Source organism: Humulus lupulus, chromosome X (genome assembly GCF_963169125.1).
Source record: "Humulus lupulus chromosome X, drHumLupu1.1, whole genome shotgun sequence".
NCBI classification, from domain to species: Eukaryota; Viridiplantae; Streptophyta; class Magnoliopsida; order Rosales; family Cannabaceae; genus Humulus; species Humulus lupulus.
This window is the reverse complement of record NC_084802.1, coordinates 134,069,130-134,141,218: the sequence shown is the minus strand read 5'-3', so window position 1 is coordinate 134,141,218 and position 72,089 is coordinate 134,069,130. Positions and strand designations below refer to the sequence as shown.

General features: G+C 36.4%; 4 protein-coding genes and 2 long non-coding RNA genes across 6 annotated transcripts; all 6 read right to left on the bottom strand.

Annotated features, from left to right (window-relative positions):
* Positions 1 to 46,124: 46,124 nt before the first annotated feature.
* Positions 46,125 to 49,324, bottom strand: LOC133803987 (probable pectin methylesterase CGR2). The gene is made up of 6 exons (XM_062242129.1): positions 48,979 to 49,324; positions 48,858 to 48,897; positions 48,467 to 48,508; positions 47,355 to 47,729; positions 47,069 to 47,124; positions 46,125 to 46,512 (listed from the first exon to the last, which is right to left on the bottom strand). The coding sequence occupies exons 1-6, from the start codon at positions 49,099 to 49,101 to the stop codon at positions 46,360 to 46,362; spliced, it is 789 nt and encodes a 262-aa protein (XP_062098113.1). The 5' UTR covers positions 49,102 to 49,324; the 3' UTR covers positions 46,125 to 46,359.
* A 385-nt stretch (positions 49,325 to 49,709) lies between these two features.
* Positions 49,710 to 52,945, bottom strand: LOC133806292 (uncharacterized). The gene is made up of 3 exons (XM_062244412.1): positions 51,554 to 52,945; positions 50,576 to 51,102; positions 49,710 to 50,490 (listed from the first exon to the last, which is right to left on the bottom strand). The coding sequence occupies exons 1-3, from the start codon at positions 52,943 to 52,945 to the stop codon at positions 49,710 to 49,712; spliced, it is 2,700 nt and encodes an 899-aa protein (XP_062100396.1).
* Positions 52,946 to 53,072: 127 nt separating this feature from the next.
* LOC133806291 (uncharacterized) lies at positions 53,073 to 54,008 on the bottom strand. Its single transcript, XM_062244411.1, has one exon. The coding sequence runs from the start codon at positions 54,006 to 54,008 to the stop codon at positions 53,073 to 53,075; it is 936 nt and encodes a 311-aa protein (XP_062100395.1).
* Positions 54,009 to 56,872: 2,864 nt separating this feature from the next.
* On the bottom strand, positions 56,873 to 57,818 carry LOC133806290 (uncharacterized). Its single transcript, XM_062244410.1, has 6 exons — positions 57,728 to 57,818; positions 57,576 to 57,634; positions 57,396 to 57,483; positions 57,220 to 57,314; positions 57,014 to 57,086; positions 56,873 to 56,898 (listed from the first exon to the last, which is right to left on the bottom strand). Exons 1-6 carry the CDS (start codon positions 57,816 to 57,818, stop codon positions 56,873 to 56,875), a joined length of 432 nt encoding a protein of 143 aa, XP_062100394.1.
* An 858-nt stretch (positions 57,819 to 58,676) lies between these two features.
* LOC133804393 (uncharacterized) lies at positions 58,677 to 60,012 on the bottom strand. Its single transcript, XR_009878452.1, has 3 exons — positions 59,923 to 60,012; positions 59,158 to 59,265; positions 58,677 to 58,957 (listed from the first exon to the last, which is right to left on the bottom strand). It is a non-coding gene; the product is annotated as an uncharacterized LOC133804393 (long non-coding RNA).
* Positions 60,013 to 61,117: 1,105 nt separating this feature from the next.
* LOC133805278 (uncharacterized) lies at positions 61,118 to 61,749 on the bottom strand. The gene is made up of 3 exons (XR_009878904.1): positions 61,680 to 61,749; positions 61,458 to 61,575; positions 61,118 to 61,303 (listed from the first exon to the last, which is right to left on the bottom strand). It is a non-coding gene; the product is annotated as an uncharacterized LOC133805278 (long non-coding RNA).
* Between the last annotated feature and the right edge of the window lie 10,340 nt (positions 61,750 to 72,089).

The window sequence follows — 72,089 nt, the reverse complement described above, 5'->3', positions numbered from 1 at the left end:
AGGTCTGAGAAAATTTTCAGGGATAGAGAAAATAATATGATCTCTCTTCTTTCAGTCAAAAATCTTATGTTTTTAAAACTATTTCAATCTGATAAATTTATAAAAGAATTAATTAAATTAATTAATTAATTTTATAAAAGAATTAATTCGCAAGATATTCTCAACACATGAGATCTTGGAATATTAGGTCTGAGAAAATTTTCAGGGATAGAGAAAATAATATGATCTCTCTTCTTTCAGTCAAAAATCTTATGTTTTTAAAACTATTTCAATCTGATAAATTTATAAAAGAGTTAATTAAATTTTTTAAATTCAAAAATTCAAAATTCAAATTATAAATCTATTATTAAATAAATAAAAAAAATATCCAAGACTCATTCTTGGACTCTGTTACACGCCAACTACAATGCATGCACTATAGTTGGCGTGTAACACATCCCTGATTTAAGGAATGTGTTCCAACCATTTTATTTTAATTATTATTTAATAATTTTTTATTCAAAAATATCTAAACCTGATAACTTATTTATCATATTAATTACATAATAAATATCTTTTCAAATTCAAATCCAATTTTAATTATCAGAAATATCTGTTTCACACTATTTAAATAAATAAAACCAATTAATTCAAAATTAATTATCTTAATTATTTAAATGCTATTTTCGAAAATGCCATTTTAATTAAAAATAATTTTTGAAATTATAATTAATTTATTAATTTTAAAATTTTATTTATTAATTAATCAATTTGTCTTAATTACATATTTGACCCTGAAGAATAAATTTCTTCCAAATATGTCATTTTCCTTATTTTTCCCAATTTCAACTCTTACCTTGAATAGTGTTGATAGAGCCATCTCTAGGATCTATGGACCTATAATTTCAAGTTCCAGTGAATTTAGATTATTAATTAAAACTCCTTAAGATAATAACCTTAATTTATTAATCTCAATAGTATTATGCTAAAAATATGAGATTGCACTCTTTTAATTAAATCATAAAAGTGACAATCGATTTAATCACTACATACAATTCAATCATCTATTAATGGTTCATAATTAAACTAGGAATTAATTACTGTTTAACCTCTTTAATTATATCTTGTTTCCTTAAGTAGCATTAATTTTATTAGTGAAGGTTAATTCATAAACTGATTTATTAATTTGAGCTCAATAACCTTTTAGTTCCAAAAGCCAACCCTTAAGAGAACACCATTATTCAATTCCTCTCGAAATGACATAGATTCCATATCTATATATTATGTCCCCAACCATTTACATCAACGAGTTCCCAAAATAATAGTTTTCAACCTGATCATTCAGACAAACCATAACTAGTGAATCAAAGAACTCATATGGCATAAGCAGGAGTTAATAATAACTTCATGATTAAGATCAATTTGTATATGATCATCTTATTGATATATTTAATTAATACTTATAAAGTAAACGGTATTATTAAGTATTAATAACATATCAGGTTTTGTTCATGTATAACAACTTTATACAAAGTACATCCACTAAGATGTCCTACTACATCAGCAATCCAAATTTAGATTACATCTATTCATAATACTATGAATTGTACTTACATTATTTAATCCAAAGATTCCACATAACTTTGTTTTACTATGAACTATTGAAATGTGTTCCCTACAATCTTGATCATCTCATACCAATACATGATTGTAGTCACAGTAACGAATTTGTGAATTTTCTGATGTTCATATAATATTATTCTAATAATAATAATAAACAAACAACATATGCAAAAATTCATTTCAATTATTTATTTCATAAAATATTGTTCAAAACATATTCTTTAAAGGGCATTAATCCCAAAATATTGATGGGGGTGTTCCTATAGTGTTGTTCGATAGCTGAGAGCATCTCGACTGATATTAACTTGGAGACAAGGGTCCTTGACTTGAAATTTATAGTCCCGATCATGTTGGCCTTCTTATCGACGATCGAGTCGGTGCTCCTAATGAGCAACTTAAAGTTATCTTCCTCTTGAACCTCTTTTTGACTCATGGTGATCAAAGGAATGGCCAATATCACACCCATGGATGATGCAAGCTCTTAGTTGGGTTCCCTTTCACCCACGCGAGCTCTCTCGGGAAAGCTTAATTTTTCCCTCATTGAGCTCTTAGTAACCTCTTCGAGATGACACCTCAACTTCTTCTGTATCCACCCACTTGTGAACTCCCTTTGAGCCCTTAATTTCTCCACGAGCAGAGATTTGACAATCGATACAACGACTGGATGCTTGTGTAACTTTTTGAGAAATGCATCGTCGAAACTGCAATGCTTGTGTTCTTGAAGCTCCTAGACCTCAGGAGATATCTAAAAAGAGAAAAGAAGAGTAGTCAGTATGTTGATCAAAGGATTCAAGACAGGAATACATTGAGAACTGTTAGGATTGGTTAAAATACAAAGTCAAGTGTTCTTACACTGGCTAGGTGTAAAACACTAAATGGTTTCACATAGTGAAGATGTTTGAGTTTCTATTGTAGGCATTTAAAAATTGTATTTTGGTTCCAAGATGATACATTGAGGTATCTAAGGATGCCCACAAAGTTTGGGAGGATTTGGAGGTATTTAAGGTCAATTTTTAGAGTTTTAACCTGCCTAGGTGGCATTGCATCGCCACCTTGAAGGTGTTGCATCGCCTAAAACCCTAGGGTTTTGGCGATGCCCAACAAGTGACACATCGCCTAGCAAGTGATTCCTCACCTATTGGCAGGCGACAAGTCGCCTAGCGTGTCCATACAAGCACGTGTTTTAAGCTCCAAATGGTGTGTTTAAAAGCTCTAATCCTATTGGTTAGACCTAATGACAGTTATACACTATAGAAAGGGTTCTCTTAATTATAAACTTGATCACTCTCTCAAATCTCTCACTCTCTTTAGCTCTCAAGATCACAAGTATTCTCCAAGGAATTCATAAAAAAAAAGTGCTTGTGCAAAATAGATAGGAAAAAAAATGGGTGGGTGATGTACAAAATAGACAAGAAAAACTCATATTTTATCTGATATACCTGCAAAACCCAAAACAATTCTACTAAAACCCAGATTTTCCTTAAAATTTCCACTGAAACCCAATACAGTCGGCCAAGACCAAAAACCCTAAGCAAAATCCTAACAAGCGAAAGTTATCCTTGAGATCCCTAAAGGCCGGTTACCCTAACATGCTTTTACAGTGTTGCTGAAATTTTAGTCCAAAGATCATGAAACGAGAGAAAAAATGTTCAAAAACATAATATATATAATACTTCAAGACAAGGGCTAAAGAGTTTTGGGTATCTATCACCTTAGTCTCTCTCAATTTTCACTAAAACCCTAGAATACATTAATGGATATAATAAGGAGTTCTTAACTATACTAGGTTGCACTTTAGGTTTATAAGACTAGTTGTATCCTGGTAGCAAATGAGATCAATTTAAGTAATTCAACTTTTTTTAGCATTTTTGCAACCTGAACATAAGGTAGCTTCTCTAAAGGTGCTCTATTAATGTTTCTTATTTCTCTCTCTCTCTTTTGGATATTGATGTGTGAAGTAGACTAGTGTAACTTGTTACATTTTAATTGAATGGTAATTATTTATGTATGTATTTGATAGCATTATGTGTTAATATTATTCTTGATTGGTTCTATAAATCAGAGTTAGAGGTAACGCATCGCGTACTGGTTTTAAAAATAACATATCGTGACTGGCAACATGTTGCTTGCTAGTAGGCGGTACATCGCCTAACAGACGACATGTCGCCTACAAGCAGGCAACGTGTCACCTATCTTGTTCCGTACAATTGTGTTTTTTAAGCCCCAAATGACGTGTTTAAAATCTCTAATCCTATTAGTTAGACTTAATGACGTCACATGTACTATAAAAGGGGTCTTATAGAGTTTTGGAGTCTTTATTACACTTCTCAACTTTTTCTCTAGCCTCTCTCTCTAGCCCTCAAGAACACACTTTTTCTCCAAGAAAATTACCAAGAATTGTTTAACTTGTTCAATTTTTAAGGCTTGTTACATCTCATTTCTCATTTCATCGTTGTAGAAGCTTCAAGCAACTTAGGAAATGCTTGGAATAAAGAATTTGGATAGCAATACTAATCTTGGCAAGCTTTGGTTCAAGGATTTTGGTATCTACGACATAGGGACATTTTCATCTCGATTTTGTGTTTCCCATATTTCTTTAAGTTATTTTGATATTTACTTTGTATTTACTGTTTAGAGGGTGGTGTAATCTCACTTTTCCAACAACCGATTGCTACCTATCTCACAATTGTGAGCACAAGAGACATGTCGCCTTAAAGAGAAGGTGACAATTCGCCTTTTAGGCTGGTCAAGATGCCCATTTTCACTATAAATCATCTCTCAATGTTCCCAAACTTTTTGGGATGCTTAGATTCCTTATTATATCTCTTTAGACCCAAAAAGATAATTTTTAAATGCGTACAACAAGAACTCAAATTTCACATCTCCATCATGTGAAACCGTTAAAGTATTTTACACTTCAATGTGTATGACCACTTTGGTTTTATATTTAATCAATCCTAACTTAACTTCCTTGCAAAGCTTTGAGTTTCAAACACTCTCTAATGGGATGAACCCAAGATACCATAATTGTAACACAGATATGATCATCTCTCGTGCCAAATCAATAAAAGAATAGGAGGTTCTCCCTCCACTAATTTAACTTTCACAACCTAAGGAAGATGATTAGAAATGTTAAACACCACTCTCACCCTCAAAAACTTCCCAAGATAGTCCCCAGATGAACTCGACTCGACTTCCTCCACTTTGCTAATCAATTTTCCCATCTCCTCACCCCATTTTTTCAACATACAAAAAAATAAGAATTCTATAAAACTGATCAACTCTGTAACACCACCCCCACCCTTGGAAGGACCCTACGACGATCCATTTCCAACGCGAACTGAAATAGAAATAGGTTATTCCCAAGAGACTCCACTTCGAACACATCCTTCAATCTCTAGTAAGAATGAACAATGTAGATCAAAGGGACCCTAGGAACGACCTTTGTTGTAACTACGTGTCCAACCAAGGATTTAGCAACACTAACAGCACTTTCTTTTTGTAAATCGCTATCAACATCTCTACAGATAATGTCTTTTATCATCTTCATCAATAGCAAATGAATCATCTTCAATATACATGATAATTTTTTTAATAAAAATTAAGATTATGTATTATATATTATTATTATATTGATATTTTATAATATTTAAATTTATATCAATTTAAGTATTAGATATCTAGTTTTGTATTAAATATTATTATAATAATATTGTATAATATTTAAATTCATATTAATATAATTTGTAAAAAATTAGGATGATATATTATTATAATAATAAAATTTTATAACATTTAAATTTATATTAATATAATTATTAAATATTTAGTCTTTTATTATATATTATTATAATATTGATAAACAAAATCGGGTATAATAATGATATTTTATAAGATTTGAATTTGAATTTATATTAATATAATTATTAAATAAGTAGTCTTATATTAAATATTATAATAGTGATATTTTATAATATTTACATTTATATTAATATAATAATAAATATCTATTATTAATTAGTTTTATAGGTATATTCCGTTAAATATTTAGAATATTCCATTAAAACTAACAAAAAAAACTGTTAAAACTAAGAATTTCTGTTATCTAGACATTTTTTATATAGAAGAGATATAACATGATAATCTTTTTTAAATATACATGATATTTTTTTAATAAAAATTAAGATTATGTATTATGTATTATTATTATAATATTTTATATTATTTAAATTTATATCAAGTATTAAATATCTAATTTTTTATTTAATATTATGATAATAATAATAATATTTTATAATATTTAAATTTATATTAATATAATTTGTAAAAAATATATTATTATAATAACAAATTTTTATAACATTTGAATTTATATTAAGATAATTATTAAATATTTAGTCTTATATTATATCTATACTATATACTAAGTGTGGATAAGCTGCTATCGTCCACCTTTTGCTTTCTAAATTTTATCCTTATGTTTTTTATTTTTATTTTTTTGCTAAAATTAAGCAATTTATATAATTATTAAATGACTAAATAGTATTTTTACAATACACATGAGTCATTTGTATTTTCACTAGGGGCATAACTGTATTTTCCTTAACAAATTTTGATGAGGCGGTTTATGTTGTAAATAGAATAGGGTTCTTATTATTACATGTTAACATTTCTGGCATTTGTTTTTATGCAAAAAGATTAAATCATGTTTTTTTCCTTCTTCATTATTAGTATATATATTATATATTGTTCGTGTTTTAACCAGAGGACACGTGGCATTCATTAGAGGAGTAATTAAGCTCCTTTTGGCACTAGTGAGGTTTCGTACTATGATTTGGCCAGACGTGAATGTCTCCAAGTAAGGCCACGCCTTGAGGTCTGTCCTTGAGGAGCGGATGTCTCCAGGCGAGGCCACATCCCATGACTCGTCTCCAAGGCGTGGATGTAAGGCCATACCCAGGGACCATTCAGGTGGTCCTCTCTCTCTTTATTTGCCAATCCCCCAGGTCTAGGATTCTTATCCTCGGACCTGGAGTAGCTGCCGGCACTACTCCAAAAAAGGTCATTTGCATCAGTTCCCAATTGCCACAATTGATTTTTTGCGTCAGTTTTAAAAGTGACGCAAACATGCGAAGCATTTGCGTTAGTGGAGCATTTGCGTCAGTGGAAAACTGCCTCAACTGCTACGTTTGTGGCAGTTCTCAACTGACAGAAATATCAAATAATAAAAAATTATTTTAAATGTCATATATCCTAATTTTTGTTTTAGTATAAGAAATGAATATGAAAATGAGCTTGAACTATTTTCCTTATTACCCAATTTTAATTTTAGTTTTGCAAATAAAAATTAAAACTCAAATTGGTACAAAAATACATATTCATATTTTAACAAAGAACAATTTATATTTGATTGGCAAATAAAAAAATAAATCCCAAATTAGTGCGAAAATACATATTCGGATTTTAGCAAAGATGCATATCCATTTAATCATCATTATTTACAAATTTTATACATTAATTTGATAAAAAAATAGAGTTTTCTTATACAAAAATTAAACAAAAGAAAGACATAAATATTTACAAACTTATACAACACCCAAGTCATATCTCTACCAAGGCACCACATCAATAAAGAACAGCCCCTCCATAGCCTAGATATGAGCCCCTCAGTAAAAACAAATAAGGATCAATTAACAAGCACCTATATATAATAAAAACATACATAATATGCCAAATATCCAAAACTTAAGCAATAAAACAAGATTTAGAGAACCAAACAATGCACAATGCACAATATCTCAATTATCTCATAATCAAAAGACAAATTAACTGATTAGTGATGAAAAATACACATTTATTGATTTTAATAGTCAAAATAAATTAAGTTTTAATTAATATTTTCATAGAATTAATATGATTTATTTTATAAATGAAAATATTTGATTATGATTTAATTTATTTTTATTTTGTAGGAATTAAAGTTGCATCTTGGCATAAAGAGAAAAGAAAGAAGAAAAAAAGAATCAAAACTGGAAAAAAAAAATATTTGAAAAAGTGGCATTTTTTAAGGGAATTAGGCCCAAACAAGCCCAAGCCCAAGCTTGCCACTACTTGGACACGTGGCGCGCCTCTATTAGCTACACTTGGTCAACATTTTCAGCCACATTTCAACCCAATTTTTGTGGGTTTTGGGTCTTGCACATTTCCATTTTGAGCTCTTAAGCTCATATTTTGTGATGTTTTAGAAAAATGACAAAATGATCATTCACTAAAATAGCTAGGGTAATATTAATAATAAGATTTGATTTTTTGAAATCATATTTTATTATTAATATTTCAAATTTATTTTGTAGACTACATTTGTAATTTAATTTCTTTTTAGTCATTTTCTCCTTCAATAAATAGGGACTATTCTTTCACATTTGGTATGTAATTTTGAGAGTAAAGAAACTATAGCAAAATTTCTACTCACTTTCTTCTCATATTTTCTTCTTAGAATTTTGTGAGAATCATGAGCATAATGGCCTAATCTTCCTAGGAAGGTTAGGGATGATTCCATATGCTAATGATGTTATTTTGCTACTTTGATTTACTATGTTTTTAATATAATGTATCTGAGTTATTTATGTTCTTTCATCCTCATCTCTATTTTTTTATCTCTATTTACTTGTGCTAATAGTATATAGGATTAGTCATGCTCTTTCTATGTGCTTCTAATTAGTAAAAGTAATATTGATACATAATTTTATGTCTAAACTTCTATTGCATTATTGTCCTTGGGTATTTTGTCATTTTTAGATTGTTCATAAGATTAACATTGTGTTCTTAAAGTAAAGAACTTTATAACTCAAATAGACTTTTGTTAGAGAAGAATATGGACTTTAATGTTAGATTTTCCAAGTAAATGTTGGAATGTGAACTATTTACTTGTGTATTTTTGTAAATCAAGTAACTAAATAACCAAACAAGCATATGGATGATTCTTGAAACGTTTCTATTTCCCAAACTCTTGATTACACCCTACTTTTATTTCATTTGTCTCATTTTATCATTTCATCAAAAAGACCACCAAAATCTCAAATCTATTTTCATTTCCATTTTTATTTATTTCATGTTACTAACTTTTTGTGTTATTTTCTACTAATATTTTTGTTTTAGGTTACCTCCTTGTGGATCGACCGCCCGATTTTACTACAATTACCGCTTAGTGGTTGTCACATTTTGAGAGTTAAACAAATTTTAGCGCCGTTGGCGGGAGGTAGTTTTCAAAGGTTTAGTGAAATTTTTACCAAAATATTAGTAACTTTATTTATATTTTTGTTGGTATAAATATTGTGTTAGTATAGTTTTTTTATTTACTAATTTTTAGTTATATTGATTAATATTATTAAAAAAACTAAATAAAAATCATAAAAACAAAAAAAATAGTTATTTATATATATTTTTTTCTCTTCCTTTTCTTTTTCTTTTTCAGTAAAATATATATATACATATTCATATATATATATATATATCTATATAAAACAAAAAATAAAAAAAATGTGACAAAATAAATATTTATATATATTTATTCTTATTTTTATTTTTATTTTTTTTCCTTTTCCTTTCTTTTGGTTACAAAAAGAGAACCATATATATAATTTTTTTTTTCTTTTTAGTTAATTCTTATTTCATTTCTCTTTCTTAATTTCTTTTCTATTTTTGTTTGTTTTAGTTTAATACATATTTGAACAAAAAAAAAAGATTAAGCTTGTTATTTTATCTTCACTTTAATTCTCTTTTCTTTATTTTATTTTTGTGTTGTTTATTTTGTTGCTTAGTTTAGGCTTTTCTTTTTCTTTGCCTTAGTTTTCCTTAGAATTTAGGTTTTCCAAAAAAAAAAAACAACATAAAATTGTTCATAAAATTTCAATCATAAAATGCTTAGTATTGGGAACAATTATGTAATATTACAAATGATAGAAACCGATATTGTTCTGTCTAGAAAGATTGGTTATTAAATAAGGTTTGTGATAACGTTGCCCTCCACACTTACCTAGGAACCTCGGGGAGTTCTGTCTAGGCAAGTGTGGGTCTAAAGCAGTACCTTGGCAACCTTCCCAATCAGCTTGTGAACATTTCGAGCATATACCATTGCACTATTACATTGTTGAACTTATTACTATAAGAAAACCAAGCTTGTTCTGTCAAAATAAGCAATTTCACTCTGCTTAAAGGTTGTTTGGTCGAAAAGGTTTAACTTGTGATCCACCATACTTACTCAATAACCTCAGGGAGTTCTAGTAAGGCGTTGGAGATCACCCAAAAACCTCCAAATCTACCTGGGAACAAGTTTAACAAAAAATAAATAAAAAAAGTCAAAAAAAATTTTAAAAAATTAAAAATAAAATAAAGACATAAAATAAATCTAATTCTGATTTCCGAGAGTGGATGAATCATCATGAAAATTTCAGTGACACTTCTTCCAATTCATCTGCCACTCCTTCCGGAACTCCTTCCACCAATCCTGCTTCTCCACAAACTTTAGCTGATAATAATCCATTCGCAATGATGAAATCCAACCAAGAACTCTCAATGACTACCTCCATCCTACTCGCATTTCCACACCTTCATGGATTATCTTCCTTCCTAACATGCCTGCATCAGACTTTAAACCTACCATGATTCAACTCTTGCCCACACGTGTTGTAATGTCCCAAATTTCCTAATAAGGTTTAGGACCTTGATTAGGAGGCCGGGAGGGCCATAATTGATTTATTATGCTATTTAATGATTATATGCATGTTTATGTGAATTATATTATTATATGATGGTAAATGCATGCATATGGGTTCATTTAATTATAAGGGCATTTTGGTAATTTGTTCCATTGAGGGCGTGATTGTGTATTATCATGCATGCGGGTGAATTATAAATAATACCACATGATATGTGGATTTTTTCGAGCCATTCGGCATGAGACGATCATGGAATGCAAGTTTTCGGTCTAGTCATAACAGCATTAAGTTCGGGGATCGGAGTGAGTCTCGGGGTAATTTGGTGATTAGAACGTTGCCGGGAATTAAAGGGTAACAGGATACGAATTATTAGCATTTGGGAATATTGAGAATAACGGGAATTGGAGGGTGTTAATTATAATTAACAAGATAGGTGGGAAAGGACGGTTTTACCCTTGGAAGTCTTTAGAGGGATTTATTTGACCTAGGGGTATTTTAGTCTTTTCACCCCTAGGATTGTTATAAGCCATTAGAAGGCTGTGGAATTGTAAAAAATAGAGCATCATTATCCTTCTTTCTCTCCCTCACCCGTACACCATTTCTTCTCTTCTTCTTTTTTGAAATTTTTGACCCCAATTTGAAGAAACAAGTTAGGAAATCAAGGTTTGAGGCTTAGAATTGTAGTTCATCCATTGAAGAGGATCTAAATCCCACTTGAGGTAAGATTTTATCCATGAATTTCAAGTATTGCTCTATTTTTCTTTTAGTTTTCAGCTTATAGATTTTGATGTGGATAGTTGGAATTAATGGGAGTTTTTGAGTAAGATTGATCGGGTTTTGAAGATGTTGTGATGTGTATGAAGTTTAGGGGTTGAATTGGATGTTTGGGTGATGTTTGGGATAGGTTTGGAGGGTTGGTTTCAAGGGAAATCGCAAGGAGGGAAAACCAGAAAGTTTCTGGTCTGTAGTTGGCGCAGCAGCGCTAGGCAGGGCAGAGAGTTGGGCCTCTCTGACTTGAAATAGCGCCTCAATGCCATTTAATAGGGTTGTAGCACTATTCCATTTTCCAGCAAGCCTATTTTAGGGCTCAGGATGACTTTTAAGGCTCGGGGATGGATTCCTTTGCCCCGTTTGGGTAGATTGAGATTCCCGAGAGTGTGGGATGGATCCCAGGAGTGAGGTTTTAGATTATAAACCTTTTTATGATTTATTTTATTGATGGGATTCCATATTTGGTTATGACTAGGTGACCGCTAAAGGATCAAAGGATTGATCGTTCTCAAGGGTTGTTCTTTTACTAATTCTTGCTCGAACCCGAGGTAAGAAAACTGCACCCTGTGTATATGACATGCATGATTGTTGTTGAGGTATGTTGGTTGATAATTGTGGACATTGATTGCATATTAAATGCTAGCAAATATTGGTTACTTGTGGTACTGCCTAGTCAGGGATACTGACCTAAGAGCCAGAAATGGCATAAGCGTCCTGAACGCAGGGCCGAATGAAGATTAGATCTAATCGATATCAGTATTGAATGACTCTAAGGCATTAATGCTGGACTGACCCTAAGGTCGATGAAACCTATAAGCGCTTGGCTATTCTAAGGCTAGTTACTCAGAGCCAAGGCCTAAGGCCTAGGTGACTGCTTGTCACATGGCTAGGGAACAGTGTTCCATAGTTATGACTCTAGGGTCATGAGGAAGGCTATGTTGATGACTAGTCATCATGCACCTATCTTGTTTAAGCTATTGAAAGGTTCACTTATCTATAAAGCCCCTGTGACCCTATCGTCACATGGCTATTGGGAATAAACCCACCTTAGTGACTATTACAACTGTCACTCTTCTATTTGGGGCTAAAAGCCCTGGATGATTATTATGATCATTGGTTGATGTGTACTCAACATTACGTGGACTCATTTACCTTCTTGAATAGGGCTATATCTGCTAGGCATGTGCCTTATGATTTGATGACATATTATTACTGTTCATGAGCATATTGAGTTTTCTTGTTGGGCTTCGGCTCACGGGTGCTATGTGGTGCAGGTAAAGGCAAAAGAAAGCTGGACCATCCTTGAGTTGGAGAGCTTAGGTGACGATGTGTACATATGCAGTTGCTTGACCACCACGGCCAAGGTTTGAAGGGGAACTAGGGTTAAACCCTGTTTTGCCGCCTAGATCGGCTGGTTGTAAATATTTTCTTGTAATAGACCTCTAAATTATATTTTTGGGATCCCAATGTATATAATAAACGTTCTAATGAAAAGTTATATCTTAACCAAAATTTTTAATCCCTAAACTGCTAATCATACTTAGTTACACGTTTTTGGCCAAATGACTCGATTAGCGAGTTTAGCACTGTTTACAAGGCACACTGTAACGGTCCCTGGAGTTGGGGCATTACACGTGCATATCAGAGTATTCGAGGAGGTAGTAGCCACATTCTATAACCAAGCCAAAAATGCCAATTCTGTGCGACTGAAGTTCTTCCCTTTCTCCTTGAAGGACAAAGCCAAAAGCTAGTTATACTCTTTGAGACCTAGTTCTATTGGAACACATGAGGAGATGACCAAATCCTTCTTTCTCAAATACCTCCCCAGCCATAAGACCAACAATCTAAAATGAAAAATTTCCACATTTTCCCAAAATGACAATGAAACAATCTATCAAGTCTGGGAAAGATTCAAAGATCTATTGAATCACCCACACCATGGCTATGAGAACTGGTGTTTGGTCAGTTACTTCTATGAAGGCCTCACGAGTCATGAGCGCCAGTTTGTAGAAATGTTATGCAATGGTGAATTCCTCAAAAAAGAGCCAGACGATGCTCTTGAATATCTCAAAGAAACAGCGAAAAAGTATCACATCTGGACTGGTCCAAGTGCTATTGATAGCACCAACCGACACAAACCATTAGGGATCTATCAACTTCGAAAAGAGGATAGTATTAAGGCCCAGCTCAAAGCTTTGAAAAAGCAGTTTGAGGTCTTGATGACGAAAAATGGCCAAAAACCGCACATGATTGCTCAAGTGGAACCACAAGAACCTTGCTTTTTTTGTGGAGGGACGGAGCATTTAGCTAAGGACTGCTTAGCTTTGAATGAAATGAGGGGGGTTTATGAGGAGCAATGCAATGCCTTAGGGTCATATAACAAGCCATTCTCCCATATGTACAATCCTGGTTGGAGAAACCACCCAAATTTTAGTTGGAGAGATTCCAACCAAGCTCAAACGTCTAGAGGCCAATGGAGAAATAAGCAACAAGTTCAACCATCAAAGGAATATTCTGCACCTTAATATAATGCTCATCCACAATGAAATTCTCTCGAGAATACCCTTCATGCATTCATAGAGGAAAAATCGAAACTAAATCACCAAATGATGGAAGAAATCAAGGATATGAAATGTCAATTCTCAAAATTGACTGAATTCTTGGCCATTCCGGAAAAATGCAAACTTCCTTCCCAACCGAAATTCAATGTGCAAGGCCAAGACATGGCCCAGTCTTCAAATTCTAATGATCAAAATTTCAAGGAAGTTGCCATCACGACTAGAAGTGGTAAAACTTTGCAAGACCCACCCATAAAATCCAACTCTCCTAGTACTCCAAAAGTTATTCCCGAAAATCCACCACTCAATGCCTCTCCAAAAGTACCATTTCCCCAAGCATTGAAACCTGTTGGGAAACTTCCTAATAACCGAGCTGAAATCCTTGAGCACTTGACACAAGTGAATATTAATCTTCCTTTACTTCACATCATAAAACAAGTGACGGCATGCGTGCCCTGTTTGGATGGCAAGGGCATAATTGTAATTTTGGCCCGTTAGGGCATAAACGTGATTGTGTGTGATAAATTGTTAAGACCACATTATTATGTGGATATATATATATATGTGTGTGTGCTTATGTGTGTATGCATCTTTCGGCACGAGGCGATCCTAGGGAGCAGGTAGCGGGAAAGTCACAACGGAACCCGATACTCGACTCAGGGTGAGTCAAGGGGTATTTGGGATATTAGGTGGTTATCTAGGTTATCGGGTTATGAAAATAAATAATTGGATATATATTTGAGGTTAGGAAGCTTAGGTGGAAATACTGGGGAATTTTACCATTTTGCCCTCGGGGACGTTTCGGTACCCCAAGCCTTGGGATTGATTTAACTAGTTAATGATAGATTAAGTAAAGTGTAGAACTCGGTAGAACAAAGGTTAGAACTGACCTTCTTCTTCTCTCTCTCTTTCTCTCTCAAAGGGACCACGGAAGCAAGAGGAGATTGGCTGGAAATTCAGAGAAATTGAGCAGAGACTTTGGGGATTAGCTCAGGGTTAGCTAAAGTATCTAATCAAGAGTTAAGGTATGTTCTGAGTTTTGTTTCTGGTGGTCAAATTCTGTGTATATAGCTGAGTTTTAAGTGTTTATGGGTTTTTGCATTAAAGGTTGAATTTGGGCAGAAAGCTTGGGAGATAGCTCAGTGAGAGTTTGGAGGATGGATTCTTCAATGAAGGTAAGCTCTAATTTGTGATATAGTATTTGAATTCTGGGTTTTTCTGATTGGTTTTGGAGTTCATGAGTTGTTGGGTTTCAAAGATGGAGATGTGGTTCTGATGAGTTCTAGATTAGGTTTCTGTTGGGTTATGTGGTTGAAATCATGTTAGAATGTTGGGGTAATTGGATTGTGTTATTGGGATGATTATGAGAGGTTTTGAGTAAGTTTGAGAGTTGAAAATTGTGGTTTTTCTGGGTTCGAAGGGGTCGAGCCGCGGCATAGTTCTTGGTGAGCCGCGGCCCTTCGAAGTTGATGGTGCTGGAGACGGAGGGCAGGCTGCGGCATGGGGCATGTAGGGCCACAGCCCGTGTCTATTTCTGGGCAAGGTTGGGCTTTGTTTGGGGCCATGCCGCGGCATGAGGAGGCTTGAGCCATGGTCCTTACGGAAATTTGTGTCCTTAGGATTCTAAACATGAGAATTTAACCTAGGGTGCTCGGGATCGATTCCACTACCATGTTTGGTGGAATTCGATGTTCCGGAGATTAGAACCTTATCCAGAAGTCTTTTACAATTATTGATGGAATCCTTTATTATGGTTGTGACTAGGTTTATGTTTAAGCTCAGGGCAGGATCGTGCTCGGGGGTCGTCTTTACTAGCTAAAGCGCTTGGAGATTAAAGGTAAGAAAACTGCACCCGGTTGTGGATTTATATTGGGACTAAGGGTTCCCTGTCTTGTATGCTCTTTAAGAGGATGGTATTATGCCATGTGAATTTTGAATGGATGGTGTCATGCCATGTAAATAGTAAACGAGCGGCCTAAGAGCACCGGAGTTTACACTTGCGCAAAGGGCGCGGCTCGGCCACTGGTAGCCAAGGACAGCTTAATATGCACTGAGCTCTGTTTAAGCGGGCCAGAGTCAGTGGGATAAACAAGGGGTGCGGCCTATGTTGTCGGCCCTAATTATCATGTGAATTGATTGTTATTATTTTGATGAAAATGATATGCCGGTTATTTGAATGACAGATTGTTCGTTTGTTAACTGTTATCATTGAATAGATGAATGTTGTGTACTGTTGAGTACCTAGTTATGTCTTGTGAAATAGTTGGTTATTAATATTGATTGTGTTTCAAATGTTATGTTTTCTTGCTGGGCCTTGGCTCACGGGGTGTTGTCTACGTGGTGCAGGTAAAAGCTAGGGTAAGATGAGTTGGCCATGGGTTGGAGTGCTCTGGGGGCGAGGTGTACATTGTTAGCTGCTCGGCTGCCACGGTCGAGGGATTGTACAGGAAAGAGAACCTCTAACATGTATTTTTCCATTAGAGTGGCTTGATTGTTAATAAAGTTTGGAAATTCTGTAGTTACGTTATTTAAACCCTGATTTGGGATCCCATGTACCAAACACTTATTTTAATGAAAATCATTTCGTTTACAACCAAAGTATTTTAAACCTAACCTGTTTGTTTCATTAGATACACGTTTTTATCTAAACGGCTTGATTAGCAAGTCTCACACTATTTCAAACACACAGTGTAACGGTCTTGGTTATCCAGGGGGTTACAACTTAGTATCAGAGCGTCCTAGGTTTAAGGGTTCCTTGAGATAGGCTGGACATGTACACTCGCCGCTAAAGACAAGCTCGATTTAGAGTTCTGTAATTGAATATATGAGACTATATGTTTAAGTTTTGACTGAAATATGAATGTATTATGCTGTATGACTATAGGGAGCATGAGAACTGATAGGGCCTGGCCCTTGACTATTGTGTGATGAGATTGAGGCGTGCTGATCAGCATTGCTATTGCATGTGAATGAATATTCGGATAATGGTTTGCATATTGATTGTATATAGTTAACTGCCTGGATTGAATTTATATGTTATACTTGTTTATTGGCTTATAGGAAGCATGATAAAGTATGAGTATACTTGGTTGTAATAAAATGTGGTAGATAAATGCATAGAATTGTGGATAGTGGTTATTATGTTTTATGTGTTCATGATTGTTGTGATTATTTGGACATGGTTGTGGTTTGGTTCGAAGTATGAACCTCAGGGCTGATAAGTTCAGTCAGTAGTGGCAGATGAATTCAAATTGTTAGCGTTCAGAATGGTTAAGTAGATTTGGCATTGTATCACAGGGGGTTGCAGATGATAGTTGGAGTTGGAAACCTCCATCCGTCCCTGAAAGTCACAACAGATGTCACTAGTATATGAGTAAGCTGTAGGATTTAACAGTTGAGGCTAGATGGTGGAGCAGCAGACTTTTTGGAGAAGGAGCTGCTTTGTATATTTTGACAGTAAGGTTGCTGGTGTTGGCTTGATATAAGGGTACAAACAAATAAAGAGTATTAAATGGAAGGCCTAAAAGGCGTTATCCTTTGGTTTAAGGAGGAAAGTTTGGGTTTGCCTAAGAATTGGTTAGTGGATGGGGAAAGCTAATTCCATCCATTGGGTATATGAGGATGAGAGGTCATAAATAAGGAGATGCGCTAAGTACTTGTGGCAGAAGAATGCCAGGAAATAGTATTCAGACCAAGATATTGGCATGATGGGTTGGAAAGAACTCAGATGGTGATTTGATGAAAGAGGTTATAAAGGCATAGTCTGAGCTGCGGAGACTATTAGGCTTTCAAGCTTAATCTGGAATGATAAGGTAACGACAGTGTATGTCAGTGAATTCTGTGAGTTGGGTAATTTGGTTTGGAAATCGATATAGGTGGGTGTAGCTAGAAAGGATGACCTATATAAGGACTAAACTCTGAAATGGTCCAGGGTGTAGGGCCGCTCCAACATATGAGATCTTCGTCGGTATTTTGACTTCAGAGAGGACCATGTTAATTGAGGTCTGGGAAATAAGGTATGGAGCATGAATGTTGTAGGGAAAGAGATGTAAAAGATGGTACTTCTAGTGGTAGAAAGCAGTAAGGATAGATTCTCGGTTATCAAGGTAGAAGAACCCCAAGCAGTGCTATGGCACTTAGTTTTGATAAGGAAGGGTCTGATTGTGAAGGTAGTCGTCAGGATGGTGACGGGAACCAGTGAGGTTGTTTGGTATGCACCTGAGGCAGAAGACGCCACCTAGAAGGATGTCAGGATAGGGCACGACTTCTACATGAATGATTTGATATGTTAGGATGGATTACCCATGGTTAGGGAATAGAAGACTGGAATGCCTTGTTACATTCGAAGTTCGAGGCTAGTTCCTCGAAGATGATTGCTTAGCTGGATGGTTTACGTTTCTAGTTATGTAATGAGCTAGAAGAGTTTAGTGTTGAGAGTGTTCCAAAGAGATTCAGATATAGAGAATATGCCTCAAGGGTACTGTGCGAGAGGTGGAAGATATTAGTATTTGTTGGGGAGGAATTGGAAACTTCTGGCAGAGGAATTGGGGTACAAGTAATCGAGAGGTTCGTGGTGAGAGCAATAGAGCTCGTCATATGGAAGCCTCGATATGAGTCAGAGTGAGAGTGAATCTGTTAAGAGACAACCATGGATTGTAGGGGATATCATTTGGAGTACTTCAATTGGACTGGATGGAAATTAAGCTGACCAGTAGAGAATTCAAATGGGTATACAAGGAAAGATTGGATGTGCTTCAAGGTCGGGCTACAGGTAGGTTCGATATTAGGAACATTTTGGAAGATAGTAATGGTTTGACAGAAAGAATTACTGGAGCAGCTGAAGAAGTTTGACCTCAGATCAGACAGAGCATCATATTGTAGGAATTGTCTGTATCATCTGTTAAGGATGAAGAGTTCTACATGATCAGTACAAGACAGGACAATGTTTTCGAGAATTGATCTAAAATCTGGTTACTACCAGCTGGAGATCAAGGAAAGATACATTTAAGGAATTACTACTTGTACCGAGTAGGGTGTGATGAATTGGTAAAAAAGGTTCTTAACTGGTTCAAGCATCAGCAACACAGGTGAGTTCTTCAAGCAGAAAGTATAAGAACGGTATGGACAAGTCTCCTTCAGGTTTACGGGCGGTATGTTGGACTACGCTTCAGTCAAAAGTGGAAAGCGAATGAATACTACGTTGATAATGTTAGTACTGAGGAAGTAGGGTTACAAGTAAGGCTCCATGAAGTGTCAGTTTGGTCTCGCCAAGGATATTCAGGATAGTGCCACAAGAAGAAGAGGGGTCAGGTATGAAGAAATTTTATTTGAAGTCACAAAGAAGCTACTGAAGAGCATTTGAAGAACAGGAAGCACAACAAGACTAGCATGCGCGTCATCTACTACATGAGTATCTTCGCAGATAGCTACACCAAAGATTAGAGGAACAGTAAAACTTTAAGTTAGACTAAATGGATAGTGTCAGATCAAAAGTTCAGAAAACAGGGTAAGAATTGATTAGCACTCGGTGATGCAAGGATATGCGTGTTATGGTTGAATATAGAAGGGTAGCATAAAGGACCTAACTTATGATAAGGACACGATACTATGATGGTGCATCACAGGTTGGGCACTCCCAGACTCAGGCTGATGTGAGGATGGATCAAGTCTCGAGGAAGGTAAATAGGAACATGATCGATATACCAGAAGTGGTAGGTAGGCAGGGTATGAGTAGAGTAAGGTAATGAACGTCAGGTCATTTGTAAGGAAGACAATGTTGAGACCAAGATTTAGTGAAAAGTTATGGATGGGTGGTTGGTATTGGGAATCCTCGGCTGTACGAGGGAAAGATTTCATTGTAGGTGGATCTCTTATTTGGGAGATGCGTGTCAGTTAAAGAGAATGTCATGGGTTATAATGGACTGGACAAGGTGATGATTGAGATCGGTATAGCCTTAGTGTATGGTAATGAGCAGGTACATATTCCTTTGGACAATGGAATCCAAAGTGATGGTTAGGAGAAAACAGGGAAGAACCCTGTCAAGATATTACGAGTTAGGGACCCAGGATCGGATGAATGATTCGATGGAAATTTGGTGTGGAAATAGGAATTCTAAATGGATATCGTTCCACCCCCTAGGGTATGTTGTACTGGAAGGTTTGAGCGGGTGACAGAATTTAGCGTGCTTGAATGTTGAAAGGTAAAATGATATGATGGTAAATCATAGGAATGGACCACATTACTGGAAGTAAGGTAATTGGACAGAGAAACTATAATTCAGCTGAATGAGTTAGCGTAATTTGGTTCGTAGGAACTGGTAATGGGGTGGAGCATTGATAACGCTAAATTGAGACCCTGTAGTTTTCCCAAGTTTTGGAAAGGAACCATAGAGCAAAGAGAACAGGGTGGGAATATGGAAATTACTAATTGGTTGCAGATAGGATAGTAATCTGAGGGCTTAACAGTTATGTTAAGGGATTAAGCGTTGAATGTGTAAACATTTGGGATATTAAGAAAAGTGTACTCTTTGATGAGACAGTCGTGGTAATGGATGCTGGAGTACAGCTAAGGTGACACGGCATAAGATATGGTAAGACAAAAAGCAAGGTGAAGAAGTGAAATATAGTGGATACTACGGTTTGGTATTGGTTCAGGGAAAGACCAAAGAGGTTGTTGGAATTCTTAAGGTCGGAGTGTCTGCCTATCTGAAAGGACATAGGAACTTATAAATTGTTGACTTTGGAATACAAAGTTCCAAGATGAGAGATTTGTATCTCTCCAAGTGAGTGCAGACAAGGAAAAATATGTTATGCTAGGGAAGAAAGGGGAGTTCTGACTCCCGATTCAACAGGAATTCTGAGGTTGTACCAAGGGTTAGGTCGAGGGCCTATAAGCTGATTTCACCCTGGTAGGGGTGATGACTCATAAGTATTTCTGGTATCGAGAATAAATTAATGAAGCGATCGTTGTGAATTAAGCAGACTCTGAAGTTTATGCAGGTTTGATGTGCAGGTAAAAGTTAAAGGAAGTATAGTTATCGGACAAGCTCTTGTGGAACAATATTGTTACTCATGTTTGAGTGTTATCAAAGATTAAAAGTAAAGGCGGTGGACCTTGGGAATTATAGTTAGAGGTATGAGGTTTACTGTCTAATGTGTTCAAGTAAATTTCGAGGACGAAATTATTATAAGGAGGGGATAGTTGTAACGACCCAAAATTACTAATAAGGCTTTAGGACCTTGATTAGTGTGTCGGGAGGGCATAATTGGAAGTTATGAGAATTAATGGTAAGAAAGTATGTTTATGGGTACTGGATAAGCATGCGGGTCCCGTTTGGATGGCAAGGGCATAATTGTAATTTTGGCCCGTTAGGGCGTAAACGTGATTGTGTGTGATAAATTGTTGAGACCACATTATTATGTGGATAAATATATATATATGTGTGTGCTTATGTGTGTGTGCAGCTTTCGGCACAAGGCGATCCTAGGGAGCAGGTAGCGGGAAAGTCACAACGGGACCCGATACTCGACTCGGGGTGAGTCAATGGGTATTTGGGATATTAGGTGGTTATCTGGGTTATCGGGTTATGAAAATAAATAATTGGAGATATATTTTAGGTTAGGAAGCTTAGGTGAAAATACTAGGGAATTTTACCATTTTGCCCTCAGGGACGTTTCGGTACCCCAAGCCTTGGGATTGATTTAACTAGTTAATGATAGATTAAGTAAAGTGTAGAACTCGGTAGAACAAAGGTTAGAACTGACCTTCTTCTTCTCTCTCTCTTTCTCTCTCAAAGGGACCACGGAAGCAAGAGGAGATTGGCTGGAAATTCAGAGAAATTGAGCAGAGACTTTGGGGATTAGCTCAGGGTTAGCTAAAGTATCTAATCAAGAGTTAAGGTATGTTCTGAGTTTTGTTTCTGGTGGTCAAATTCTGTGTATATAGCTGAGTTTTAAGTGTTTATGGGTTTTTGCATTAAAGGTTGAATTTGGGCAGAAAGCTTGGGAGATAGCTCAGTGAGTGTTTGGAGGATGGATTCTTCAATGAAGGTAAGCTTTGATTTGTGATATAGTATTTGAATTCTGGGTTTTTCTGATTGGTTTTGGAGTTCTTGAGTTGTTGGGTTTCAAAGATGGAGATGTGGTTCCGATGAGTTCTAGACTAGGTTTCTGTTGGGTTATGTGGTTGAAATCATGTTAGAATGTTGGGGTATTTGGATTGTGTTATTGGGATGATTATGAGAGGTTTTGAGTGAGGTTCGAGAGTTGAAAATGGTGGTTTTTCTGGGTTCGAAGGGGTCGGGCCGCGGCATAGTTCTTGGTGAGCCGCGGCCCTTCGAAGCTGATGGTGCTGGAGAAGGAGGGCGGGCCGCGGCATGGGGCATGTAGGGCCGCGGCCCGTGTCTATTTTTGGGCAAGGTTGGGCTCTGTTTGGGGCCATGCCGTGGCATGAGGAGGCTTGAGCCGCGACCCTTAAGAAAATTTGTGTCCTTGGGATTCTAAACATGAGAATTTAACCTAGGGTGCTCGGGATCGATTCCACTACCGTGTTTGGTGGAATTCGATGTTCCGGAGATTAGAACCTTATCCGGAAGTCTTTTACAATTATTGATGGAATCCTTTATTATGGTTGTGACTAGGTTTATGCTTAAGCTCGGGGCAGGATCGTGCTCGGGGGTCATCTTTACTAGCTAAAGCGCTTGAAGATTAAAGGTAAGAAAAATGCACCCGGTTATGGATTTATATTGGGACTAAGGGTTCCTTGTCTTGTATGCTCTTTAAGAGGATGGTATTATGTCATGTGAATTGTGAATGGATGGTATCATGCCATGTAAATAGTAAACAAGCGGCCTAAGAGCGCCGAAGTTTACACTTGCGCACAGGGCGCGGCTCGGCCACTAGTAGACAAGGACAACTTAATATGCACTGAGCTCGGTTTAAGCGGGCCGGAGTCAGTGGGATAAACAGGGGGTGGGGCATAAGTTGTTGGCCCTAATTATCATGTGATTTTATTGTTATTATTCTGATGAAAATGATATGTCGGTTATTTGAATGACAGATTGTTCGTTTGTTAACTGTTATCGTTGAATAGATGAATGTTGTGTGCTGTTGAGTACCTGGTTATGTCTTGTGAAATAGTTGAATATTAATATTGATTATGTTTCAAATGTTATGTTTTCTTGCTGGGCCTTGGCTCATGGGTGCTACATGGTGCAGGTAAAAGCTAGGGTAAGATGAGTTGGCCATGGGTTGGAGTGCTCTGGGGGCGAGGTGTACATTGTAAGTTGCTCGGCCGCCACAGTCGAGGGATTGTACAGGAAAGAGAACCTAAAACATGTATTTTGCCATTAGAGTAGCTTGATTGTTAATAAAGTTTGGAAATTCTGTAGTTACGTTATTGAAACCCTGATTCGGGATCCCATGTACCGAACACTTATTTTAATGAAAATTATTTCATTTACAACCAAAATCTTTTAAACCTAACCTGTTTGTGTCGTTAGATACATGTTTTTATCTAAACGGCTTGATTAGCAAGTCTCACACTATTTCAAACACACAGTGTAACGGTCTTTGTTATCCAAGGGGTTACAACTGCTTTCTTGGCTGAGCGAGTGAGTGCGATGATTGAACGAAAGACATCGTCAAAATACAAAGATCCCGGTTGTCCCACCATTTCTTGCCAAATTGGGACCCATGAAGTTAGCCTAGCCTTACTTGATCTTGGCGGGAATGTAAATCTCATGCCTTACTCTGTATACTCGCAACTCGGTCTTGGAGAAATGAAGCCAACATCTGTTGTGCTGCAACTTGCTGACCGATCCCCGTGGACCTTCTTATTCTTGATACCCAATTTGTGGTAAACATGGTGTCTTAAATTCCTATTATCCTCTGAAGACCATTCCTTGCTACTGGAAATGCTTTGATCAATTGTCGGAATGGTCTAATGAAGATATCATTTGGAAACATGACTCTTGAAGTTAATATCTTCCACATCGGGAAACAACCCCGAGAAGATGATGAATGTTATCAAACATTCATGATTGACTCTTAAATTCCCGAGGAGGTTCAATTGCGAAGCAACTTTGATAATCTTGATGAACTCCTCCTTCTGTCTGACAATGAAAGTCCTAGTTCTATTAAGTCTACTCTTGCGATATCAGATCACATAGACTCGAGTAATAGAAGGAGTCAGTTTTGGCAACCTCGCTTTGAAGAGCTACCTCGTGAGAGGTCACAGCCAAAAACTTCAGCCGAAGAGGTTCCAATTGTTCAATTGACCCAACTTCCCGAGGGTATGAAACATGTCTTCTGTTGGGGTTTTATGCTCTAATTAAAACCCAAATTCTTTGTAATCTCATTTTATTATCAATAAAATAATATAAATCATTTTTTGACTTGGTCAATCACTTTGCTCACATGTATTATTTTCATGATTATTTGTTTAATATAAACTTCTATTAAATCCCGAGCATATAGCTAATCTTATTTATAGTGATGTAATCACGGTGGAATATAATTATGATTACATGTTCAAAATAAGTTAGTCCTAAGATTATTCAATGCATAGGATTTACATTGACTTGCCAATCTACAATATGATCTACTTACACATAACAGTGTTATGTTCTTTCCAGAACATTAGCAAAGTAGATAAGATCGGATGTATTTGTTACATCGGACGGGACCGATATTGACAGTTGATAAGATAAGTAAACATACTGTTATTATTTATTCTAGTCATATCATATAGTTGGCCATAGGTCAATTTAATCTCAATTCTGAGTGGTTAGTATTCTAACTGATTATATTATTTGAGTTCTTTGACTTGTTCATTACCAGCTTACCCTACGGACTAGCCCATACTTACATCTTGGGAACTCGGTAGTATAATTGAGTGGGAGTGTTAATCATAGATATGAACATCTATAGCTTCTGATGAAGAAGTGAAATGATGGTTTCCTTTTATTTTGGTTCAAGGTGTTAAATGATAGAGATCTCATTTCAGTAATTAAATTAGTTTAGTGAAATATCATTTACAAGGAACTAAGTGTTTTAAGGATAAAATACAATGAGGGGTAAAACGGTATTTTAGTCATATCTCATTGTAGACCGTCTATAGAGGATTGAGTGACAATTGTGGTTGTAACAATGGATAATTAATAGCGTATCTATATTTGTTATAAAGCATTCTATGAATTCAAGAGTGCAATTCCGAGTCTATAGTGGAGTCACGAGGAATTAATAAGTTAGTAAATTTATTTGTTAGATTTATGATAACTTATTGGAGCTTGATTTCATAGGCCCATGGTCCCCATTGTACCTTAGATAAAATCATTAGATAGTCTCAATTAATTGATTTAATTATCAATTAGAATTATCAAAGTTGACCAAGTCAATTTTGGATAGTTTCACAGAATTATGTAATTTTGAGAAGAAAAGAGAAATCATTGCAGATTTATTAATTAAGATAAATTGGTATCTAAATTAATAAATAAATTTAAATCGAGGTTCAAATTATAAATAATTAATTTTATATAGGATTTAAATAATTATTTAATTAATTAAATCAATAGAAAATAATATAGGCCTTGATTTTAAGTCCAATGGGCTTATAATCAAATGGGAAATTTCACGAGCCTAAAGCTCATGATAATTTCGACCTAGGGTTGTTAATTGGCTATTATTTTATTGATTTTTTTAATTAAATTAAATGGCCTAATTGAGTCTATAAAATGAGTGCTTAGAGAGAATTCAAAAGATAAGTTTGATAAGTCACAAGTCAGATTTTCTAATAGTTTTAGATTCTCACTAAACACAAGTCCTTTTTATAAGCCTCTTGATTAATTTATCTTCTTCTCTCTATATCTATCTCATGTGTTGAGAATTTCCCACACTAGTCTAGGTGATTCTATGGTTACATTGGAAGACTGTGAAGAAATTAGAAGAACGGTTCAGTTTCTTGATTATACTCTGCGACAGAAAGGATTCAAGAGTTAGAGAAACTGAAGGAAGGACTCTTTCATTCCGCTGCGTATACTGTAAGTATTCTTGTCTTTGTTTCTTTTTTAATTCAATTTTAGAAACATGTTCTAGGCTATTTCATATTAATTTGTTTAATATTAGATATACATGAAAATAAATAAAGATCCTGTATAAGTTTCCTAACATCTTCTTGGGAGACGGTGAAACCTTTCCAGTTATCATCTCATCCAACCTTCAAAATTCTCAAGAAATTCAGTTACTCGAGCTACTGCGAACGCATAAATCTGCGATAGGTTGGACACTTGCTGATATCAAAGGTATTAGACCTTTAATTTGCTCCCATCGAATCAATTTGGAGGATGAGGCTATCCCTCGAAGAGACCCCAAAGGCAACTGAACCTCACAATGAAAGAAGTTGTAAAAAATGAAGTTTTGAAATTGCTAGATGCCGGTATTATTTACCCAGTAGCTGATAGCAAATGGGTCAATCCAACTCAAGTCGTGCCCAAGAAATTTTGTGTCACTGTGATCCAAAATGAAAAAAGGGGTCCTTCTCCCCACAAAAACTGTGACAGGGTGGCGCATGTGCATTGATTATAGAAAATTAAATGCCGCCTCCTGCAAAGATCATTTTCCACTCCTATTCATTGATCAAATCCTTGAACGTGTAGTTGGTCATCCATTCTATTGCTTTCTTGATGGCTATTCTGACTATTATCAAATTGAGATTGCATTAGAGGATCAAGATAAGACCACTTTCACTTGTCCCTTTGGCACTTTTGCTTTCTGGCATATGCCATTTGGCTTGTGTAATGCACCAGCTACATTCCAAAGATGCATGATGAGTATCTTTAGTGACATGATTGAAAAATCAATGGAAGTATTCATGGATGACCTAACCGTTTTTGGAAACTCCTTTGACACATGTCTTCTTCATATTGAAGTTGTTTTAAAATAGTGTATTGAGAAAGGACTTGTGCTCAATTGGGAGAAATGTCATTTCATGGTGTCTTCTGGCATAGTCTTAGGCCACATTGTTTCTGAAAGAGGAATTGAGTTTGATCAATCCAAAGTCGACCTTATTTCCAACCTGCCTACTCCTAAGATTGTCAAATATGTTAGGTCATTTGTGTGACGCCAGTAACTTTGCTGTGGGAGCTGCGCTAGGACAACAAAGGGAGGGGAAACCTTTTTTTGTCTATTATGCAAGTCGAACTCTCAATAGTGCTCAAATGAACTATTCCATTACTAAAAAAGAGCTGCTTGTTGTCGTCTTTGCCCTTGACAAATTCTGATCTTATTTGATTGGATCACCTATTACGATCTTCACAGATCACTCCGCCCTTAAGTATCTCCTTTCCAAAAAGGATGCTAAGGTAGGATTAATACGGTGGATCCTTCTCCTGCAAGAATTTGATATAATGATCAAAGACAAGAAAGGTGTTGAAAATGTCATCGCGGACCACTTGTCTCAACTCGAATTTAGCGATCCCGCTGATGATCCACCTATTCATAATGATTTCCTCGATGAACAATTGCTTTCTGTTACTAAGTTACCGTGGTATGCTCACATTGTGAACTACTTAGTAACAAGTGAACTCCCATCTGAATGGAGTTCACAAGACAAACACAAATTTCTGGTCGAGGTGCACAATTTCTTTTGGGATGACCCATACTTATTCAAGTATTGCCTCGAACACATCATGCGAAGATGCATCCACGACAATGAGGTGTCTAGTGTGCTGAATTTTTGCCACAATGATGCTTGTGGTGGTCACTTCTCTGTGAGGAAAACTGCTACAAAAATCTTACAATGCGGTCTTTACTGGCCCACTCTGTTCAAAGACACCAATGATTTCTATCGTTCTTGTGTAAGGTGCCAAAAGTTAGGTTCCTTATCTCATCGACACATGATGCCCTTGAACCCAATTCTTGTTATCGAAATATTTGATTGTTGGGGGATAGACTTTATGGGACCATTTCCACCTTCTTTTGGCTACCTTTACATTCTTCTCGCTGTGGATTATGTTTCCAAATGGGTCGAGGTTGTACCATGTCGAACCAATGATAACGCTACAGTTGTCAAATTCTTGAAAGAAAATGTGTTATCAAGGTTCGATATTCATCGCGCTATCATTAGTGATCAAGACACTCATTTTTGCAACAGATCATTTGAGGCTCTTATGCGCAAGTACAGTGTACTTCATAAAGTTGCAAATGCCTATCATCCACAGACTAATGGTCAAGCTGAGTTAGCCAATAGGGAGATAAAACACATTCTGGAAAAGACGGTAAATCCCGACCACAAAGATTGATCTACATGTCTTCTAGACGCTCTTTGGGCATACCGCACTGCTTTCAAATCTCCTCTTGGGATGTCTCCTTATCGGCTTGTCTTTGGAAAAGCTTGTCATTTACCTATCGAACTTGGGCATAAAGCGTATTGGGCTATCAAAGCCCTAAACTTTGATCTGAATGCCGCAGGTATAAATCGCAAACCCCAATTGTCCGAAATTGAGGAGTTGAGAAACGATGCATATGACAATTCTAGGATTTATAAAGCAAAATTTAAAATCACTCACGATAAACAAATCCTGCGAAAACACTTTGAGCCAAATCAGAAAGTGCATCTGTATGATTCTCGCTTGCACTTGCACCCTGGTAAACTGTGATTGCGATGGACTGGTCCATTTGTAGTGAAGCAAGTATTTCCCAACGGTTCTGTTGAGGTCGAGGACCCAACCGATAGGAGAATTTTTTGAGTCAATGGCCAAAGACTGAAGCATTACATTGAGAGTGTGAGTCATGTTGTAGAGGTCCTTCTTAAGGACCCAATTTATACACTCTGAGGTTTTGAATGGTTTGTTTGTTTGTTCTTTTTATTCTTATCTTTATTTTTCTGTCTTTCTTTTATTTTTGTATGTTTTTCGTTTTAGTATTTTGTTTGTTTTCGGGTATTGTTATTAGGCTATTTACGCTCTCGCCTCATGGACATGGTCATCATCCAGGTGTTCTCTTTCCCTACCTTTTTCATTGATTACTCATTTTGACATTGAGGACACTGCCTGATTTTTGGTTGGGGGTGGTGAGCATTCATTAGCATTCATTTGGAAAATCTTATTATCGAGTTGAATTTTTTTGAGTCAAATTTTTTCAAAATTATCCAAGCATGAGTACAACTTGTTGGTTTGAGTCAGCTTTTACTATGTTTAGCTATTAAGAAGTGATTTTCAGAGTTCTTTTGTGTACTTTCCAAGCATGTGATAAATTGGTTGTTAACACAAATAGCTGAGAGAAATTTCGAGTTTAAAGTTTTCATTTCTTGGTGAGTTATGAGAGTTGAGAAAACAACTTTTTGAACTTTTATTGATCATTTGAGTTGGTAAAGTCACATCTTTGGAATTTAAAACATTACATTTACTAGAGGGATGTTTTTCATTTAAGAATGAGTCTTTGTAATAATTTTTAAATTTATGTTCAATTTTTTTTGTTTTGTAATTTCCTTTCATCTTTGTGTTGCCTCTTGTCAAGAAAAAAAAAATAAGGAAAAAAAGGAAAAGAATGATGAAAAAATGAAAAAAAAAATGATGATGAAAAAAAAGAACAAGTGCAACACTTTCCTTTATTATTTTTGTAGTTGTTGAAAAAAAATATTTCTAGTATTATTTTTTTGTTTTGTGCAATTGTAAATATATATATTATATAATAATAAAATATATATATATATATTATTATTATTATTAATAGTTTCTTTTTCTTATTTATCATTTCTAGTTAGTTGTCATTTTATTTTTGAGCTTTCTCATGTAAATCCCAAAGGTTGTTTGTCATTTGAATTCCAATAAGTTGATATGTCTATCTTGTGATCAATACTTGTTCAAATTGCTTATCCTAAAAAGTTTATTTTTTCTCATTTGAGCGTAAACTGTTACATTTCCAACTCCAATAGTGTAATTCTTCCCATACAAATACTTTCAATGCCTGTGAGGAATTTGGAGTTGAGACATTTATACTTTTGAGATTTTTCGATACTATTTGTGTTATGACTTGCGATAAAAAGAATATGGTTTGGTGCACACACACACACAACTCTGGAATCGCAACTGAAGTAGTTTAGACAATAATTTATGACTTCTTGCTGATACTTTGAAATTTTTTAGATGATTTTGCTTGGTTTGACTTGATTATTCAACTTGATAATTTTATTTTTCGCTTGAATTGCTAGGGACTAACAATAAGCTAGTTGGAGGTTGTGATTAATGGTGAAAAATACACATTTATTGATTTTAATAGTCAAAATAAATTAAGTTTTAATTAATATTTTAATGGAATTAATATGATCTATTTTATAAATGAAAATATTTGATTATGATTTAATTTATTGTTATTTTTTAGGAATTAAAGTTGCATTTTGGCATAAAGAAAAAGAAAGAAGAAAGAAAGAATCAAAACTGAAAAGAAAAAAAGTTGAAAAAGTGGCATTTTTTAAGGGAATTAGGCTCAAAATGAGCCCAAACAAGCCCAAGCTTGCCACCACTTGGACACGTAGCGTGCCTCTATTGGTTGCACTTGGTCAATATTTTCAGCCACCTTTCAACCCAATTTTTGTAGGTTTTGGGTCTTGCACCTTTCCATTTTAAGCTCTTAGGCTCATATTTTGTAGTGTTTTAAAAAAAGGGCAAAATGACCATTCACTATAATAGCTAGGTTAATATTAATAATAAGATTTGATTTTTCAAAAATCATATTTTATTATTAATATTTCAAATTTATTTTGTAGACTCCATTTGTAATTTAATTTCTTTTTAGTCATTTTCTCCTTCTATAAATATGGACTCTTCTTTCACATTTGGTATGTAATTTTGAGAGTAAAGAAACTATAGCAAAATTTCTACTCACTTTCTTCTCATATATTCTTCTTAGAATTTTGTGAGAATCATGAGCATAATGGCCTAATCTTCCTAGGAAGGTTAGGGATGATTCCATATGCTAGTGATGTTATTTTGCTACTTTGATTTACTATGTTCTTAGTATAATGTATCTGAGTTATTTATGTTCTTTCATCCTCATCTCTATTTTGTTATCTCTATTTACTTATGCTAATAGTATATAGGATTAGTCATGCTCTTTCTATGTGCTTCTAATTAGTAAAAGTAATATTGATACATAATTTTATGTCTAATCTTCTATTGCATTATTGCCCTTGGGTATTTTTTCATTTTTAGATTTTTCATAAGATTAACATTGTGCTCTTAAAGTAAAGAACTTTATAACTCAAATGGACTTTTGTTAGAAAAGAATATGGACTTTAATGTTATATTTTCCAAGTAAATGTTGGGATGTGAACTATTTACTTGTGTATTTTTCTAAATCAAGTAACTAAGTAACCAAACAAGAATATGGATGATTCTTGAAACCTTTCTATTTCCCAAACTCTTTATTACACTCTACTTTTATTTCACTTGTCTCATTTTATCATTTCATCAAAAAGGCAACACCAAAATATCAAATCTATTTTCATTTCCATTTTTATTTATTTCATGTTACTAACTTTTTGTATTATTTTCTACTAATCTTTTGGTTTTAGGTTACCTCCTTGTGGATTGACCGCCCGATTTTACTACAATTACTGCTTAGTGGTTGTCACATTTTGGGCATTAAACATTAACGAAAAATATCTTCGATTCAGAGAGCCACCTGCAAACCAGAAAAAATTTAAGGAAAAAAAACTTAATACAGGAACTCACATTGCATCTGAAGATCAAAGCCATACCCCGTGACCCAATGACAAACCCCAAGCCTTGTCTCAGACCCTGACTTCTCCTCAACTTTTCATCGTTGTCCCGTGCCCATTGTCCCGAACCCATCATTCTGAGCCCATTGTCCCCGAGTCCGCCCCCTAAGCTCGTCGTCCTCCTAAACCCGTCACCGTCGTCCTAAACACCTCATCGTCTAGAGCCTCTCATCCCCGAGCCCTTCTTCCCTATCCCCAACCCTCGTCCCCGAGCCCTTCTTCCCTAGCCCCAACCCTCAATCCCAAGTCATTTGTCCCCAAGCCCTTGCCATTTTCCTCCAGCCCTGAACATTTCAGAGAGAGAGAGAAGAGAGTGAAGGCGGCAAAGAATATGAAGAGGAGAAAGAGAGTGAGCGCAGCAGAAAGATGAAGAGGAGAAGTGGTTTTAGGGTTACTAAATTAAGGGCTTCAACCCATATTGAAAAGAAGTGGGTTTTTTTTTATTTTTTAAAATACACATTTGTGGCAGTGCAAAACTAACGCAAATGGTAAAGTTTGTGGCAGTGCAAAACTGACACAAATGGTTGAGTTTTTGTGTAATGCCTTGAAATCCCTAATGCGGTTTAATGGCTGGATTAGTAGGCCGGGAGGGCCGTAATTGTTTTAATTATGCCATTAAATGATTATAAGCAGGTTTATGTGAATTATATTATAATATAATGTTAAATGCATGCATGTGGGTCCACATTTCATTACAGGAATGTTTTGATAATTTGGCCCGTTGAGGGCGTAATTGTATATTAATATGCATGTCGGTGAGATATTGTTGAGACCACATTATAATGTGGATTTGTTCAAGCTATTCGGCATGAGACGATCTTTGAATATTGATTAGCGGTTTAGTCATAATAGGTTTAAGTTCGGGGCTTGGGGTGAGTCTCGGGGTGATTTTAATGATTAGAGCATTGCCGGGAATTAAAGGGTAACGAGATATGAATTGTTGGTGTTTGGGAATATCGAGAATAGCGGGAATTGGAGAGCGTCAATTATGATTAACGAAATAGTTGTAAATGTCAATTTTGCCCTTGGGAGCCTTTAGAAATGTTTATTTGACCTAGGGGTATTTTGGTCTTTTCACCCCTAGGATAGATTAAGCCATTGAAGGCTGTAGAAAGAAAGAGAAAACAGAGCAGAGAACAAAGCTTCTCCCATACCTGTTTTTCCTTATTTTCTCTTTGGATTTTTGAGCTTAAGTAGGGGATTCAAGCTTGGGAAGTAAGTCTTGAGAGCTTGGGAGTGTGTTCCACCATTGAAGAGCATCATAATCTGAGCTTGAGGTAAGTTTCTAGCCATTAAATTCCCTGGTTTGCTCTATTTTAGCTTTGGTTTTCAGTTGAAATTTCTAGGTTGGATGATTGGTTTTGTTGGCAGTTTTTGGCTAGGGTTCTTGTGGTTGTGATGCTTAGGGAATGTGGGGATGATTTTTGGGTTCATTTGGCACCAAAAATGAGGTTTGGAAGCATTGGAATCGAGTTGGAATTGAAGAAGTCGAAGGAAGAGGTTTCAGGGGAGAATTTGGCTGGGTGTAGCGCTATAGCGCCCACCAAAGGGCGCTGTAGCGCTACCCAGTGCTTTGTTGGGCGATTTGGGGTTCTGAGTATAGTGCTGGGGCGCTAGTGATCAGTGCTGTAGCACTACTCTGTTCCTTCATAATCCCGTTTTGAGTGTTTTTAAGGGTTTTTGGCTCGGGGTTTCAATCCTTAAGGCCCGGGATCGAATCTACTCACCATGTGGGTACATTTCGAGGTCCCGAGAGTGGGGTTAGGTCAAGACCCTTTCATTGTTGATTTTCATTAATGGAGATTATAACTGGTAATGATTAGGTAACCGCTAAGGAATCAAAAGGTCGATCGTTCTCAGAGTCGTTCTTATTATATTTCTCGCTCAAACCAGAGGTAAGAAAACTGCACCCTGTGTATATGACATGCATGATTGTTGTTGAGGCATGTTAGTTGATAAATGTGGACATTGATTGCATATTAAATGCTTAGGGGAGCTTGCTTACTTGTGTATGGCACTGATTAGTCAGGGACGGCACTGGTCGTGTATTACTGACCTGAGAGTCAAAAACGGCATAAGCGTTATGAACGCAAGGCCGATTAAAGATTGGATCTAATCGATAACAGCGTTGAATGACTCTAGAGCATTAATGTTGGACTAACCCTAAGGTCGATGAAACTTATAAGCGCTTGACTAGTCTAAGACTAGTTACTCAGAGCTAGGGTCTAAGGCCTAGGTGACTACTTGTCACATGGCTAGGGAGCGGAATCCCATGGTTATGACTCTATGGTCATGTGGTAGGTTATGTTGGTGAGTAGTCATCATGCACCTATCCTGTTTAAGCTAGTGAAAGGTTCACTTATTTCTTAAGCCTCGGTGACCCTATCGTCACATGGCTAGAGGGAACGGAACCCACCTTAGTGGCTTTTGCGACTGTCACTCATCTGTTTTGGAGTGAGAGTCCTGAATAATGATTATGATCGTTGTTGATACTGTATTCACGATATATTTTGTTTTCTTGCTGGGCTTGGTGCTATGTGGTGCAGGTAAAGGGAAAGAGAAGCTCACCCAGGCTTGAGTGGAGAGCTTAGGTGGTGTTGTGTACATATGCGGCTGCTTAACCACCACGGCCAAGGAGTTCTTAGAGGAACTAGGGGGTTTACCCTATTTTTGCCGCTTAGGACGGCGGGTTGTAAATTTGAAACAGTAATAACCATTTTGAGTTGTAAATAACATGTAAACATTTTTATGGGCCCATGAACAGTTTTATGTATTAAATAAAATATATCATTTCCTTTTGATTGGTTTTCCACCTTAGCCTGTTAATAACACTAGAAGCACGTTTTTAACCAAAGGACTTGGGTAGCGAGTTAGATTTCTGGTTCACCATAACTGTTCTAGGGTAACCAGAGCGTTACAACTTGGTATCAGAGCTTGCCAAGGTTAGGCTTCCTGTAGACTGGCTGGGCATGTACACACATCACGGAAGTTAAGCTCAACTCATGGTTTGGTAACTATTTATCTAGTTATATGTATAACTGCTTAAATATAGTATAAATGCTTTACCTGTATGCATGAGACACCATGTTAAACCTGTGCCGTAAATATTATATCCTCAGTAAATGTGTGCTAAATAGTACTGAGATTTCTGGAACATACTTATCAGTATTGTTGATTGTGAACTATTATGTGATACATGCTAAGTGTTAAATGTTATAAACATGTATCTGCTTATATAACTATATGACTGTGGAATATGATAATTGTCTGCTAGTTCTTGGACCGTAAGGCGACAAGAGGTTTAGTTATTACTACCTGACTGGCCGTATTGATCATTGTTTCAGCAAGGTATAAGTGATAAGAATGAATCCAAGGCAGACAGATGCTTCAGCTAGCCAGAGTGATCAAGGCCAGAATAATAACAATCAGGGTCAAGAGAATGACCAAGGACAGATTCCACAGCCAGCTCCTGCAAACTGGCAGCAGTTGTTTAATGATCTACATGCTCCAGTGTTGAGACAGGGAGAAGAGCTTCGTCTCCTGAGACAACAGCAAGCACCTGTAGTGGCTAGTGTATCAGAGGCACCTCCTGTGTCGGTGCCAGCAGTAGAGCAGCTGCCTTAGGTTGGAAATAAATGGGAACCTCTCTATGAAAGGTTCAGGAAGCAACAACCTCCAGTTTTTTAGGGTAGTGCTGATCCTGCCAAGGCAGAGCAGTGGATGAGTATGATTACCACCATCCTAGATTTCATGAGGGTGACTGGTAACGAGAGGGTGGCCTGTGCCACTTATATGTTTCGAGAGGATGCCCGAATTTGGTGGGAGGTTATTACCCAGACCAGGAATGTTAATGCCCTGAGTTGGGAAGAGTTTCAGACTCTGTTTAACGAAAAATATTATAATGATGTCATTAGGGAAACTAAAATCTGAGGAGTTCATTAGGCTACTTCAGGGAAGTTTGTCAGTCACTGAGTATGCCTTAAAGTTTGATCGTTTGGCAAAATTTGCCATGGAGCTGGTGCCCACTGATGGGACCAGAAGAGAAAATTTTCTTTAGGGTCTACAGCCCAGATTAGGCCAAGATGTACGTATTACCACTGTGGCTGGGGTTACTACCTATGCACAGGTGGTTGAGAAGGCACTCACAATTGAGAGTGCAGAGAACAAGATCTGGCGATACAGTGTAGCCAGAAAGGAGTTCAGGATGATAGGTCCTCCATTTGTGGGTTCTGATAGGGGTATAGGCCCCAGTGAGCAGAAGATGAAGGTTCCTGACACCTTACCAGTTCCAGGTTCTGATAGGTGGCCCCGTGGTATTTCAATGGGTCGTCCAGGTGGTAATGAAGCCTGGAAGTCTTATCCTGAATGCCCTAGATGCAAGAGGCATCATTTGGGAGAGTATAGGGCAAGGGCTTGCTTCTCATGTGGAGCAGTGGGTCATCTTAAAAAGGATTGCCCTAAGGTCAGAAAAGAAGAACCCAGAAAAGCGGGCAGCTCGGCCCTAGCTCGAGTGTTCGCATTGACATAAGCAGAAGCTGAGGTTTCTCCCTCAGTTGTTATAGGTTAGCTTCTTAGTGCTAGAACCCCTTATAATGTTTTGATTGATTCTGGTGCTACACATTCTTTTGTTGCTAGTAGTATTATTGATAGACTGTGTAGACCCTGTGATTTTTATGCTATGGGGTTTGGAACTTTGTTACCCACTGGTGAGTTAGTGGTATCCAGGAGATGGGTCAGATATTTGCTAGTGACAGTGGAGGGTAGAGAGTTGTCAGTGAATTTGATAGAGTTGGTTATGATTGACTTCGATATGATATTGGGTATGGATTGGTTAGTGAAGTATGGGGCAACCATTGATTACAGAAGGAAGATGGTCACCTTTGAGCCTGAAGGTGAGGATCCTTTTGTGATTGTTCGTACTGTGCATGGACCTCGCATACCTATGATTTCTGTATTGAGGGCTAGGGATCTATTGCCAGGAGGTTGTATTGGATTCTTAGCCAGTGTGGTTGATACCACTCAGGTCGTGCCAGTGAGACCAGAAGAGACCAGACTTGTTTGTGAATTCTTGGATGTGTTTTTAGAAGATTTGCCAGGGTTTCCACCGCACAGAGAAATTGAGTTCGTTATAGAACTAGCACCAGCGACGGAGCCAGTATCTAGAGCACCTTACAAAATGGCCCCAGCTGAGTTAAAAGAATTAAAAGTACAGTTGAAGGAACTGTTGGATTTGGGTTTTATCAGACCTAGTTTCTCACCTTGGGGTGCGCCAGTTCTGTTTGTGAAAAAGAATGATGGTTCTCTGAGGATGTGCATTGATTACAGAGAACTAAATAAGCTGACAATTAAGAACAAGTATCCTTTGCCAATGATAGATGATTTGTTCGATCAGTTGCAAGGTAAGAAGGTATTCTCAAAGATCGACCTTCGTTCTGGTTATCATCAGTTGAGGGTCAAGGAGGGAGACATACCGAAGACTGCTTTTCGTACCAGGTATAGGCATTATGAGTTCTTAGTTATGTCATTTGGATTGACTAATGCCCCTACTGCTTTTATGGATCTGATGAACAGAGTGTTCAAGGATTATCTGGACCAGTTTGTGATCGTCTTCATTGATGATATTCTGGTATATTCTCAGTCTGAGTCAGAGCATGAGCAACATCTAAGGTTGGTTCTACAGAGACTAAGGGAACATAGACTGTTTGCAAAGTGCAAGAAATGTGAGTTCTGGTTATCTCAGGTATCCTTTCTTGGGCACATTGTCAGTAAGGAGGGGATTAAGGTAGATCCATCGAAGATTGAGGCAGTCAGAGATTGGCCAAGGCCAAAGAATGCTTCTGAGGTTAGAAGTTTCCTTGGATTGGAAGGTTATTATGCGCGTTTCGTGGAAGGGTTCTAAAAAATTGCTACTACATTGATTGAGCTGACACGTAAGAGTCAGAAATTTGTGTGGTCAGATAAATGTGAGAACAGCTTCCAGGAACTGAAGCAAAGATTGATTACAGCTCCGATTCTGAGTCTTCCAACAGATCAGGAGAAGTTTGTGATTTATTACGATGCTTCTCATCAGGGTTTGGGTTGTGTTTTGATGTAGTCAAAGAAGGTAATTGCTTATGCTTCTCGTCAGTTGAAGGAGTATGAAAAGAGATATCCTACCCATGATTTAGAGTTGGCGGCTGTGGTCTTTTCTTTAAAGATATGGAGGCATTATCTTTATGGAGATAAGTGTGAGATTTACACAGACCACAAGAGCCTGAAATACTTCTTCACTCAGAAAGATTTGAATATGAGACAAAGGCATTGGCTGGAGTTAGTAAAAGATTATGATTGTGAGATTTTGTATCATTCAGGAAAATCCAACGTGGTAGCTGATGCTTTAAGTCGAAAGGGTCCGGGACAGATTTATGGTATGAGGCTGATAGCCAGGGAGTTAGCGGATGAAATGACCAGATCTGGTATAGAGTTGTTGGTGGGACAGTTGGCTAATATTACGCTACAGTCTACGCTATTGGAGAGAATCAAAGAGAGTCAGTTGAGTGATCCACAGCTGATCAAGATCAGAGAGGATGTTTTGGCTGGAGTATCCAGAGATTATACAGTGTCTGAGTTAGGCTTGTTGAGATACAAGGGGCGGATATGTGTTCCGTTAGACACTGCTTTGAGGCGAGAGATTCTAGATGAATCTCATACTACACCTTACTCTTTGCATCCAGGCACCACGAAGATGTATCAGGATGTGAGATTGTTGTATTGGTGGCAAGGGATGAAGAGAGATGTAGTAGAATATGTGGCTAAGTGCTTGACATGTCAGCAGGTCAAGGCTGAGCATCAGAGGCCGGCAGGGTTACTGCAGCCTCTGGATATCCCAGAATGGAAGTAGGAGGACATCACGATGGATTTCGTGGTGGGCTTACCCAAGACTGTTGGTCAACATGATTCTATTTGGGTGATAGTGGATCGCTACACCAAGTCAGCCCACTTCTTGCCAGTGAGGACTACATATACAGTTGACCAATATGCAGATCTCTATGTGAGACAGATCGTGCACCTCCATGGAGCACCAAGGTCGATCGTGTCAGATCGGGATCTTACTTTTACTTCCATGTTCTGGGGAAGTTTACAGAAAGCCATGGGGACACAATTGAAGTTCAGTACTTCTTATCATCCTCAGACAGATGGGCAATCTGAGAGGACGATCCAGATATTGGAAGACATGCAGCGAGCATGTGTGCTGGACTTTGGTGGATCTTGGAGTAAGTATCTACCTTTGATAGAGTTTTCCTACAACAACAGTTATCAGTCTACCATTGGAGTTGCACCTTATGAGATGTTGTATGGTAGGAAGTGTAGATCTCCCATTCATTGGGATGAGACAGGTGAAAGGAGATGCTTGGGTCCTGAGGTAGTTCAGAGGACCAGTGAGGCCATTGAGAAGATTAGAGCTCGGATGCTTGCTTCTCAGAGTAGGCAGAAAAGTTATGCAGATCCCAAGCGCAAGAACGTGGAGTTCCAAGTGGGAGACTATGTCTTCCTTAGAGTCTCACCATGGAAAGGGGTGAGAAGTTCTGGGAAGAAGGGCAAGCTGAGCCCTAGATTTGAAGGTCCATTTGAGATCCTGGAGAGGGTTAGTCAAGTGGCTTACAGATTGGATTTCCCTCCAGCATTGTCAGCCGTGCATAATGTATTTCATGTTTCAGCTCTTCGGAGGTATGTTTCTGATGTGAATCATATTTTGAGCTATGAAGATCTGGAGCTTGAGGCAGATCTCTCCTTTGAGGAGCAGCCCGTTCAGATACTTGAGAGAAAGGATAAGGTCCTCAAGAATAAGACGATACCTTTAGTTAAGGTATTGTGGAGGAACAGCAAGGTCGAGGAAGCAACCTGGAAGCTGGAATCAGATATGCAGAGTCAGTATCCCGAGCTGTTCAGGTAAATTTCGAGGATGAAATTTCTGTAAGGATGGGATAGTTGTAATGCCCTGAAATCCCTAATGAGGTTTAATGGTTGGATTAGTAGGTAGGGAGGCCATAATTTTTTTAATTATGTCATTAAATGATTATATGCATGTTTATGTGAATTATATTATAATATGATGCTAAATGCATGCATGTGGGTCCACATTTCATTACAGGAATGTTTTGGTAATTTGGCCCGCTAAGGGCGTAATTTTATATTTGTATGCATGTCGATGACATATTGTTGAGACCACATTATAATGTGGATTTGTTCGAGCTATTCGGCATGAGACGATCTTTGAATATTGATTAGCGGTTTAGTCATAACAGGTTTAAGTTCGGGGCTCGGGGTGAGTGTCGGAGTGATTTTATTAATTAGAGCGTTGTCGGGAATTAAAGGGTAACGGGATATGAATTGTTGGTGTTTGGAAATATCGAGAATAGCAGGAATTGGAGAGCGTCAATTATGATTAATGAAATAGGTGTAAATGTCAATTTTGCCCCTGGGAGCCTTTAGAAATGTTTATTTGACCTAGGGGTATTTTGGTCTTTTCACCCTTAGGATAGATTAAGCCATTGAAGGCTGTAGAAAGAAAGAGAAAACAGAGCATAGAACAAAGCTTCTCCCGTACCTGTTTTTCCTTATTTTCTATTTGGATTTTTGAGCTTAAGTTGGGGATTCAAGCTTGGGAAGTAAGTCTCGAGAGCTTGGGAGTGTGTTCCACCATTGAAGAGCATCATAATCTGAGATTGAGGTAAGTTTCTAGCCTGTTTTATCTTTGGTTTTCAGTTGAAATTTCTAGGTTGGATGATTGGTTTTGTTGGGAGTTTTTGGCTAGGGTTCTTGTGGTTGTGATGCTTAGGGCATGTGGGGATGATTTTTGGGTTCATTTGGCACCAAAAATGAGGTTTGGAAGCATTGGGATTGAGTTGGAATTGAAGGAGTCAAAGGAAGAGGTTTCAGGGGAGAATCTGGTTGGGTGTAGCGCTACAGCACCCACCAGAGGGCGCTATAGAGCTACCCAGTGCTCTATTGGGCGGTTTGGGGTTCTAAGTATAGCCCTGGGGCGCTAATGAGCAGCGCTGTAGCGCTGCTCTGTTCTTTCATATTCCTGTTTTGAGTGTTTTTAAGGGTTTTTGGCTCGAGGTTTCAATCCTTAAGGCCCGGGATCGAATCTACTCACTGTGTGGGTACATTTCGAGGTCCCGAGAGTGGGGTTAGGTCAAGACCCTTTCATTGTTGATTTTCATTAATGGAGATTATAACTGGTTATGATTAGGTAACTGCTAAGGAATTAAAAGGTCGATCGTTCCCAAGAGTCGTTCTTATTATATTTCTCGCCCAAACCAGAGGTAAGAAAACTGCACCCTATGTATATGACATGCATGATTGTTGTTGAGGCATGTTGGTTGATAAATGTGGACATTGATTGCATATTAAATGCTTAGGGGAGCTTGCTCACTTGTGTATGGCACTGATTAGTCAGGGACGACACTGGTCGTGTATTACTGACCTGAGAGTCAGAAACGGCATAAGCGTTATGAACGCAAGGCCAATTAAAGATTGGATCTAATCGATAACAGCATTGAATGACTCTATAGCATTAATGCTGGACTGACCCTAAGGTCGATGAAACTTATAAGCGCTTGACTAGTCTAAGACTAGATACTCAGAGCTAGGGCCTAAGGCCTAGGTGACTACTTGTCACATGGCTAGGGAGCGGAATCCCATGGTTATGACTCTATGGTCATGAGGTAGGTTATGTTGGTGACTAGTCATCATGCACCTATCTTGTTTAAGCTAGTGAAAGGTTCACTTATTTGTTAAGCCCCAGTGACCCTATCGTCACATGGCTAGAGGGAACGAAACCCACTTTAGTGACTTTTGCAACTGTCACTCATCTGTTTTGGACTGAGAGTCCTGAATAATGATTATGATCGTTGTTGATACTGTATTCATGATATATTGTATTTTCTTGCTGGGCTTTGGCTCATGGGTGCTATGTGGTGCATGTAAAGGGAAAGAGAAGCTCACCCAACCTTGAGTGGAGAGCTTTTGTGCATATGCGGCCGCTTGACCACCACGACCAAGGAGTTCTCAGAGGAACTAGGGGGTTTACCTTATTTTTGCCGCTTAGGACGGCGGGTTGTAAATTTGAAACAATAATGACCATTTTGAGTTGTAAATAACTTGTAAACGTTTTTATGGGCTCATGAATAGTTCTATGTATTAAATAAAATATATCATTTCCTTTTGATTGGTTTTCCACCTTAGTCTGTTAATAACACTAGAAGCACATTTTTAACCAAAGGACTCGGGTAGCGAGTTAAATTTCTGGTTCATCGTAACTGTTCTGGGGTAACCAGAGCATTACAACTTGGTATCAGAGCTTGCCAAGGTTAGGGTTCCTGTGTCACCTCCCAACTGACGGAAATACCAAAATTAGGTCAACGACATCAGTCAACTTTGTTAGCTAACACGCTTAACTGACACAAAAAGTCTTTTTTGTAGTAGTGTAGGTGTCAGTCGCTGCAGTTGTGGCCCACCAAAAGATTATCTGAAAACTTTTGGTGAGCCTCGAGTAGTGCTGTCGAGATCGTACAATCGACAATCGGCATTTTTCACAATGTCGCCTGACATGGGCGAACGTGCGTTGTATCCTGACACGGTCAAATACCTGTTCCCCATAAGGTTGGTAGGCAACTTTCTGCAAGTGGGCCTCATGCAATTTGCATGGCCTATGGTTTAATTGTCCATTAAGGGCATTAATGACCTAGGCCTCTATAAATAGGGCTGGAATATCTCCTTGTAATGGGTCCAGAACTTTGGCTAGTTAAGCATTGTAAACTCAGAGCAATATATACGTTGCATGAGACTCCATTGAAGCTTGCTAAAATAAGCTTCAAACTCACTAATACCAAATACTTGTGGACTAGGGCTCTTTTATAGCCTGAACCATATAAAACATTTGTGTTATTTTCTTCTAGTTTTTGTCAAGTTCTTAGATTAGGTTGATAGCGAAAAAGGCAGTCAACACTATCATATTTATTTGCTTGGAAGACTTACATCACTTTTTCATACTTTTATATTAGATAACTCGGAGGGTTAATTGTAATTTTCATTTATTTATTCATTATAGTATTTTTTTTATTAAAAGTTAAGCAATTTAAATATCTAATAAGATTATCATTTAAAAAAACCAATAAAATTAATTTAGTATTTTTAAATTTTTTATCTTTTAATTATTATTCTATAGCTCTGTCTAATAAAATAATTATGATAATTTATCATATCTATTAAAATATATTTTTTAAATTATATTTAAGTATTTTTTAACTTTGCTTTTTTTTTTTATGTAATCAATAATTTAGTTATTAGTATGTAGAAAATCTATTGTCTTCCATTTTTTCTTTTTGAATTTATTTTTTTTAATAAAATTAAGTAATTAAGTTATTTAATTGAGATTAAGTGGTATTTTTATAATAGAATTAAATAATACATATATATATATATACATATACATATATATTGAGTCAAGATAGAATTGTATTTCTTAATATTTAATAATGCAGTAAAATCCATAGATTTCAGGTGTTGAGTAAAAATTCTAAGCTTTCTTAGTAGAAAAGTAAAGTCTACATTTATCTATTCCAAAAAAATTTAGTTACTAAGTATGACTCTAAGAGCAACTCCAATGGGAGTTGCTCAAAAGAATGCATGTCAGTGATGGGGTATATGGTGGGATAGGGTGATGATGTGGAAGAGGTTAATTTAGAAGAAAACTAGCAACATTGCCACTGTTGGGCAACGTTGCTTTCTTTTTTTTTTTTCTTTTATTTGATTGGTTAAACTTAATAAAAAAAATGTTGATTTGATCATTTAAGCATTCTTTTGAGCAACTCCCATTGGAGTTGCTCTAGGGTTTCTTAGTTGCTAGGTACAAATCACTGATCTTTCTTAGGCACCAAGTAAAAATCCCGAACCTTCATAGTAGCTAAATAAAGTTCACGCTTATCTATCCCGAGCTTTCTTAGTTGCTAAGAAATTTCTGATCTTACCCATATAAAATTACTTGGTCATGAAGAAAGATCCAAATCATTTCATTTAAAGACATGAAGCCTCACAAAAGAAAACATCATCTTGGACAAATCCTTCAGTAGTCCTTAAAGTCATCTAAAGCTTCTTCCTCAGAGAGCTCCTCCTTCATTTCACATCATTCCCTCACTCGATGAAACAACAACTTTAATGTGTTTGAGGACAAGGTAGAGGTGATCTTGATGCACCACCATACCTCCCAGCAAGGACTAAGCCAAAATTTGTCATAAGGAGGTCTAAATTTTTTAGGGGCTTAAATGTAACTTTAAGAAAAAAAAAATAGACTTTCTATTTTTTACTTTAGGGGCTTAAGTGCAAGTTTTCTTAAATTTTTTAAAACTTTTTAGAGCGGCTTAAATATAATTTTTCTTAAGTTTGAAACATTTGTATAATAAAAATATTAATATAAATATATAATTTATTAAAAAAATTAATTGGGGGCTCAAACTCGCCCTTGCCTACATGTCTTCATGCCTTGACCCCGGTGCACGGCCCATGAGAGAAGAAAAAGGGAAAAAAGTAAGGGAAATTTACAAAAATGCCTAAGATTTAAAAAAAATACTAAAAATAAGGAATCTGAAAAAAAAAATTACAAAAATATGGAGGAGAATAAGCATAGATATGGAGTGTTTTCTTTTTTTGTAAACAAAGTTTACAAATTTGTAACAATACTGTTTTTTTGTAGCCAAAGTTTACAAGTTTGTAAATAAAATTTACAAACAAAAATAGAAAATTGTATCAAGCAGTAACAAGATTGTTACAAACTGTTATCCGTATTTTTGTAATTTTTGTACAATTTCATATTTTTTAATTTTTATTTTAAAATTTATTGTGCCATATGTAATTTTTCCAAGTAAAGTAGAGGATTAAAGAGAGAATGAAAAATCTAATTTAAGTAACGGCTTAGTTTTTAGTTTCAATTTTAAATCATTTTTTTTTTTTAAATTTTGATGTCTAAAATAGAATTTCAATTATTTTTTATTTTTATTTTTAGTTTTATTAATGAATTTATTACATTTGCTTTTTTTAAAATGTTCTTTTTATTAAGGGAAATCAGTGGAGAAATTAAAAAAATGAGAGTTTAAGTGCTTCAAAATGTAAATATCAGCGAATTTGTTGCTAATATTTATTGTATTAATGACATCATAAATTATGATTTGGTGAACAACAAATAGACACATGGGTTCACAGTAGTAGATAATAGGCAAAAACAAACTGATGACGGAATTTGTTAACAAAATGTGAGTTTACGAGGTTTACTTAAACAAATAAAAAAAATGGAGGATTAAGTGCCCTTAAAAATGAAAGAGTAGTGGCCAAAACATATATTAGTAAATTTTGTCTAATTATTCCAATTTTATATTATATATATTTTGATTTGTTATAGCCAAAGTGCATTAGAACACAAGCCAATTTCTCTCTTCCTTACATTTTGGCTCACTTTTTCTTCCAAATATACCCTTATTCTTTTTCTTTTTATTTAGAGTTTAATGAAACTCTAAATATATATTATGTAGATGTAGATGTTATATATCACAAAAATTTATATATATACTAATTAATGAATTAACACTATTAAACTATTAGGTCTTAGTCAATTTACAACATCATCTTTTTATTGTTATGATATTTTTTTTATTGATTTATTATTTTAAAAATATTTGACAAAAATTCTAATATTATACAACTACATTTATTTTTTATTATAATTTTTTTTATTCTTTTTAATGATTAGTTTTTTATAATCATTAACTTAAACCTTCATGTAAACATATTAGTATTTTAGTTAAATGTTTTTTAGATAACAATAACGCATAACTAAATATAACATGATAATTATCAAAAAATATATGTTTGGAAATTCTATATTAGGGGTATTAATTTAGCATTTAGAATATATTAGAATATAGTCTTGTATTAAATATTATTATAATAATTATATTTTATAATATTTGAACTTATATTAATATAAATAATAAATATCTATTTTAATTAATTTTAAAAATATATTGCATTAAACATTTAGAATATTTCGATGAAGTTAAAACTAAAAAATTTCGTTATTTATACACTTTTTATATATATACATAATCTATATTAATAAAAAAATCCTTTTAAAAATATAAAATACGTACCAAAATATAATTTATGGCAACATTACATACACAAAAGTTACATTTTCTACCACTCATTAATTTAGATATTGTATAATTTTATAGAAATTGCTGATAATTATTGACATCATACACTAATATAAAAGTTTATACCAATCTTATAATATTAAACTTTCTCGTCAGTTTACTAAAACTTGAATTTTGGATTTTTTTTTTTTAATTTTAATTTATTAGTATGTACACCAAGTGTGCTATAAGAAGAAAAACACAAGAATTTTGAAGAATATTTATTTATCAGTTATCAAGGTTTAAAAATATTTGAGAATGGAATTGAATAAATTAGGATACTTTTGCAAATTTATAAAGTACTAGATGAAGTTCAACATGTATCCTCTCAAAAAAAAAAAAATGAAGCTCAACATGTATAATCTTCTATCTACAATAGTACATATGAAGATTTATGCTACTTTTGATATAGAATACAAAGATTGATGCACTCAACACTGTGGCAGACATATTTAAGAAGGTACCAGGCTCGATAGTGAATGCTCTACTTTAAACAAAAATTTCTTTCAGTGAAAGAATGTAATACAACAACACAAAACGGGAAAAGCAAATAAATTAACTGGTTACAACAACAACAGCTACCAAAATTTAAAACAACCTGTAGAGAAGTGGTACATATAAAGTAAAAAAGAAAAAAAAAATCAGAAATAATTTTGAGTTTGCCATTTCAGGATCTTCAAAAGTAATCCAATGATTCCAATATGTTAATGGAATGGCATAAGGTGGAAAATCTGGCAGCTTGAAATGTATGCCATCTTTGTTGCAGCCTGATCAAACTTTTTGGTAGCTGCTTCATTCTGCTCCAAGTTAGTCTGACCAAAATATTTTACCCACCATGACGAACTCCTCCATTTAGCCTTCAAAAGGAGGAAATATTACATTAGTCATTTTAATTAATGGAATTGTTGACAAGAAAATTAAAGGCAGGAAATTAATGACACCATTATGTGTTTATTTTCTTTTTTAACTTTTGGATTGAAATAAGCAGAGTTGTAATGTAAGAAAATCAGGCAACTCTTCTTGAATCTCAACAGAATGTTCTGGAAATCATCCAGATACGAATTCGATTTAAATTAGAAGATTTTGGTTGCAAAGGCTTCTGACTTCTCTTATTTCCTATATCTCACTCTTACTGCCTCTCATTTAACTCTTCCTGCCTCTCATTTAATGCAAAAAGAGGTCTCCGTGATCAAAATGGAGGTAAAATCTCATTTCCTATATCTCACTCTTCCTGCCTCTCATTTAATGGAAAAAGAGGTTGTCGTGATCAAAATGGAGGTAAAATCTTAAATAAAGAGTTTAGTGTATAACATCCAAGGTCAGGTTTACAGATAATTAATAAAACAAACAAACAAAACAATAAAAGATAAAAAAAAGACAGAACATATGAACTTATAAGTTAAAATCACTCACTGCCCTTCCAAATTTGGAGACTTCTGCAACTTTAGATCTCTGATGACCACGGTAGCCTGAATTGCCATGTACCAAACGATGTTATAGGAAGGTAGGAGAGGCAGAAAAAAAAATCATATAATGTGTTGATGCAATCATGCAAACATAACTAGAAACAAGATCCCATCACTGAATGGCTCTAGAATAGTCAATTTCCCAGCACAACACAATTATATCAGAAAAAAAAAACCACTTAATATTCATCACAATACATAAAAACTAGCTACAAGATTTAAAATCTATTCACCTGTAAACATTATAAGACCGTCAGCCGATACTCTTGCAAGATCTGGGACAGTCCTGTTGAGGTATCTCGGAGACAAATAATCCAAGGTATCTGAAACAATGACTAGAGAAAAAGATTTTTCCCTGTAAGGAAGTGGAAACTTGACATCAGAAACACGCACAATTCCTTTTCGCACAAGAGCTTTGCAGTTTCTATCTGCATCCTCCATGTCATATGGTTCTACACCCCAAGCTTCTGTTTCATCCTCCTTCAGCAACTCGGAAACCACTGAACAAGTATCAGGACCAATATGCAATACTTTTTGCATGCTATCACCATATGCTTTCTTTAAAATAGGTATTGCTCGTTGAACCTCCATTGTGCAGGAGTCATCACCTGCAATAACAAAACTGTTAAAATCTTCACATAAATGATGTCATGACAATTGACAGATCTGTAGATCAGAGAAATGACTCTAGTTCTTGACTAAGATATGTTCACTTTTGGCATCTATAAATCAAATAACTAACATTTTGAAGCAATTCAAGAGATGGGGGGTGGGGGAACCAAACTAATAAGCTCAGGTTTTGTTTCTTAATGCGGAATGGAAGAAAACAATTGTATTCAATCTTTAATCAGTTTTCATAGTACTGAAAAGAACCCAAATATCTATATATATAGATAGAAAAGACCCAATCTAACCTAAACTAATATACAGATATTGACTAAGTCAATGTAACTAACTAACTAATGATAAAAGAAACAAAATAAAAGGTCCTAAATACAATGCTAATATTTCTTATAGCTTAATGTTAAACTGGTATAATTTAGATAACTAACCAAACCCATTAGTGAATCATAACAATAAAACCTCTTCAGAAATACAACTTTTACTTTAATTCAATAAGCAACTTCACGAAATTTCGTCACAAATATAGTTATCCAACTGTTTATGACTTAAATGCATGTATAGTCATCTTGAATTTGTCATAGCCATAGGCAGCTTCATTTTGTAGTAGCATGATAACAAAAATACTCCGGCATTAAGTCAACTCCCCCAAAAGAAACACCATCCGTTGTTAAGCATCAAAAATCAAACCCAATCAATAAATTCACCCAAAAAAAAAAATTACCTTGAACCCTTGTAATGGCACCTTTGATATTCCCAAGTCCACCTGTCAGATTCAATCTGAATTTGTCAATCTAAGTACATAAAAAAACCCTCGAAGCAACTTTCAGCGTTAACATTTTGATACATAATAATAACTTTTATCACTAGGAACTTAACATGAAAAGCTTAAATAAAATATATTTATATATATATAAAGCTTTGTTATTGAAAGCATCGAGATATAAACTAGCATGTCCTTTGCTGTGGTCACTTTCAAAAGACAACAAAACCATAAAAAGGGTATTGCTGATTCGATAACCCAAAAAAGAAAGTATCTATTTTTGGAAACAGAGGAACTGAAATTGAGTTGCTATCATAACAGCTAACAGTAAGTTGAATAAGATTGAAAATACCTCTATTCGTGAATGTATAAGCAAGAAGAAACAGTGCTCCCTGTAAATACAGACGACAAACTTTAAAAAACAAATAAAAATAAATAAAAGAGAGAGAAAGAGAGAAATTGTAAATAAGTACCAGGAAGAGAACAAGAGCAATTGGCCAAAGTGGAGAAGATTTTTGCTTGGAATGGGACGACCCTGAAAACAAAGGGCCACCATCCCCCAATCGCCGAGAGGGATTGACTTGCCTCCTCGCCATGTATACCGAAGTAATAGCTTTCTTCTTTCCTGGTTGGATATGAGATTAGAGGAAGAAAGAAACCAAGGTTAGAGAACCAGCATTTGCCTAGATCCGATTCTTTTCAAAAATTAAGGAAAGAGAGAGAACGGGATTTGCGTTTAGAAAAAGAATGACTTGGGGAAATATACACTACAAAGTGGATTCAAAGTGCATGGCTCGTGCTGACGAAACCATTTTCTGAAATAAACTCTCTTATTTCTGTCGGTCGTTTTTTATAGTCCTTTCTTATTATTATTTTGACATCATAATATTAGTTTTGTATTTTACAATTCTCACTTAATTTAACTATAAAATTATTGACTACCCGTTTAAAAAAAAATTAAATCTAAGCAATGTTAGTATATTTAAGTGAACTTTTAATGTCTTGATCTACTAATCTTTAACTATACATAAATTATTAACTACTTAAAACTTTTAATATTTTTTCTTTAGAATTGAATATGTACCTAGTTGTATAATGATTAGATGTTACTCATCTATATTTTTTTTTTGATGAACAAAGAATTATATTAACACACAAAACCAATTACAAAACCCAGCTCAAAGAGAGCCCCTCAATCCGAGAATTACAAGAGATTAAGATTTTCAAGAAAAACTAAGTTTTTACTTTTCAGCTTAGCTTTAGATACATTAGAAACTCTAGCTTTTAAACAATTTTGCACCTGAGTAACAGCCTTGTTAACAGAAACAGAAAAGTAATTAAATAAACACTGGTTTCTGTTCCACCAAACCAGATAAACTGAAGTTGCTAAACCAGCAGCTAAGACTTTCTGCTGAATACCCTTCGGCTTCCCCACTATCCACTCAACCCAGCCATGATAATGCATAGGCCAGACATCTCTGCCCAGCCAACCAGCTACACGATTTCTCACCTGTTGAGAAAACTGACACTGAAAAAACAAGTGTTCATGACACTCCTGCTGTAACTCACATATTGGACAGAGGATAGAAGCCAGCTGCAGATGACACCTTAATAAATTGTCCCTGGTTAACAAATGCCTCAAAGAAGCTTGCCAAAGTACAAATCTATGCTTGGGCAGGGTCAAATTGCACCAAACAACATGAGCAAAAGGAACTCTTTCCTTGTTAACCAACTGAAGATAAAGTTTGCTGGTCTTCAACTTGTTATTTACCATTGCTTTATCTAACATCTCACCATTGATGACTGACTTCAGTTTAATTAGTTTACGCCAATACCAGCTCACATTAGTCTGAAGATTGTACTCCCAAATAGATTGCCCTTTAAGATAAACAACATCAATCCATTTAACCCAAAGAATATCTTGTTTAGTAGAAACAGCCCAGATATATTTTGCAAGAAGCACCATATTCCATTTGGCCCCTTCCCTAAAACCAATACCCCCCAAATGCTTAGGAAGGCAAACTTGATCCCAAGCCGTGAGGTGAAGTTTACTCCTGTTTTCATTCCCACCTGCTGGTCTCCCACAGAAATCGCCTGCATAAGTGATCAATCTCAGCAATTACACTCTTAGGGAGAAGAAAGATACTCATCCAAAACGCTCTAATTCCCAATAAAACAGAGTGTATAAGTTGAGCTTTTCCAGCAAATGAGAGATGACGATTAGCCCAATGATGTAGCTTCAATTTAATCTTCTGAATTATATTAGCGCAGTCCCCTCCTCTCCATTTTGTAGGTCTCAGTGGGACACCAAGATATTTTAGAGGGAATTCACCTTCAACAAAATGCAAATCCTTTAGAATATCTTTGGTCTTTGTCTCAGTTAAACCACCAAAATACACTCGGGATTTCTCCAAGTTGGCTGTTAAACCAGAAACAACACTAAATGCTTGAAAACACTGCTGAATAATCTGAATAGAAGTATTATTTCCTTTGCAAAAAATCACCATGTCATCCGCAAAGCAAAGACTCACCAAATTCAAATTTTTACATCTAGGATGAAATTTAAAGTCTTTACTCTGAGTGGCATGAATGGCATCCTAGTAAAAAACTCCAAACCAGAACAAATAATAGAGGGGAAATCGGATCCCTTTGTCTCAGCCCCCTCCTCCCAGTAAAACAGCCCTGCACTCTACCATTCATCAAAATTGAATAAGATGAATCTTTTAAACACAACATAATCCAATTAATAAACTGGTTCGGGAAACAAAAAGCAGCAAGAATCTCCTCTAAACAGTGCCAATCAATGGAATCATAAGCCTTACTTAGATCAATTTTCATCACACACCTAGGGGAAATATGCTTCCTCTTGTAACCTTTAAGGATATCCTGAAAAATAAGTATGTTATGAGCTAAAAGCCTATCCTTAATAAAAGCCCCTTGATTTTGGTGTATTAACAGAGGAAGGACCACTTTTAATCTCTCACACATCATCTTAGAAATACATTTATATAATGTATTGCAGCAAGCGATGGGCCTATAATCCACTGCCTTAGTTGGATTTGCAACTTTAGGAATCAAAGACAACAAAGCATTATTTAGGCCTTTAGGAAGGATACCTTGTTGAAAGAAACCCAAAACAGCAGCTGAAATATCGTCACCAATCTCATTCCACATTGATTTGAAGAAACCCGAACCATATCCATCAGGACCCAGACTCTTGATAGACCCAATGCTAAACATAGCATTCTTAACATCCTTCTTAGTGAATGGTTTTATTAAAGCCAGTTGATGCTCTAAAGAAAGGATATTGCCATGAACAAAGCAATCCTTATGAATAGAACCCGAAGCCTTACTTTGACTGCCCAAAACACTTCTAAAATGAAATAAAAAGTGAGCCACAACCTCCTCATAATTCTCAACTAACTGGCCATTATCAGAAACAAACGAGGCAATTCGATTAACTTCCTTCCGCTGTTTCAAACAAGCATGGAAAAACGTTGTATTATCATCCCCAAATTTGAGCCAATTGACTTTGCTTTTTTTCCTCAAGAAACTGTCATACAATCTGGAATTCTGAACAAGATTATCTAATGCCTGCTTTTCCTCAGCTTGAAATTCTGAAGAATGAGGATTTTGCTGAAGTTGAACTTGAGCCTGGTTATAATTATCATTAGCCATCTGAAAGTTACGCTCAACATCACCTATTTTATATTTATTAAATTGCCTCAAAACGTGGCTAAGTCTCTTAAGCTTCACCAAAATACCATCAAATCCCCGAACAGCCACTGGTCTAGTCCAACTTTGCATAACAGTAACTTTGAACCTTTCATGTTCCATCCACATATTGTAAAATCTAAAAGGTTTAAATCCAAAATTTACCTCCTGGATTACCTTAATAAGGCAGTAGCAATGATCTGAAAATATGTCCCATTGTTTAACAGCAACCGAAGCCTGAAAGAGGTCAATCCACTCTTCATTTTTAAAAACACGATCTAATTTGGAGTAAATTCTAGCCCCATCAGATTGGTTATTAGTCCATGTAAAGTGAGAACCAATCGATCTAAGTTCATCAGCCAACCCATACGCTTTCCATCTTTGAGCATCGATCAGTTCAGTGGTAGCAACTGGACGACCCCCACATCTGTCATCATACTTAAAAATTGAATTGAAGTTTCCTGCCATTAACCAAGGAGCAACAGGAAATTTAAGGCAAGATAAATCCTGCCATAACTGAACTCTTTCAAGAACTGTGTTTCTCCCATAAACAAATGTCACGCAATACTCCCTTTTTGACTGTGACTCCTTAATAAGAGTATGAACATATTGGTCACTCTCTTGAATAATATCCACTAACAAAATATTACTCTTCCAAACCAGCAAGATTCTACCCTCATTATGAGAACCCTTATAATAGCTCCAACCATCAAAAAATCTGCCCATCATATCCTCCACTTTCTCACCCCTTAATTTGGTCTCAAGAAAAGCACCCAAACCAATTTTATTAATCCTACAAAAAACACTAAGGGACCTCTGTTTTTCCCTCTTATTCAAACCACGAACATTCCAGCTAAGAATTTGGAACTCCCCCATTTGATTTTTTGTTTGCATTGAAATCCAATTTCGAACCCTCCAATCTCTTGTCTAGTAAGACATTATATGCATTTTTCAACTTGTTCTGAGCCTTAGAAGCCACCAACTTCTTCCCACCCACTTTCCTAGGTGTGACCCATTCCCCCTCATGATCTAAGTTGTTGTCTGAAACTTCTCTGTCACCAGCCACCTGATCAACCCTGGATTCTTGATTAGTAGCTACCTCAATAACATTAGTTTTCGGCTGAACATGTGGAATCTCCATAGTACTGTCAGCCGGTTTAGTCATGAAACCAGCTTCATTATTTTGCTTTGAAGAACTGGCATCCTTCTGCATCTCAAAGTTGCCCAGATTTGCATCTTCAACATATTTGACTAAGTTAGCTCCATTAGTGTTCTGTTCTTTTGGTCTCCAAACCACCTCTTTTTTCTTATTACAAGAAGATTCAGTATGGCCAAACACCTTACAGATCTTACACTGTGTGGGCAGCCATTCAAACTCAACAAATTGCTCCATTAATTGCCCTCGTTCATTCAAAAACTGAATAGATTTCGGGACCTCATCTGCTATGTCAATCTCCACTAAAACCCTTGCAAATTGCATCATAGATCTATCCTTTGTAACCTTATCAACAAGAATTGGTTTCCCAAGAGTGCTAACTAAAGCACTCAAACACTTGGTTCCCCAATACTGTAACCCCAATCCAGGTAGTCTCACCCACACCGGTACCGATTTAACCAACCTCAAATGATCTAATTCAATGGTCCAAGGTCTTACTATAACAGGTTTTCTATCAAAATGCAAAACCCCATTTTCTAACACCAAGTCTCTAGTCGCTTCATCTCTGAATTTAACCAGAGTATGGCCTGCATTTAATCTCACAATCCTCTCAATACCCAGTTTTCTCCACATTCTCTTTATGAATCCTTCAAAAACTACAAAAGGGGGATTAGCTCCTAACACTATACATACTACGGCTGAGTTCCAGATGGAAGCTTCAACAGCAATTTCTTCTAAATCCACTTGAGTGGCTCCTCAAATTGCAGACGAGCTCCTCCTTGGTTCGGCAACAAATCTTTAAATGATGACCACTTATCCTTGGTTTGATTGATGAAATCGTTGTTGAATTCTTCTTGCTCACTCCATTTCAAACCGGACTGAGAAATTCCCGCCTATCCATGTTCAGATCCCTTTTCAACGAACTTCCAATCTCTGGGAAGTCAGCCATCGTGTCCTTAAAAATGTCCTCCATCTCAGTTGAAGGTTCTTCATCCTCAACTGCCAGTGACTCCCCACCCACTTCCTCAGACCCTAACTCTTCCCTACCCTTGCCAATCAAAGCAGGCTTATGGTCGACTCTCTTACGTCTCGCCACGGAGCAGCTAGAGAGAAACCGTACGCCTTTCCTTGTTCAAAATCTTAAGTTTTCTACTCTTCTATATTTTTGTTTATTAGAAAAAAGGAAAAAAAAAAACTTTAATTTGAACTAGAAAATAAGAGTTGATTCAATAGCTCTAGCGTTAAATCAATATTAAATTGCTAAGGGTGCATCTAATCCAATCCACTATGTGCGAGTTGATCACCCGAAGCTTCTCCCAACTAGGCAACAGTAACGAGGCTTCTCTCGTGGCCTCGTGTCAGTATGCTTCTATCTGGGTAAGTTATTCATTCTCATGCTTGAATTCAATTCAGCAAGGCTTTATTAGGCTAACATTTTCATTCTTTTTACTTTTTCGTTTTGCAATCCGCCTTGGTCTGCCAGTGCATGGGAGACATCATGATGGAGAAGTCGTATGCACTCTAGAGGTCCTAGGACAAAATAGCCTCCCTCAAGGAAAAAATCCAAGACCCTCGGGAAGAACTTGCCCGGGCCAAGACTACCCTCGAAGCCGAGTGAAACACTCTCGGGAGCTTGAGGAAGTTGTCTAGAAGGTCATCGAGGACATGCAGCGGGCCAAAGAGGAGATGAAACCAGCCACTGAGAGTATGCAACGAGCCAAAGAGGAGGCTAAGAAAGCCACAGCTGAGGTCGCCCGAGTGGTCCTTGAAAACTCCCAACTTTAGAAGCAGGTTAAGGAGGCCATCGACCAAGCTGAGATAGGGGAGAGAAAAGCCCTCCAAGCCATGGAGATGAATAGGTCCTCTCGGTGTCGGGAGGAGAAACTGGAAAAAGAAATCAAGAAAATCGTCGAGGATGCCTTCTATGCGGCCTGGTATCACAACCAAGACATGAGCTTGGATTTCATTGGAGAGCCCAAGAAGTATAGACTCCTCTTCGAAGAACATCTTTGAGCGACTCAGGTTGCGGAAGTAGCTCAAACGGTCGAGGCGACCCCATCCACTGAGGCCACTCAACCAACTGAGGCGACTCCGGCTACTGAAACGACCCAGGAAAGGGTGCCTCGAGTGCAGACCCGATTATTGTACTGGTGGAGAAGGTCCCGGAGGACTGTTCATAATTTTCATACTTAGGCCTGCGTGCCATAACTTGTTGGGGTATAGACAAACAATGCTCGAGCCCCCGAGCATAGTTGTAATTACTTTCGTGTTTTACGAATTATGAAACTTGCCTTGCTTTTTATTTTGGTTTGGTTCAATGAATTCAACACAACCTAACTGCCACGAGAATAAGCACTCAAACCACTTCAAACACTTGGTTCTATAAATTCAACGCACTACAAGAAAAAATGCTTTTAATAACACCGAAAATGTGTTATCAAAACATACAATAACACTTTCTGATGTGTTAAGACCGATTATGTTATCGTAGGTCAGGGTACTTTACATAACACTTTATCAGTGTTATACAGATGTGTTATTGTACTGTCAACGATAACACAATTTCTGTGTTATTTTAATATATAGATAAGTGTTTAATTATGTTATTTATAGTCGATTATATAACACTTTTTTTGTGTTATACTACACTTTAGTATAACACTTTTTTTGTGTTATACTACACTTTAGTATAACACATGTGTTATATTAGCTTAGAGAAACATAATCTTTTTTTACTTATACAAAACTAGGAAAACAAATATGAAAGTTGAAGCCAAATAAGGTAACATAAATAGATTTTATTAATTACTCAAATGTAATTACAATATTTAGTCTACTAGTCTAGGCTTAAGAAATCATATTACAACATAATTTATGCCCAATTCATATTCCTTTATCACTAAATACAAAACAAGAAATGAATACAAAAATTAGTGAAATACATTCTTCCATTCTAAAGGCCTCAACTACAAATGTTGTCAAGAATTGCTCCAAAGAAATCATCTCAATATACCTGCACATTGTAAAAAAAAAAAGTCCTTTTATTATTAAGAACAAAAGTTCTTGCCACCACAACAGCAAACTTATAGTCTTTTCTTAAATGATACATTGAAAACTTCAAAAGAAGAAAATGGAAAACTAAGATAAATACTTATCTGTTTTAGTTCAATAAAATAAGAGAGCTATCAAGAAAGAGCTAGGGAATTTTCAGATGAACAATAAAATAAGAGAGAATCAGTAGAGAATTTCTCTATGGTGATGAGTCTGATGACTCAAAACAGTCAGTTGGGACTGTAGATACTATACTGCTATTTATAAACTATCATATTTAATGATATTCTTTTATTCTTATATATAAATATATATAAATAACTATCATAACTGGTTTCTCTGCCAAAGCTAGCTAGCTCATGTTTAGAAATCATTTACATAAGAAACTATACATGACCCTGAAATTTTCATAGTATTAAAACAAAAGTGACCTTCCAATTTGAAATTCAAGTTATAAATGCTAACCCAAATGCTGAAAAACAAAATCATATTTACAAATAAAATGAAGAGAAATAGATCAATGGTGCTGAGAGAAACATGTATTTTGGTGATTCAAGCTTACAGACAAAATAATGATGGCCACATACCAGTAGTATATACAGTACAAGAAGCCAATACAACATGCCAACTCATATATACATATATTGCAATGGAACAATACTGTGGAATCAGTAATAGAAGAAATTGAAGAAACAACATGAAAGAAGAACTTTGAAAGATCATCAGAAAATCAACAAAAAAATGCAATACTTTATGTGTTGTCATTTCAGTTTAAGCACAGGGGCACTATCACGGTTGATACTATCAGATGATTCATTTTGGTGTTATGTGTTGTCATTTCAGTATAATCAGTTAGTAATGCCACTAATTCAGAGACTGCAGTATAGTCTAAGGAAAAGTATAATACATCAACAACTTTCAAATAAAGTAGTTGAAAATAATAAATAGCTTCTGTAACATATAACCCACCTGTGGAGCCTTCCAAAGCAAAAGTATCAATACAGTGCCGGATAGAATCACATATGTTTGCCAAAGCCCAAGAAGCAGTTATTCGCACCTAAAACAACAAACGTACAGGAAAATATTACTCCCTTGTGAACAAATTAGAGAGCAGGGTTATTATAAAAATTGAAAGTAAAAGAGAAATACCGATATTGAGGGGTCGCGGGTATTAATCTCCACTGCGTGAATCAATTTGTTCAGGATCTCTGCACTATACCATTTAAGTTTCTAGTAATTCTTCTGTCTATATTTCGAGCTCAAAGAAACATGAAAGCATGAAAAAAAAAATTTAAAATCACCTCTGGAAAACTTCAGGAAAACATGAAATGACACCAATGGCTCAACAAGAAGCTGATCTAACTGAAGGCACCTTGTCTTGTTTGGCTGCATTAATCTGCAAAGTCTCTTAGTTATAATGCATAAACTTGTCTGCAAATAATTAATTTCCAAGAGAAACAAGTCAAAAACACATAATCAATGCTTACCACAGCAGAAAGAATGAAATCCTATTTCTCCTTCGCAAGAGAGAAGAATACAGAGAAAGTTATGCCCGCAAAACAGATTAACACTTTGCAGAGAAAGAAAAAAGAATGATAATGAACTGTCTTTTCTTAGTTACTTTATACCTAATGATATCAGGTCCATGTTAATTAACCATTGCAGAAGCATGTCGCAGAATCAATGGAAAATGCTTGAGCAGATACTACTCAGATCTTCTATTCGCTTCTATTTTATCTTTCATAAACTGTATAACTAACTAACGAAAACACATACCCTAATACACACTCATGCCCTCACTTCACATGAGATAAATAACTATAATTCTAACAGGAAAATGTATTCAGAATTATATAATATCTATAGCAAAAAATAGCTAATTCCACCATTGAAAACCTGATACATCCACACAGGCATACAAATAGTAAATCCAAGATTCTAAATACAGAGTACTTCAAGCAATGCCTAGATTCTTGACAAGAGAATAATTTCTGACAACCATAAAGCATGGTATTTCCAAACTAACTAATAGGTTACCTGGAGAGCCTCTAAGCATACTGTGTGATTGTTTACTTTTTCCAAGTAATGAGACCTTATTAACAAAATAAAGACAAACAAAGCAATAACAAATTAAGACAAAGCTGTTACTAACAGACTTTTGGATTATCAACACTAATACAATCTAATCTAAAGGAAAATTTTGTTAATTTAAGAGATGAACTCTATCTCTAAACAGAGAGTTACACCACAAAATGTAAGAAACCTATCATAACTTAAAAAAACTTTCAAAAAGATCACTCATGCAACTAAGAAGTTTATGCTCAGTCTAATATAAATTAAAATACTAAATAAGAGGAACACCTCATGTAGTTAATGACCATTAAACAAATAAGCTCCAAAGCTTTTTCAGAAGTTCAATAATGGTATCGTGAATCAATATGCTTTGATTTACAACAAAAATGAATTTAATACCTATAACCGCTCTGTGAATATTGGGCTAACAATTCAGAGAAAGCAGGATGACTTTTAAGCTGCAAATGGATTAAAAAAAACAGAGATATTATGCTACCTAAAATTTATGAAAAACTGAAAGAAAGTGAACAAGTTCCAGTTAAGATTTTAGTTAAAATGAGCCCTCAAAGAGCTCAATACTTCCCAATTAATTTAGGACAACATGCCTGAACTATTTATCTAAACTAACTATACCAATCTTAAAAGGGAAGCAGCAAACCTTTTTAGACATGGTGCTCATCTTCTGAAGTATTGATACAGATAAACTTCCAGTATCACCAGCAGCTAATTTCTCAATCAAATGCACCATGACTAAACTGGCAGAAACCTGCATATATTTACAATATAAATTAACTTAAAATGCCAATAATCAGTAATCACATCAAAGAATCCATCTAAAACTATATGATCTGCAAACATTTTGTTAGGCATCAGATATTGAATAGAGCTATATAGGATTAGTGTGTTGACTTGTAAATTTACTCAAGTTCTATTGTTTGGCTAGTAAGTGTTATTGTTAGTCTATAAATTGTATAAGAGAATACTTGGAAGGGATATATAGAAGAATTTGGTTACTGTTTAAAGTTTAGAATTTCTACTCTGGGAGTTTTTGCTAGGTTTTCTCAAATTAACCTAGACTTTGTGCAAGATTTGGTTCTTTTTAGTACAATTCGTTTATTCTTAGAATAAAGCTTACAGAATCTTTCAAATCAGCAACCTAGACGGTGTATTAATTAAAATATATTAAATGAGAAACAATGGGTCAGTTGTTCAAATAAAAAAATTAATGATCAGGAAAGAAAATGCATTAACTCGAACACGCTAAAACAGCAAACGTATGGTGTTGACTTTAAAATGACTAACTAAAATTCACCCCAAATTTCATGCAAGAAAGAGCCATATATAAGTTTATACCCAAAATTAGAAAAAAAAATGCAACATGGATTAGCGCTAGACTTGAACGCTGAAAATGGAGACAACTAACCTCATTTTGGCATGTTGAAGTTAATATGTTAGATACTGATACAAGGCAGTACTTATAAACTGGAGCAACTGGATCCAAGGCTTTTTTACTTTCCTGAGAAACAAAAACAGGGCAGTACTCATATATTTCAGTTGAGGAAACAAAACTAAGTCGACTAGCAAAAACAGAGGACAAATACAATTTTAAATTAGCAGGGCTTATAGAAAAAGTTTTATTGTTATATTAGCACTGCCTTTAAGACTTCCATTGAATGAGATGTTACTTACATTGCCATTTATCATAACATGAAGTTTCTGCCCTGTGCTAGAAGTTCTAAATTGTCCCAGTTCCAACCCAGTTCATATATCTATTCATACAACAGAAGAATCCTTTAGAAATTATCCTATCTAAATCAAACTATGACACAATTAGTAAAGCGAAATTCTAGTTATGTTGCTCACAATCAAGAGATGTGATGAAACTTTTAGGTAAAATTACCCATTCAATGATCTCACTACCCAATATTATAACCTTTCCAATAACAGTTTTACACAGATGGGATAAGAAAGGAAGAAACACTGCTTTTTATATTTTTATAAAGCAAACCTTTTTTTTTTACTTGGCAAACTTGGAAATATCTTAAGAGTAATTAATTTTGTATGAGAATAAACAAAATGCATACCATTGGCACCAAAAATAAGGCAGCATCTGCAACACGAGAAGTTATTACTACATTAGGTTGGTGCTTTTCCAAGCACTCAACAATCCAGAATTACACTACAATATCTACAATTCCACTTATGTTTAAAAATTCAAGACCTTAAGAAAGTAATTAAACATACATAAATCAGGAAATGGTAATTGTACAAAGAACATATTTATAAGGGTTTGGAGTGGCATTATGATCGCGAATAGTTATTAGATGCATCACTTCCTTGTCTTGGAATGTTTAGGAAAAAATCATAATAATAAAGAGCATAATTAACAAAAATCTGGAACCACCATTGAAAGTATGTACACCAAATATCCCAAAAGAATGAAAATGAAACAAAGTATTGAGGCTAAGATACCAATGAAAATAAGAAACTACTTCTCCATGTGTAGAAGTTATACATATTAATCAATCTCTAGAAAGAGCAACTGAAATTAACTCCAAATACCAGTAATTTTTATAGTACAATACCTGGCCGGTGCCAAACATATTGCAGATTTAAATGCCAAAATCTCTTTGAAGCCAAAAAATATCACGGTTTGCTCCGTGCATCACCTAATTCAGTTCACTATCTTTATCGACAAAATCCATATACGAACAATATACATGTACAATGTAGAATCCTGATGCAAATTGATCAAACCCTATAAGCTCATCTCCTTGGGCAAGCTGATTTCAAGAAAATATAAGCTGCAAAACCGAAAAAAAGAAGAATAATAAACCATGAGAAACGTCGAACTTTAGAGCTCTCTAACCTCCTAGCCATTCGTTCTTTTTGGCAAGGCGCCTATATTGAAATCTCTTTCAAAGGGCAAATAATTATGTTTTCATTCAATTTTATTACCTTGCTGACATGAAAGCCATTCCCAAGAACACCGCCTTTATAGATTTCTTTTGCCCCGCATAGTCAAATGCCAATGGAAGCATCTCATGCAGAGTTAGAAAAGCCATCACTCTACCAACTGTCAGAAAAATTTGTAAGAATCAAATTATCTCATGCCTATGTTTAGTGGCGAAAGTAAGTTTCATCCATCTATAAACATTTTTAGGAATTAATATCACTAACCTGCTCCAAGAAGGCCTTCAAGAATTTCAGGATTCAAGCTGCTTGGGAATAGATATACTGCAAGTAAAAGAAAAAATTACAGAGAAAATCAGTTTTAGGATAGCAACTGCATTTCGGCAAAAACATAAGATTTCCCCAAGTGTAAAATCAAGTTTTTAATCCCCTCAAAGGGTGCCTGAGTGGTTAAGTACAAGTCCTTCCTTCCAGGACCAGCCTTGCTTCGATTTAAGCCAGTGTGTCCTCTAACATGTAGCAAAATAGATTTAATAGAAATCTCTACTTTCAAACAGAAAACAACCTAGCATTCACATCAGACAGAAGTTCACATACCACAATTATAACACCCAACGGCTCAGCAAAACCAGAAAGGGTTGCCAATTTGAATGCTTGCCACTTGTTGTGAAAGATCACCAAATTAGTAAATCTTAGTTTATTGAGACAGATTATATCACCAATTCAACCAACCTTAAGAAACCACCAGTACAGAAACAAACATTTTGAAACTCAGATTTTGTAGACGCTAGAACAATACTCCAAATTTTCAAACTAAAAATGCAACTCAGCTAGCTTCCATAAATTGATTATCCTTGGATTTGAGATACAAAACAACTAACTCAATGAGTAAGGAAAAGAGTTCAGGGGATGGGCAACCCTAAAAAAAAAAAAAATTAATTAGATGAAGATTAAAGAAAACCAGAGATTACTAACCAGCGGGTGAATATACTCTTTACAATTACCATCCTCGCTCTTCTGCAACCAAACATGCTCAAACGGTTGGCTCACATTATTAACAAAGATTTTGAGCTCCTGTTGAGGTCTCGGAATCGACGGTATATGAAATGGAGTCTTCAGTTTTGTCCTAATGATCTTATCCTTCGTCGCCACCTTACGAGTGATGAATTAGAATCCTGCCCACTCGACAACTGACTCGCCCCCTTCTTTTACTTCCCACACACTAACTGAAACCCATCATCCACAACTGAAGTCCCATTCGTCACCCTCCCATCATCCAGCAAACTCTGAGCAAGAGAACGAGAGAGGCAGTGAGAAAAAAAAACAAGAACAAAATTAACCCAAAACTCAACACTCCAAACATACATATATGCATATATAAAATAGAGAGAGCCGAGAGTGTCGGGGGTCACAGAAGAAAACTATATATATATTCCTGAATATATATGTGCAGAGGGAAATCGGAAGAGTCGAAAAAAACTGAGAAAAAAAATTAAAATCAAGAGTTGAGGGAGGGAGTATATACGTTGTGCTAACTGAGGGATGGAGAAATGTGAGTGGGTTTGGGGGTTTCGGGGTTTGGGTTTGGGTTTGGGGGTTTCGGCGTTTGGGTTTGGGAGTTTCTCCATTTGGGATTTCTAAAAGTAAAAAAGGGAAAGTGACAAAAACTCTATCAAAGGATGCGAGAAGCCAGTGATAGAAGCCATATATTTGAGGGGTGGAGGAGATTTGAGGGATGAAGGAGACCGAAGTAGGGATTGAGTTCGGAGGCCGTACTAGCCGAAGAAGAAAATGGGTCACTGTTCTTTGTGTCCGAAATGTTGAAGATAGTCTGAAAAAAAAATGCTAAGTGGCGGGCTCACTAAAAAAACTACCGCCCTTTTTTCATTAATTTGCCACATATAATACTTTTTCATTACACATTTTTATTAGTATTATATTCGTGTGTTATGGAAATGGGTATTTGGTGTAGTGACGTAACACAACTGCCACGAGAACAAGAACTCAAACCACTTTAAACACTTGGTTCTATAAATTCAACGTAACACAACTGCCACGAGAACAAGAACTCAACCTGTTTTAAACATCTGGTTCTATAAATTCAATGTATCATGATTGTCACGAGAATAAGAACCGAAACCATTTTAAACATCTGGTTTTATAAATTCAACGTAACACAACTGCCATGAGAACAAGAACTCAACCAGTTTTAAAGGTTGTTCCAGCGTTTAGTCTCTTGTAGGCTCATATTCCTAGAAATAACTTTAATGCAAAATTTACCTTTGGTCCTAACTCGGCATCCTACGCCCCTAAAATCCAAAGATCCGGGCTTTCAAGGGTCCTTGCACGTGAAACCACCTGCCCCCCGAGTACACACTACTCGGGAGGTCAGCCGGGGGTTTCAACACTACTCTCCGAATGCATATCTCGTCACTTCCAGATCATCTCACACCTCCTCAGGAGGTGATGTTAACAAGGTGCCCAAGCATAAACGGTTAGGGCATCCGTCCGTATCTCACAGACTAGGATTTGGTTATTACTCCTCGGGCGCGCGCTGTCCTCAGGAGGTAACCTGAATTCCTAAGTTTGCGTTATACTGGGTTTTCTAGCTATGGGATATAGTGACACTAGGGGCGCTTTGCTCGTCGACTAGCCAAGCTCCCCATGTCACATATTTCTCGGGGCCAAGTATGGGGTACTCGGCCTTCCATTCGCATCTCGAGATCAAGAGACTTGGTCAAAGCTCCTCAGGCTCGGTGTCCACGAGAGGTGACAAAAGTCTATTCTCACGCTACTTGGGTAATCTAGCTCCTAGGCTATAATTGACTAGTTTCCTAGGATTTTCTATTCTCGAGATGGCGACGCTAGGCTTAATCCTCTTGACAAGCTTAGTTTCCTAGGTCGTTCCTTGTGAAGTGTAATGCTGCCCTAACCCCATGCCCCCAAGTGATCGGAGACTAGTCTGCGATCACTTGTACAGGCAAGTGGGTGCTTTTACATAGCATTAATAGAATATAAAGGAAACCAAAGAATATAAGCAGACAAAAAATTTCTTACCGTGTTTTACATACACAGTCTCCATTACATGTGCCCGAAGGCTACAGGGGGTATTACAGAAATAGACAATGTTTGCTGCTCATATTACTAGCAATACCGGCGAAGATGCTCAGCATTCCGGGCATGAGGAATCAGTTCCCCACTTAGTCAGGCTAACTTGTATGTTCCCGAACACACAATGCTCTCGACTTGGTATAGGCCCTCCCAGTTAGGTCCCAGCACTCCTACATCGGGGTCTCAGGTGGCTAAGTAGACTCTTCGCAACACCAGACCTCCGACCGCAAATTTTCTATCTTTCACTTTGGAGTTAAAATATATGGATACCTTCTATTGGTAGGACACTACTCGAAGCTGAGAAGCTTCGCGTAGCTCCTCCACAAGGTCCAGGGATTCCCGAAGTAAAGCATGGTTCATAGTCAGGTCATACGTATCCCATCAGTGTGTGGAGATTGTTGCTTCAACTGGGAGCATAGCCTCATACCCGTAGGCCATCGAGAAGGGAGAATGGTCGATGGAGGTCCTGGAAGTGGTGCGGTAGCTCCACAATGCCCTAGGAAACTCCTCGGGCCAAGCTCATTTTGCCTGCTCCAGCCTCTTCTTGCAAAGTGGACTTGAGTGTCTTGTTAACTACTTCCACTTGGCCATTGGCCTACAGATGGGCCATGGAAGAGAAGCTCTTGATGATACCATGTCGTTGTCAAAAGTCCGTGAACACTTCACTGTCGAACTGCAATCCGTTGTCGGAGACTATCTTCCTCGGAAGTCCATACTGGCAAACGATTTTTTAATGAAGAAATCTAAAGCCTTTCTGGAGGTGACTGTAGCGAGTGGCTCGGCCTTGACCCACTTCATGAAGTAATTGATGACCACTAATGCATATTTCACTACTCTCTTCTCTGTACGTAACACGGGTCGAATTTTCAGGTTTTGGGTTCATTGGGTTCAGGTTTCGGGTGGAGAAAAATGGTACCGAAACCGATCCGAATTTTTTCAGGTTTCGGGTTTTTTCGGGTTGAGCTGGGCCTGCTAGGTTTTGGGCCGAAAAATCCAATTTTGCAAAAATACCATTTTTCCAATTTTTTTAAAATTTTGGTCGGGTTCTGGTAGTGTACTTTAAAACCTGAACCCGACCTGACATATTTTGGGTTTGGGTCGGATTAAGCCTGAAATGAACGAGTTTTTCAAAAATTCAAGTTCTCAGGGTTCGGGTTGGGTGGGTTTTGCGGGTCAAATGTTCACCTCTAGCTATAGGTAGGGACCCAATAAGGTCGATGCCTCAGACAACAAAAGGCCATGGGCTGGTCATCTGTGTAAGCTAATTTGGAGGCACTCAGGAAATTGAGGCAAGCCCCGAGAAGATCAAGGCCCTAATCGAGATGTCATCTCCTCAGAAACATAAAGACGTTCAAAGCCTGACAGGGAGGATCGTAGCCCTGGGCCATTTTGTCTCCAAGGCAACAGATTAGTGCGTCCCTTTCTTCAATGTCCTCAGAGGGAGTCGTAGGTTTGAATGGATGGAAGAGTGCAAACAAGTGTTCCAACAGCTCAAGGCGCACATGGAAAACCCTTCAATTTTGTCCAAGCCAGTAGATGAAAAACCTCTCCTGCTCTACATGGTTGTCTCGGAGGATGCCATCAGTGCCGCATTGGTAAGGGAAAAAATTCGTGTTCAACACCCTGTCTATTATGTTAGCAAAAGACTCATCGGGGCAGAATCTAGGTACCCACTGATGGAGAAGTTAACTTTTTGCTTAATGGTGGCCTCTCGAAAGCTAAGACCCAACTTCCAGGCGCATTCGATTAAGGTCCACACAAACCACCCCCTCAGACAAGTACTTCAGAAACCTGAGTCATCGAGAAGACTCTTGAAATGGTCGGTGGAGTTAAGTCAATTCGACATCACCTACCATCTGAGGACTACCATAAAAGGTCAGGCACTCACCAATTTCATCACCGAGTGCACAGGGAATTAGGAGAATACTGAGGGTACCCCAGTGGTCGGACCAGCCTGAAAGTTGTTCATATGGATCTTCAAACAAAAATGGTATCGGGGCGGGACTTATCTTGGTTTTCCCCGAGGGGAATAAGGTGCATAATGCCCTTCGCTTTGGGTTTAGCACCTCTAACAATGAAGTGGAGTACGAAGCCTTAATCACTGGGCTCCACGTGGCTCTGGAGCTCAAGGCCGAAGGTCTCGAGATCTATAGCGATTCCCAACTCGTAGTGAACCAGGTTCTCGGAGAGTACCAGGCCCAGGGAACAAAAATGGCAGCATACCTGGCAAAGGCTTAAGAAATGATGCATAACTTCTGAAGATTCACTATTCAGCAGGTGCCATGAGAGCAGAATTCAACCATAGTTTATCATTTCTTACTTTTTCTCTATCACCCATTGCTGCAACATCTCCTTCTTTTCGCGTTGCCCCATTCCTCCATTCCTCTCTCCTCTTGCAATTTTTTCACTATCTCCTCTACTCCTACACCCTCTCCAACTCCAGTAATTGTGCCCCCCATGGATTGAAGTCTTAGCTCCACCACTGTTTGTAGTATTTTCAGGTGATAAAGTGAAGGTGTGGTATTGAGTTTGCCTGAGCAGATGCAGTGGTACTTTTGTCCTGCTCGATAACTATTGTATCCTGTAAGTGGTTGCTCACGAATCCTCTAGCACCATTCAGGTAGAGGGGGAAAATCTAATTTAAGGAAAGTGTGTTTCGCGTGCTTCAACTTTGGTTTATTCTTTGTATTGTATTTTCACATTTCTATTCTTCAATCAAATATATTTGTTTATATTTATCATGCTTCTCTACTGTATTATTTCTAACAAACTTAAAAGAGATCCTTCGGAGAAGGCGAACAAGTTGAAGGGCGGAAACCAATTGGGTTTTCTTTGTTTTATATTCAGTCGGCACCAATAACTTTATACATATATATGCATTGATCCAATTCTTTTTTTTTTGGTACCTATTTCTTGTGTTTCATTTTCTGTTATATGCATGAAATATATATGTCAAATAACTTGCATAACATATATGACTTTTATCTTAATTAGTTTGGCCCTTAAATAAATTTTTATATATATTTATATATGGAAGACTTTTCAATGGTTATTACCCATGGATGGTTATCATAAATAACTAAACACGTTTTTGATGAGTAATGATTATAATGATGATGAAAATATATAAAATTAATAATTTCGAATTTTTTAGATTAATTAGGCAATAAGCATTAGTTAGAAAGATAATGGTTACATTAATTATTATCATTAGTTCCAAAATGATTTTTTTCTCATGAAATTGATAAAATGAATGAATCAAGAATGAAAAAGGAATGGAGAATGAATATTAAATAAGATTTCTTTTTATTATTTAATTAATAAATATGTGAACGTTATGTCATCATGTAGCTATTTCAAAAGTTTAAAAAAGTCAAAATTTATTTTTAGAAATAATAATTAACAATTATAAATATGGATCATTGATATTAATCCAATAATTAATATTAAAGTAACTATTAGGAGTGCCCCTATTTATATATATCATTAGCATGAAAATTATATAAATTAATATTATAAGGAGCTTTTTTTTTTTTCGTCTCATATGTTTACCATTTATATAAAATGCATATCTATATATGCTTTATTTGAATTACGATGTTACTAATCAATAATATTGTAAAACCTGAGACCTTTCAGGTTGAAAAGTCAAAAAGAGAAGGAAAAAAAAATTATTATTAAATTATATATATGTGGTGGGACCTACTTATTTTTTTTTCCTTTTTCTTTTCCCTCCCCGATTCTTCTTCTTCTTCTTCTTTTCTTCCTTGTTTTCTCAGCCACGACAAGGGCACCAGACCCGACCATTATCGGCCACCATTTCCAACACGCGTCGGTGTTGCAGCTTCCCGGACCGATGACGACAACAACCCCAAAGTTTGGTGACCATCGGAGCAAGGATGCGCCCGTACGACCACTCCGAAGTTTTGCCGTCGAAACTTTGAGGTGACTTTTCGGAAAACTCCAACCACCGTTCGACGAGTGGGTGGCACTGTTGGAATCAGCGTCACGAGAGGAACGTCGCCCACTAAGTCTTTCTGATCAACTTGCCATTTTTCTCCATGAGAGATTTTGGGTATCTCCATCCCTTTGGAAGCATTTTCCGACGACATCGGAGGTCATTTGGGCAAAAGAGGTGTACTTTCGTGATGTACTCATCGAGAGGATCTTTTTGATATATGCCATTCATATATTCGTTGACGTTTTCAGTACACCGCTCACTGCCGCCACCAACCGCTACTGAGCACTGCTTCGGTGAGGCTCCAGAACTTGAAATTTTAAATATGGTCATATTATATGTCGTTGGACATGATTTTGAATAAGGAATGCAATGATGATAATCGTTTGCTCATTTGGTGCACGTAGGAAAAGCGTGATATAAAAATCAAACTAAATCACTGTAGGATCATCGTTAAGCTTGGGAGCGTCGTTTTGGGCTCAGATTAAAAATTCTAAGGTTGTAGGGACTCAACTTGACTATTATACTTATTTTACTCGTATTGAATTACATTGAACATATTCCAATTTTGATATTTATAAAATGTTTGAAAAATTGAAAGCTTAATCTGCATGTTTTCTGATCTGTTCTGAGGGCACTGAGTGCCAAATATATTTTTGTTCACTTATTTATGCAGGTTATGATTTTTGAGTTTTATTCAAATGCAGTTGTTATGTTGCCCAATTTTCTAAAATATAAAGGGAATATGTTTATTTATTTTCATGTTTACCTGTATTTGGTTATACCGATGAGAGCCATAGTGATCATGATTTGTGCATGTTATTGTTTCACGACCTAGTCTCTGTGTCATCATAGGTAGATCAGGTGTCCACTCACCTGTAGTTGTAAAGACCTAGTATCTGTATACACGAAGTGTTCTGAGCCTCCCCTTTATGGTGGTTATCAGGTTCGGCTACCCGGTTTAGGATGTCAATTTTTCTATGGTGGGTAATGGGAACAAAGGATCTAGTGGACGGTGTGATGTGCACTTGTAGCTATACTCTTATGATTATTTGTGGTTTCTTTATTTTGGTTTATACATGATGAAGTATGTTTTGTTTTCAAAGCTAACCATGTAGGGGTTGTATTAAACTTTTGGGTCTTATGTTATTAGTTGTTTTCCTACTAGGCTTTATAAGCTCACCCCTATATCTCTCCCATTCCAGGAGCCTCGTGATGCGAATATGGATAAGGTGAATTATTGATGAAGCCAATGTGTTTGGTGCCGTAGTCCTATCTTTTGAACATTATATATGTATTTAATTTGGAACCAAATGGTCTGTATATCTAAATTAGCTATGTAATAGTTAGGACTGGGGAATGGTGGATGCTAAGTATTATTTTAGGTGTTTTATGACTTATTAAATTTAACTATTTGGTGACGACATAACTGTGAGGATATTATTGTTCTATGTATAATGATAAATGATCATGCTTTTATCACTAATATTTTTATATATAATTATAGGAGTTATTTCATTGTTTTGACTTATAATTATAGTACTATATAGTATAAACTAAATGATCATTTATAAAGACTATTTTCCACCATGGGTCAACGTTTGACCTTTGACCAACCAAGTTATGGATATTACAAATCTGTCACAGCCTAGGGCTCGAGTCGCGACAGAAAAATGGTATCAGAGCACCGCGTTTAAATACCTCGGAGTGTGTCACCAAATAGATTAAATTTATTTTAAAATAAAGTATTTTGATCTATAAAGGCATATGTATATAGGTAGCATCCATTTCTCACTGACTAGTTAGCTATTGATTTACTGACCTAAGAAAATGCCTCTGAAGGGAAGGACAACAAGGAGAAGGCTTGCTGTTAATGTCCCTGAGGCTGAGGTTCCCTCTCCACCAGTTGCATTCCCTAAGAATGCCATTCTTGAGGCTTTAAGAGGCATTCTTGCCCAACAGATGGATCCAGCTGCCCGACAGAGCCATCACTTCTAGATTTTCCATCGGATTCAAATGCCTAAGTCTAAAGGTGGACAAGATTCCATGGTGGCTGAAAAATGGTCGAGTGAGATAAAGAAGGGGAGTTTAAACATTATGGTAACATCTGAAAAGTATCATGTTAATTTTAAAGTGTCTAAGTTGGTAAGGAGCGCACCAAATTGGTAGGAAGCCTTAAGTAAAATGAAAGGAACTGATGGGATGAGTTGAGGAAATTTTGAGAGGGGTTTTCAAAGAACAACATTTTAATCTATCTCATAGGAGGACTTGATTGGATCATTTGATTGCTTGAGATCAATGATAGGTTGATGAGATCACAAGAATGACTAGATAATGATGGATGTGAGTGAATGAATTCTACATAGAGTTTGTAGAGTATACCTTCTATGTTTATGTCGGTATCGTTGATCAGTCTCTTTTGATTGAAAAGTTCATGAATCGATTGAGGACTACAACACTTGATGAAACCATTACCCTAACCTTTACAGACATGAACGAGTGTGTGATGTTAGCCTTGTGAACTAAAGTTAATTATAAGGAAAAAGGTTGGAAAAATAAATCTAACCAAGAAGAAGGAAAAACCTTTGGTCAAACTTATGCTCTTGGTGGTGATGATGTGCAAGGAGGAACATGCCAAGGAGTTGTGGATGGTATGTGTTGACCCTCGATTTGGCCAACGACACGGAGTCAGAATAACGACAAAGAAATAAGAAGGCAATCAAGAATGTAATCAAATGGTAAGAAATGACACAAGTAATTTATAGTGGTTCTGCCCCAACCATGTGGTAACAACCTACATCCACTTAGCGTTATTATTGATGTTGAATCCCAATGCCGTGATCAAAGAACTAGGGTTCTTGAGTTTCACAAGCCTTAGGATAATTACAACTTTACGGTGGATAATTACACTATGCTTTTCTCTCTGAATACAAAGATTAAAAGCATCAAGAGTCCAAAAAAAAAGTCCCTTCCTTGAGCCTTCTCATTCATATTTATAGGCTCAAGGGGGTTACATGGACCAATGGGCCTTAATTATCCTTAATATCAGCATATCAAGGCAATAAAGAGAAAATATCATAAATGTAGTCATTACAAGATTACATATCTTTAAAAGAAATAAACTGAAGCATGCGACCAGGCTGGTCGCATCTAATCATGAGATCTGATGAAGCAACAAGGAGCTGGTAGATATTCCAACAACACCTCCTCACCTCGACGCTGCCACGTGCCAACCACGTGTAATAAGTTCTTGCCACATTATCAGGAGCCATTTTTTGGTAAACAGTATGGTTCTTATCTCACACTCTTGGGCTCATGTATTATTTGATAATGGTGCATCACATTCTTGTATTTCATTATTGCTTGTTAGCATGTTGGGTTTGAGTTGGGAAACTTTTAGTCCTACGTTGCAATCGAGTGTACCTATGGGAGGGCATGGTGAAGTATCAACCATCTGTAAATCGGTTTGTATTGTGCTTGAAGGGCATAAGTTATTAGGATTCCTAATAGTGTTACCTATGTGTAAATTTGATGTGATTCTTGGCATGGATTGGGTGTCTAAGTACCAAGCCATTGTGGAATGCTCACGCAAAAGGGTGACTCTTTTA

Coding starts and splice junctions, on each gene's coding strand:
- LOC133803987 (XM_062242129.1), bottom strand. CDS start 49,101: ATGGCGAGGAGGCAAGTCAATCCCTCTCGGCGATTGGGGGATGGTGGC. Junction 47,730..48,466: donor TGCCATTACAAGGGTTCAAG/GTAATTTTTTTT, acceptor TTGTTATTGCAG/GTGATGACTCCTGCACAATG. Junction 46,513..47,068: donor TCTCCAAATTTGGAAGGGCA/GTGAGTGATTTT, acceptor CTCCTTTTGAAG/GCTAAATGGAGGAGTTCGTC.
- LOC133806292 (XM_062244412.1), bottom strand. CDS start 52,945: ATGGGCAGATTTTTTGATGGTTGGAGCTATTATAAGGGTTCTCATAAT. Junction 51,103..51,553: donor AAGTTGCAAATCCAACTAAG/GCAGTGGATTAT, acceptor GTTTTTTACTAG/GATGCCATTCATGCCACTCA. Junction 50,491..50,575: donor TTTCTGTGGGAGACCAGCAG/GTGGGAATGAAA, acceptor TATTGGTTTTAG/GGAAGGGGCCAAATGGAATA.
- LOC133806291 (XM_062244411.1), bottom strand. CDS start 54,008: ATGTGGAGAAAACTGGGTATTGAGAGGATTGTGAGATTAAATGCAGGC.
- LOC133806290 (XM_062244410.1), bottom strand. CDS start 57,818: ATGCAGCCAAACAAGACAAGGTGCCTTCAGTTAGATCAGCTTCTTGTT. Junction 57,635..57,727: donor TTTCCTGAAGTTTTCCAGAG/GTGATTTTAAAT, acceptor GGTATAGTGCAG/AGATCCTGAACAAATTGATT. Junction 57,484..57,575: donor CCCGCGACCCCTCAATATCG/GTATTTCTCTTT, acceptor TTGTTGTTTTAG/GTGCGAATAACTGCTTCTTG.